At 42.2% G+C, this 72,089-nt stretch overlaps 1 protein-coding gene across 1 annotated transcript; it reads right to left on the minus strand.

Moving 5' to 3' along the window:
- Positions 1-13,413: 13,413 nt before the first annotated feature.
- On the minus strand, positions 13,414-33,305 carry wscd1b (WSC domain containing 1b). Its single transcript, XM_026182384.1, has 9 exons — positions 32,998-33,305; positions 31,328-31,976; positions 25,323-25,437; positions 24,047-24,231; positions 17,889-18,010; positions 16,895-17,072; positions 16,315-16,479; positions 16,008-16,208; positions 13,414-14,266 (listed from the first exon to the last, which is right to left on the minus strand). The coding sequence occupies exons 2-9, from the start codon at positions 31,719-31,721 to the stop codon at positions 13,914-13,916; spliced, it is 1,713 nt and encodes a 570-aa protein (XP_026038169.1). The 5' UTR covers positions 31,722-31,976; positions 32,998-33,305; the 3' UTR covers positions 13,414-13,913.
- Between the last annotated feature and the right edge of the window lie 38,784 nt (positions 33,306-72,089).

The raw sequence follows: 72,089 nt of genomic DNA on the forward strand, positions 1-72,089 counted from the left end.
CCTGAGACGGTTTCTGACAGTCTGTGCAGAAATTGTTTGGTTGTGCAAACCAATTGTTCCAGCAGCTGTCTGGGTGGCTGGTCTCAGACGATCTTGGAGGTGAACCTGCTGGATGTGGAGGTCCTGGGCTGGTGTGGTTACACGAGGTCTGCGGTTGTGAGGCCGGTTGGATGTGCTTCCATGTTCTCTGAAACGCCTGTGGAGACGGCTTATGGTTGAACATTCAATGCACGGGCGACAGATCTGGTTGACATTCCTGCTGTCAGCATGCCAATTGCACGCTCCCTCATTGCTTGTGGCATCTGTGGCATTTTGCTGTGAGTCAAAACTGCACATTCCAGGGTGGCCTTTTGTTGTGGGCAGTCTGAGGTACACCTGTGCACTACTCATGATGTCAGATCAGCATCCTGATGTGGCACACCTGTGAGGTGGGATGGATTATCTCAGTATAGCAGATGTGCCCACTACCACACATTTGGACTGATTTGTGACCACTGTTTGGGAGGGATGGTTATATTGTGTATCTGGAATGAATTTTAGGTCTCTACGTCCATCCCATGGGGAATGGGAGCAAAAACAAAAGTGTTGCGTTTATATTTTATATATATATATATATATATATATATATATATATATATATATATATATATATATATATATATATATATATATATATATACATACACGGGCAGGCAGCGAGGGCTGTCAGACGATGACAAAAACTGACTAAGACTTCAAATGTCAAGTCAAAAAATAATGGGTGAGGTCTGTGAAAAGCTTATAAATAAAGTCATATTCATGACTTTCAATAATAATAATTTTGTGACCACGTGAATGAGGTAGACAAGTTAGCAGGTCTTGTCTATGCCTGGGGAACTGCTGTAGTTTTACTGCAGCTTCAGGATGCTCCCATTGGGGGTCGCCACAGCAGATCACCTACCACCATCTCACCCTCTTCTATCACACAAATCCTCTGTATGCTATTCTTCCTCTGCCTGACATCTCCAAATTAGTTTTTTTATTATTATTATTTGGGTGTTTTTGTTTTTGTTTTTATTGGATAGTTGACCCGACAAGACAAACTCAACAGTAGGGAGAAAGAGGAAAGATACACAGAAAAAGGCTGTGTATCAGACTTGAACCTGTGGTGCTACATTTTGGCCATGCAGTAATAGTCACCTCCTCACCCACTGAGCTAAATTGCACGTTATGTTACAAAAAGTGTACTACACTATTGCAGAGTCACGCTGCTGGACTATGCACAAAATGTGGTTTCCCTAAAAAAGGCGTTTATGCAGTGTAACATTCACAGTTTTGGAGTCATTACCTTCTAATTAGAAGTAATGTAATAATGCAAAATTGCACAGAGTTTATTTATTTTGGATACTCTTCGAGACATGAACTCCACAAAATCTCTCAAAGTGTCTGTGAGATAAGGCATCTAGAGTTTTGGGAAGTTCAGGTTGTGTAAGCTGCACACTTTGCAGTGTGACATGGTGCAATATTCTGCTAAAAGAGGCCGCTTCCTGCAGGGAATACTGCTGCCATGAAGTGGTGTACATGGTCTGCAACAGAGAAAGTAGCCTGTGTGAAAATAACTTTTACTTCAGTGCCAGAACCCAGCCGCATGTCCACGGCATCACACTGCCCCAGTTCACTTGCCTTCTGCACATAGGGCATCCGGCTGTCATCTCTTCCTCAGGTGAATGACATGCAATTACCCAGCTGTCCACATCACCAATTACAAACACTCAAATGCAAATGCTGGAAAGATGAATCATGAAAACATCAGGAGTTACACTGAAGTGGTGAGACCTGTAACAGGACAACAAACATGTATAGTACTTAATTAGTAATGAGTCATGTTGATGTGATGCAATAATGCAGATGCATCCATTTTTCCTCTTTTAATGTTTATGTAATTAGGGTTAACAAATCAGTCAGTGACTTTAAATATAGGTGCCACCAACTTAGCTGGAATCTAGCAAAATAGCAGCAGAGCTCATGTTTGTCTGAAAGCAGTGCAATAACCAACACAGCAAAAAATACTGAGCTGTTGTTATCAATCTGCTTACTTAGACTTAGACTTAGGTCCTCCTGCACCGTTCGGCGCTGAAGCCGCTGCAGCTGACCAAAAGTGCATTCATCATCGATGAAAGTCCTCATCATGTTGTTCAGGTTTGCATTTTTCCGTGGGGTGGGTTCCACATGATGACAATCTTGGGCAGTCGATGCGGGAATTGGTGCAGAATGTGACCTCCAAAGCACGTACGCCACTCAGGCACAGTGTCATGGAGGGGACGTGTGGCAGTGACATGGTCCCGGTAAGAGACCCGCAGGATCCTGCTTAGCCGTCGCTGTTGAGTCATGTTGAGTCTTTTGCCGATTTTCACTGATGTTTTCTATGTCTTACCAGCATGGGTATAACGATGGAGTTGAGCAGACGAATCTTCGTTGCCAGGTCGATCTTTGGGGTCGACCAGATGGGCCGGAGCCTATCAATCTGCTTACCAGTTCCAGAAATCTCTGATCATCAGCTGCAGGTTCTCTGTGGGTTCATCACTATCATCATAGTTCATCACACTATGAGATATTCCTTTTTCAAATCTTATACTCATGTGAAGGTTAATGATGCATCAGATCAACAAACCTCAGTCGTGTGGATGCACACGATGCTGTCACCATCTCGGTGCTTCTTCCTTAGTATGGTTTAGATGCAAACCACCATATAAAGGGGCCGGTCCAGAACACCTGTTGTTTTGATGATGCTCTGAGCCAGGGTCGTTCTGTCGCTGTCTTTTTCCTCTTCCAGCAAATCACCTTCAAGAAGTGGGTGTTCACTTGACAGGTGCCGTTGTAACAACGTTTTTTATAGGAGAATATGTTTCAGAATTTCAGGAGCAGGACCACCGAACACGCTCCTTCTGGTTGTCATCTATCTAGGTTCCCCCAGTTCTGCAAGCTGTTCATTCTCCTTTACGTGCCCCTCCCTCCCTCCTTGTTTTCAATTCCTTAACTTCTTCAGTTCTATTTAGTACACGGGGATCTGCCAGGCCCGGGAGCCGTCGCCAGTCCCCTTCGAGGCCTTCTCCAAAGCGCAGCTCAATTCACATCCAAGAGTTCACCTTTACCTACTAAAACACTGTCAAACCTAAAATGAGGACGTGGGCCCAGCGAGTGAAATGTTATATGTGTTTAGGTCAACAAGCACTGTCACTTTTTGGTTGGGAACCCCTTTTACGATCATCCAATCCAACGCTAGCCTAGAAATAAGCTGCTATTTAAAATCTAGTTTTATTTTCTTGTTATTTTCTTGTCAATTATTTGTTTTGATTATTAAACCAGTTCCTCTGATTTATCTAATTTAGTTTTCCTTTATTAACTTCAACTGGAATTCTCATCTCCAACTGATAACAGTCCAAACAAACTTCTCAGAGCAGCTGTTCACACTCGTGCTTTTACTGATTCTCTGTTTCTTATTAAGTCAATTTTTTTTTGTCACTGTAGAGTTAGCTGAACGGAGTGAATTAACAAGTCAGCAAAATAAAAGAGTGTATTCAATGCGGGTCCATCCAATTAGACATTAGGGGGCAGGATGACTTACAGACAATATTATGTTTTGAACATCAGTACGAGCAGACACATTTCAAACTGTCCTCTGGAACAACTGAGGCTGAGCTAATGGGTGTCAGGGAGCCTTTTGGCCTGTGCTGCCAGATCAGTTGGCTGATCTAAGTTTTTCTTTAGGGTTTCGAGACAAACACAGGCAAGAAAACAAATGACAAAGTGGAAATCACAACTGTAATCCAGTAATACTGTTGATTTAATGAAGCAGCAAAATAAACAGTATTTGGAAAAATTATGGAGATTTTTTAATGAGCTTTATGGACCTAAACGTGCTGTGCTGTGCTAGTTATGACAGTCTGCCTCCTGGAGTGATTGATATGTGTATCCAGATTTGCCAGCTGTCGCGCTTCCAGCATGAGGAGCAGGCCTTTGATTTCAGTCACACCCTCCAACAATCTACCCGAATGGATCTCATGTGAAATAAAAAGCAGCCTCAAATCCAGTCTTATGTGACAAAAACATGACACACACTTTTAATCTTGACATCAGCTTTTTTCACATTTCATTATTAATGACACGCACCAGTGAGCCTAATCCTTCTTTGAGAAAACATTCATGGATCTGAAGATGTATTTGTGCCTCCAGCTTATTGAAGACCTGCAGCTTCATACACTATGTATTTGTGCCTCCAAGGTGAGAGATGTACACGACAGAGTGATCGCATTGTTAATTACTCATAACAATTATTAATTACTGAACACACAGAGACATAGGTTGCAGTCAACTAGCTAACTGAATGAAGTGTCTGGGTGGCAGAGAGAAAAACAAATCATTAAGCACTTAGTATGTTCTTTATTATCTCCTTTAGTATGTCTGTTTAAAGCAGCCAGGTAAAAATAAATGGTTCAAAGTGTTTGGCGTTGTATTTTCAACACAGCTGACACACCTCAGCAACATCTGCCATCACACTCTCTTAGGCTACGTTCACACTGCAGGTCTTAATGCTCAATTCTGATTTTTTGATCAAATCCGATTTTTTTGTCTGGTTGTTCACACTACAAATAAAATGTGACAGCAAACGCGCTCTAGTGTGAACCCTCAAAGCCCGCATGCGCAAAAAAAGACGTCACACGCAACGAGCTCTATTTAGACCCAGACCGAACAGTATTGTTTGACTGGTGGCCCTTAATATAAAGACTTCGGACTTTACGTTTCACAATTTTCCTTTAAGTTATAAAGTTATTTTGTTATTTACATATGGCCTAAGAACCCACCCACCACTTTAATCACACTCTAGATCTTGTTTTAACATATGGCATAGAAACTGAACATTTAACAGTGTTTCCTCAAAACCCTCTCCTGTCTGATCATTTCCTGATAACATTTACATTTACAATAATTGATTACACGGCAGTGGGGAGTAGACTTTATCACAGTAGATGTCTTTCTGAAAGCGCTGTAACTAAGTTTAAGAATATAATCCACCCACTGTTATCATCTTCTATGCCCTGTACCAACACAGAGCAGAGCAGCTATCTGAATGCTACTCCAACAGAGGTCGATTATCTTGTTAATAATTTCACCTCCTCACTACGTACGACTCTTGATACTGTAGCTCCTGTGAAAACTAAGGTCTCTAATCAGAAGTACCTGACTCCGTGGTATAATTCTCAAACACGTAGCCTAAAGCAGATGACTCGTAATCTGGAGAGGAAATGGCGTGTCACAAATTTAGAGGATCATCATTTAGCCTGGAGAAATAGTTTGCTGCTTTATAAGAAAGCCCTCCGCAAAGCCAGAACATCTTACTATTCATCACTGATTTAAGAAAATAAGAACAACCCCAGGTTTCTCTTCAGCACTGTAGCCAGGCTGACAAAGAGTCAGAGCTCTTTTGAGCCAACAATCCCTTTAACGTTAACTAGTAATGACTTCATGAACTTCTTCACGAATAAAATTTTTATCATTAGAGGAAAAATTACCCATAATCATCCCACAGATGTAATATTATCTACAGCTACTCTTAGTACCATTGATGTTAAGTTAGACTCTTTTTCTCCAATTGATCTTTCTGAGTTAACTTCAATAATTACTTCCTCCAAACCATCAACGTGTCTTTTAGACCCCATTCCTACAAAACTGCTCAAAGAAGTCCTGCCATTAATTAATTCTTCGATCTTAAATATGATCAACCTATCTCTAATAATCGGCTATGTACCACAGGCCTTCAAGCTAGCTGTAGTTAAACCTTTACTCAAAAAGCCAACTCTAGACCCAGCAGTGTTAGCTAATTACATGCCAATCTCCAACCTTCCTTTCATATCAAAAATCCTTGAAAGAGTAGTTGTCAAACAGCTAACAGATCATCTGCAGAGGAATGGTTTATTTGAAGAGTTTCAGTCAGGTTTCAGAGCTCATCACAGCACAGAAACAGCTTTAGTGAAGGTTACAATTGAGCTTCTTATGGCCCCTGACAGTGGACTCATCTCTGTGCTTGTCCTGCTAGACCTCAGTGCAGCGTTCGATACTGTCGACCATAATATCCTATTAGAGCGATTAGAACATGCTGTAGGTATTACAGGTACTGTGCTGCAGTGGTTTGTATCATATTTATCTAATAGACTCCAGTTTGTAAATGGAGAGTCCTCTTCACACAATAAGGTCAATTATGGAGTTCCACAGGGTTCAGTGCTAGGACCAATTCTGTTTACATTATACATGCTTCCCTTAGGCAGCATCATTAGAAGACATAGCATACATTTACACTGCTATGCAGATGGCACCCAGCTCTATCTGTCCATGAAGCCAGATAACACACACCAATTAGTTAAACTGCAGGAATGTCTTAAAGACATAAAGACCTGGATGGCCGCTAACTTTCTGCTTCTTAATTCAGATAAAACTGAGGTTATTGTACTCGGCCCTGAAAATCTTAGAAATATGGTATCTAACCAGATTCTTACTCTGGATGGCATTACCTTGGCCTCCAGTAACGCTGTGAGGAACCTTGGAATCATTTTTGACCAGGATATGTCCTTCAACGCACATATTAAACAAATATGTAAGACTGCGTTCTTCCATTTGTGCAACATCTCTAAAGTTAGAAATATCCTGTCTCAGAGTGACGCTGAAAAACTAGTTCATGCATTTATTACTTCCAGGCTGGACGACTGTAATTCATTATTATCAGGATGTCCTAAAAACTCACTGAAAAGCCTTCAGCTGATCCAAAATGCTGCAGCAAGAGTACTGACAGGGACTAGAAAGAGAGAGCAGATTTCTCCTGTTTTGGCTTCCCTTCATTGGCTTCCTGTTAAATCCAGAATTGAATTCAAAATCCTGCTCCTCATATACAAGGTCTTAAATAATCAGGCCCCATCTTATCTTAATGACCTTGTAGTACCATATCACCCTATTAGAGCACTTCGCTCTCGCTCTGCAGGCCTACTTGTTGTTCCTAGAGTATTTAAAAGTAGAATGGGAGGCAGAGCCTTCAGTTTTCAGGCCCCTCTTCTGTGGAACCAGCTTCCAGTTTGGATTCAGGAGACAGACACTATCTCTACTTTTAAGATTAGGCTTAAAACTGCCGGGGGATTCCCATGATGCATTGAGTTTTTCCTTTCCAGTCACCTTTCTCACTCACTATGTGTTAACAGACCTCTCTGCATTGAATCATATCTGTTATTAACCTCTGTCTCTCTTCCACAGCATGTCTTTATCCTGTCTTCCTTCTCTCACCCCAACCGGTCGTAGCAGATGGCCCCGCCCCTCCCTGAGCCTGGTTCTGCCGGAGGTTTCTTCCTGTTAAAAGGGAGTTTTTCCTTCCCACTGTCGCCAAAGTGCTTGCTCATAGGGGGTCATATGATTGTTGGGTTTTTCTCTGTATCTATGAAGTGCCTTTAGGCGACTTTTGTTGTGATTTGGCGCTATATAAATAAAATTGAATTGAATTGAATTGAATTAATAATGATCCTTATTGCTGTTTTAGAGGAGCGGTGCTTCAAAGGATAGCTGCAGATTATACAGTACGAATAAAATGTTCACGTTTCTCCAACATTGTCTTCCCAACAGTTTCACTAACATCTACACTGGATGGCCAAGAAGCGTTCGCGATGTCTTATCGGGCGCTTTTCCGGCGCTGATAATTGGCGTCTGTCGTGTCAGTGACGTAAAAGACGGATTTAATGCGACATGACCGTTCAAACAGCAGTCGCGTTCTAAAACATCGGATATGTTTCGGATTCAGCACCACACATGAAAGTGACCCAGATCGGATTTGAAAATATCGGATTTGTGCCGTTCATACTGTCATACCATGATCGGATATGGGTCGCATAGGGTCAAAAAAAGTCAGATTTGATGTGCTTTTGCCTGCAGAGTGAACGTAGCCATAGATCCTAAACACACGTCGTCATCCTGTTAAATAACCATGATGTGATGTAGTTTCCAAATTTAACTGAAAACTGATCCAAGTGGAAGACCACTTTAATCAGACCATCAGTCACCTCCCTGATAACTGTGGCCTCTTTCAGCAAGATAATTTTCTCCCCTACAAAGCAAAAATGGCTCAGGAATGGTTTGGTAACAGTGAGTTTGAGGTGTTGACTTGGCCTCCAAATTCCAAAGATCTCAGTCCAATTGAGCATCTGTGTGATGTGCTGGACAAACAAGTTTGGTCCATGGAGACCCCACCTTGCAACTTAAAGGACTTAAAGGATCTGTTTCTAACATCTTGGTGCAGATACCACAGCACACCTACATATGAGCTATAACTGATATCAGGATCAGCTTCTTGTACAAAATATAGAGTTGAAAATATGTGTGTAAAGTGTCATTTGAAAGTATAATATATTTAAGGATATAATAGTTACTATTGCTGAATGCTGTGCCACATGTAGAAGTAGAAAGGGCACTGCTTCCCGTGTTGACTACAAGGCTTTTGTGGTTTCAGTATTTGGGGTTTTATGCATTAACTCTTTTTATTGTCACAGAAACTCTTCTTTCCTCGCCGTACTTTGTGACTACACTGAAGCCTTACTGACAGTGACATTGCATGTCCTTTGAGATCCCTCATGAGCTGTCAGGACTGTCTCGTCCCACTGTCTGTGCTGGTCAAGTAACAAGCCTGGTCGTGTCTGTGTGACCGGACTGAGTGCAACAGCATCTGCAGTCTGGCTGCATCTTCAGTTTCTTCTTCCTGGGGAATTTTCTGCTTTCAGTGAAAAAAATCTTCTTTTTTTTTGCAGTTTTAATGATTTTTATGTCTGCAAATCAGTAGGAGAAAAAGCCAATAAAGGAACTACTTCTGACATCTCATACTGTTTAAGCAGATGTTGCTGCATGTCTTAATATAACCCAGTCTAGCTGTCAGTCCATGCAGTGTTTATGACAGACAGCTGACTGTGAGGCCTTATGGCATTGCTTCGCTAATTGAGCTAACTTTCAAACTCATTCAGTCCTCTGGGAGTAACACAACTGTTACAGACAATCAACATGATGAGGCTTGTCAACTCACCACCGGTGAACTACTTCAGCTTTAGCAGCTGATTTGGTTCCCCACCAGAAACAGTCTTTATTTAACGTCTGTGTGCAACTGGATCTCAAATATTTATCAAATAACTTCACAAATATTATTTCGGCAAAAAATAGTGGATAAGCAGTGATGCTAACACCAAGGTAGGAAACAACATGGTGGGATTTCAGGATTCGAAATATGACCGTGTACTTCAGAAACAAGAAGCACTCAGAGAGCTCAAACCTCCGCCACAGCAGCTCACTCGCTGGGTAGTGTTTACTTTTAAGGGGCAATTATTTAATTTTTTTATATATTAATTTTGTTTCATTTTTGTTTCATCTGTTCTTTTTAGATGTAATGTCGGAAGTTTGTGGGGCAATAAAAAGCGTAGCATGACTAACTTGGCAGTTCATTCTCTTTTTCTTGACAACCCTTTCTTTAAAGATAGGACATGTTTTGGGGTCATCTTGAAAGAAATGCGATGTAAAATGTTAAAGTGAGGTCAGAGGTCAAATGTGGCATGATATTTGGATGCAAATTATAATATGACAAAATATGACCTGAGTTTGATTTTGAAAGCTTCCTTCTTCCTTCTTTGGATTCAGGAGACAGACACTATCTCTACTTTTAAGATTAGGCTTAAAACCTTTCTTTTTGCTAAAGCATATAGTTAGGGCTGGACCAGGTGATCCTGAATCCTCCCTTAGTTATGCTGCAATAGACGTAGGCTGTCGGGGATTCCCATGATGCATTGAGTTTTTCCTTTCCAGTCACCTTTCTCACTCACTATGTGTTAATAGACCTCTCTGCATTGAATCATATCGGTTATTAACCTCTGTCTCTCTTCCACAGCATGTCTTTTATCCTGTCTTCCTTCTCTCTCCCCAACCAGTCGCAGCAGATGGCCCGCCCCTCCCTGAGCCTGGTTCTGCCGGAGGTTTCTTCCTGTTAAAAGGGAGTTTTTCCTTCCCACGGTCACCAAAGTGCTTGCTCATAGGGGGTCATATGATTGTTGGGTTTTTCTCTGTATCTATTATTGTATGATCCACTGTGCAATATAAAGCACCTTGAGGCGACTGTTGTTGTGATTTAGCACTATATAAATAAAACTGAATTGAATTGAATTGAAAAAGAGGTCAAAAGTCCAAAGTAATTTGATATTTAAAATCCTCATAAATCATTTTCTATATGGTGTCAATACAATGACAGTAAGAAACAGCTTTTAATAGCTCTATTTAGCCTTGAAGAATCTTGTCAGTTTTTGACTAATGAATCGTTGAAACTTTTCGAATGTCATGCATGCAGGCAAATGCTAGTGTTAGCTATCCATCCATTCTCTTCCACTTATCAAATTCACACACCTATCCCAGCCTCTACAGGGGTGAGACAGCTATGGGGCACCGTTTGTAAACAGAAACATGCTGAAATCAACGGCAACATTTTTCCACATTTAGCTCAAAACCTTATAAAAACATGTTTTTTTCGAGTCATTTTTCTTAACATTTACTAAAATGTTTGTAACTTCTTATATTTAAAACACCATATTAAATCTTAAATCTTAAATCTAAATATAATATTTAAATCTAAATGTTAAATGTTACAGGAAACTAAATATTTAGCTAACGTGCAAATTTATTGAACGGGTCAATGGAAATACCAAAATAAAAGCTTTACGAAAACCTCCGGCGCTAAAGTGTGCCGGTGGTGGTCAGGTTGCATCTGCTCTCCCTTGACGGTCACTTCTCACCACCATGAGCTGCTTCACTTCTTGCCTACCAGCATGTGCAGCGATTTAGCTGGACATGTGCTGCGGTGATTGTGAAGTGGAGGCTGTAGCTGCTGAGGGTGCTGGACCTTTGGATGGTCGGCAAAACGGCTCTTCCAATGTTTTCAGCTAAAGGAAGTTGGAGTAGGCGGACTACCTGGACAGAACCCACACATGCAAGGGGGAGAACATGCAAACTCCACAGACTTCCAGGACTTTTTTAATGATGCTGAATGTTGTATGATGAACCCAGGGCGTTCTTGCTTCAAGACAGCATGGCACTGTGTCACCGAGCTGTCCCAAGTATCATATACTGAACATCATTTGGATAATTACTGAAAAGTTATTTTATAAGCCAACTATTTGCCAGTCACTGAATATTATTGATTAAGATGTCATTGACTGTTACTAATAAATACGTATTAACACTAGATGATGTAAAAAATTAACAACACTAAATGAAATTTTGAATGGATTGTTCACTTTTTTTGTATTTTAATAAATAAACATTTGATCCTCTTTGAAACAAATCAGTGAAGATGGTACACTAACACATGGCACACAGTATTCAACAACTTTACATGATTTTTTAAATCATCCATATTATTTAAATAGTGACTTTTAGAATAGTTTCCAGTGTGTACAGCTTTCTTTGAGTTAGAAACGTGACATATTCAAACCTCTGGCAGTGATGTCCTCTTTGATTTTGAAGTGTCTGGTGTCATCATGCCGAGGACTGAAGAGCTCTTCAACCTGTCTGTTCATCTGGCAAAGGATACGAAAAAGAGCTGCAAATTATTTAAAATGAATAATTCCACCGTAAAGACAATCACCTACAAGTGGATTGTAAATGACTGCCAATTTGTGTGAAATTCAGCCTAACTAGTCTACTGTTTAATGTGAAAAGAAGACTCCAGGATCCCCATCAGGTAACTGTTAGTATCAGAATGCATGTGTCCGCGATCATAAATGCACGAGTGGTGTCCCAGAAAACGTCTTTGCTGTCCAACAGGAATAGTGGAGCTGAACAACACTTTGTGAACATGGAGGTAAAGACCTGGCCTTTTGAAGTAATGCAGTCTGGACATGAAAGAGAAATTTGTTTCACCACAATAACAGCAGTCTTGTTTGGCTCAAATGAAGGGGAACTATTCTGGAGAGTAATTTTGAAGCATAGACGTGTTCTTGTTTGGGTTTGCTTGGCTGCCTTGGAGACTCAGCAGTTGGTTATTCATCTATGAACCCTACATCCTTTGAAAAACAGGCTGGTAAAAGCTATCCAAGATGGACTAGAAGTAGACGGTTCAACGGGACAAAAACACTGGTTCAGAAAGAAGGCAGAGTCATTGGCTGGTTTAGTCACAATGCAGATTTGAAACCCGTCACACTGTTGGAGGGTTTGAGAGAGATGTAGCACGTGGACGGAATTTCTAAAACAACTTGTAGCAGACTGATCTCAGACACTAGCTGATGTTTAAGCCACACGGTGGCTAAAGGGGACTTAGTTGTTTCATAGAAGATGGATATATATGCATGTATCCACCTGAAAGAGCATATTTTCTTTCTGTCTATACCATCCTAATCCGAACACTGGACGGGCTTCTTTTTCATGAGTATGTGTGTGAATTATTGCACAACACGCAAAGTTTCTATTGTAATGTGATGTTGGTGTGAGGCTGTGCTTTGTGTTGTCTGGAGAATCTCCCCTGTAAAACCACCTCGTTAGCAGCAGCATGTCCACCTTCTTGTATTCTGTCTCTTTTTTCTGTGCCTGATTTTAGAAGCTTTCTACTGTCTCAAATCTTCTCTTTGTACTCACCTGTATGTTCTGACGTACTGTATCAGACAGGTGTTGGTGAGGTTATCTAGTGTTAGCAGACAAAGAAGAGGTCCAGATTGTAGATATTGTCAGCAGTGAAATGGGATACTTGTTACAAAAAACAAAGTTCTAAGTGGTTAGTAGTCCACAAAGAGCTCAAAGAAGCAGGGACTGGATTTTGGAGTAAAAGCTTACATTCACATGTGGCTGATAGAGGAGGCATACATTTAGCTCGTTGCTGGAATCAGTTGTTTGCATCTCTGTTGCAGTGAATGAACACAGTGACAGCAGCCCTGCATGAATCTTTCATTTTCAGAGGTGTTATTTTTTTAGCATTGTCAGAGAGGTGCTGATTGTGCTACAGTTTCTGAGCAGTCTATGGTGAAATTAATTCAATTTATGTCTCCTTGGTGTATTTCATATTAATATCAGATACAAGAACGTGACTCAAATAAAAAATAAAAATGTAATGGTGAATGCAGAGAAAGGAATTTGCACCAGTGTTCGTAGTACTGATAGGTGCAAATTCAACCACCAGGTGGCACTGTTCTCCCAGGTTATTCCAGGAACGATTGAAAAACATCTGCACTTGAGCAATATGCGAGTCCTTTGCTAAGAGATCTACAGCGCACACACGTGTTTGCTTTCTTTGTGACAAGCTGAACAGCAGATACACAAACCCTCCCAATGTCACCTTGGAAATGGAGACACACCTGTCCTCACCTGGTAACAATAAAGTGAAACACGTTTCAAGTGATGCCAGTGTACGCAACTGCACCCAGCTCAAAGTAAACGCATTTAATGAAATAAAATGCTAATAGAAACATTTCATACAGTTTGGAGAAGTTTTCATTGTCATCACCATATTTCTGAGTTCATGTCCATATAACAGCATGCAGCAGCTCTGAAGGACATACAGATACATCCAGATCTACTGCCTAACAAATCCTTTCTGAGTAATCATCATATTTGCTGCTTGCATAGAGGCAGTCCTGGCCTTGACGCTTTCATACCTGTTCTCTGTAGAATTTCACAATGAACTGAAATGTTTCTCCAGTGACCTCTAAAGAGTTTCTCTGATTCTACGGGCATTCACAGTGTGACTGGCTTATTAAAGAGTCAGGTGGGCCGCTTACATTGGCCAGCGTGTGTCTGCTCCCCACGTAGCACTCGGTGGAAACCTTTCCTCTCACACACCTCTGCTGTACCAGTCATTTAAAGAACTACCTCATGACCTTTTCACATCATCATCTGGGGAGGTAATCTTGTGGAAGTCCGCTAAAGTTCCTGCTCTGCAGCGCCTGGTCAACAGCATGAATGTGGGAGTCAATCATCTGTCTCATGTCGGGAGTGAATGGGTCAAAAGAGGGCCGCTGAGCCCCTGAGCGTTTGAAATGCCCGTCTTGGTTGCTCTCTGCACACAGAAACCTCTCCTCTGTCATAGTGACGTTTAGAAAGGCTGTGATGAGCCGGAGCTGGGGGAGGAGATCTCGCTGCAGCTCCTCATAATGCACCACCAGGAGGCGACGGCCAAACTTCAGCCAGCTCACAGCATGAGATGCCCACCAGGGGGCATAGCTGGAGACAAACTCTGGCCATTCTGCAAGTGAAAGAGGGTACAGTTGGATTATTTTTAGCTAATTTGATCAGGAATCACACATAGACGTTGGATTTTATCAATATACTGCATGCTTCTGAGAATTTTCATTTTTGTGTCTGTGTCAGTGTTGAATAACTGATTGCAGAACTAAGTAAAAAAAATGTACGTGTCCCAAATGATCATCTGAGTGAATGTTTATCTGTGTGAATGTGGAAGACGCGACTCAACTGGTTATGACACAAACTATGGAAAAAAATATGCGTAAAAACTGTGGAGAGCTCCACTGTGTGGCTATCAAACGGCAGTACAACTTCAACATAGTTACTCCCAAGGTGAAGACTATAAATCAAATGATTTCATGCACTGCAATCAGATGATAAACATCATTCATCATCGTGTGAAAAAAAAGAGAAACTGGAATGTCAGCCAGAAAGCAGGCAGAGAGGAGACAATGCAGCATGTGTGTGTATATGCCTGTGGTATAGACAGGCTGGCTCGTTGTTGGGTCTCTAACTAACTGGTTGTTGGAACTGGTGTTTTATTTTGTTTGCGTTTTTTGTGTAAGAGCAGCCAATAGCCACATACAAGGGTTGATGAGCGCATCGAGGTGTTTTTAAGCTTGAGACTGTGACTGAAATGAGATATTTAAACTTTTTTTCTATAACATTCATTACGTTCTTAAACTATACATGAGACATTGTAGTTACATTTTGTAAGAAACAAAGAAAAAAACTGTCAAGAAGTAGTGCAGCATGGTGATGGTTTAGCAGCATGATGCCACAGCAGTAGCTTTCAGTCCACACTCATCTGTATTCTGCATTATCCTCAGAACACTCTGTCAACAGCTTTCAGTGGGACCAAGAAACTGCTTTTTCACTGTCTTTTGAAAATCAAATATTTTCAGTGCTGTGAGCAACATGAATGTTGTCTTCTTTAACCCCACGGTATGGAGAGAAGGCATTTAAAAACTCAGAGCAAATAAAAACTATTAAATAGGTGAATGTAGTCCCCGTGAACTCATTTCAGTTCAAGCGACTTGTAAAAAAGTTGAATTAAAACCTGTGAGGAGAGATATTAAAGAGACGTGAAAAGCATAAAGCTACAACCAACCAAGAACCTTCTTCCTGTGAAATGACGACCCTAACCGCAGCGGCGCCAATAACGAGATTTACGATCCCGCAAAGGTCCGTCTGCGTACACGTTTACGGTTTCAACCACTCCTATCCAGCCCTCCAAGATTCCCATTGCTTCTGATTGTCACAGGTAACGCAAGCATCTGCTTGGAAAGCGGTCTCCTGGCTGGAGTGGACAGTGAACACATCACCTATGCTCGACCATAAATCTCGCTATACCGCCCAAGTACGTGGGAACAATATGACCATGCAGAGACTCGCCCAAAAAGCCACAAACGAGACACAATGAAGGGTGTGATCTGATGTCTGCTATGCCTGAATGCTACATTCCATTTTTTAGACTTTACTCAACAGATAATTGTTTAGTGGAACAAAGTAAAAAGACAACTTTTGAACAAAGTTTAGACAAAGTTTGACTTTTCTTAAAGGGTGGCTGTCTGGTGCTCAGGAGTGAGTCTTGAGTGCTAGCCTGTAAATATAAAGGTGCTTCACGACATTCATCTCTTATCTACTCTTGTTGTATCATCAACAGTAGGACATTATGCAGCAGTAACTATAGCAACCTTCAGCTGAGCCATAAACCACTTCATTCTATTGGACTACATCACCTTTACTCTTCCACTGGGCATCTGTGGCATGTCCTAAGTGTCCGGCGCACTTGCGGTTGAATTCAGCCATTAAGGAGCGGTAAGGGTTGCGAATCAGCAGGATGGCAGAGTCAAACATCTCAATTTCTTTCTGCCCACTTTCATGGGTCTTTACGCAAATGCTGCGGCCACTCTTCCAGTAGTCCTTCTCGCCTTTGAAACCTGGTACCAATGAATAAATGAATAGATAACAGTCAGCTGTAGGGCAATATTTCATCAAGCACCCACTTAAACTCTCATTTCAGGACACGGACTGTGCTCTCCCCACCTCTGTTGTACAGCGTGCCATCGAAATAGAAGCTGCCAGTGTAGTAGCCGGTCACAAGCTCGATCAGGTGTCGTACCCAGGTGTTGCCTGCCCCGGGAAAACTAGAGAGAGCCACAAGGGAACTGGATCTTTGAGGCAGAAACATCCTCTCTTTGCACCTGGAGTCTGGAAGCACAGTTTTTTTGTTTCAGCTGTTGTATATCAGCAGAATATCAGAATATATCAGAATATGTATGAGAATATATAGTAAGTATTGTAGCAGAGAGCCTGAAATGGAGTTTTTTCTTTACGTGGCACAAATTGCAGTAGGATTGCAAGTCACAGATCAGAGCTGAAATTTGGGATGAAGACTGTTTTCATTTTTACTAAGCATCTGACCCCAAGAAAACAACACAGTGGTCACAGAAAGTCTCTCAGTTGGGACTTAGAATTAATGCAAGACTGGAACTTTAGCTACACTGCATGATCAGCAAAAAATGACTGACACGGCACAGTGGGATGGGCTCAAAATAATACATTTACAAATAAAAACACGTGCAGATGACTAACACATTTTTGCATTGTGTAACAAATATCTCACCAAGCACAGGGGTATAGTAAACTTGGTAGTGGTCAGGCTCTGTGGACGCCGTGAGTGCAGAGGCGATGGTGTGGTTCCCCACACACTGCTGGTTGTCCGACTGCTGGTTGAGACTGAAAAGAGATGACGTCCATGTACAGAAACAGTGGGGTTTCTTGAACACAGCCAGTGGGAGCTCCTACAAACCAAAAGCACAAATGTTCTTCAGGTTGTCATATGACTCATCACACCAATTTTTCTCTCCAAAGACTTCTAATCTAGCTAAGGGTGATCTGTCATCTCAGCTCAGATGCCACCTGACAGGTGGCAGAGCAGGTCAGCCACTAACCAGAAGGTCGGTGGTTCAAGCCCAGGCTGCAATCCAAATATCCTTGGGCAAGAAACTAACCCGATGTTGCTCTCCGATGCATCCATCGGAGTGTGAATGTTAGATAGAGCATTTAAGAGCTTAGAAGAAGTGCTTGTGTGATTGGGTGAATGAATTCGTTGTGTAAAGCGCTTTGAGTGCTCAGACAGAGTAGAAAAGTGCTATATAAGAACCAGTCCATTTACCATTTACTCAGCTGAATCTGCAGAACATCCCAACTCTCTTATTTTTCCTCACTCTGCCAGGTAGCAGGAGGTTAGAATGCTCAATGTCACAACACGAGGACACTGGAGTGAAACTTTTTTGGAACTGATATGCATGCATAAACACACACCGCACGGTGAGAATTAATCATATTGCAGTCACTGCCAATATTTCTACCATCCATATTTCTGTTTTTTGGAGGCGACACAGCTGCACAGAGTAAGATCTCAGTGCAGGATGCAGAGTATCTACATCTCATTACAGACACATTAAACCTAAAATATTCAGCAAAAATCCAGAGAGCTCTGTGCTCCTACATGTGTTCTCCAGGGAGAGAAGACAGCTCCCTGAGTGGAGAACCACAAGTAGAGTGTGCAATAAATTGATCATCATTGCTGTAATTTGCAGAGGAGAAATTCAAACCTTATCAGTGCACGTCTCGATGCAGGACTGCGTGGTTAGGTTCGGCTGAAAGGAGTAGACGGGGAAGGTGCCGATGATGCTTTTCAGCAACTTGAAGCAACCCCGGTAGTGCACATTTCTGACTGCAAGGAGGAAAAACGCACACGGGGATGATAAGGAATAGCGCTCTGCTAGTGACTGCAAAACACATTTGAAGGGTTTGCCTTGCTTTGGTCAACATTGGGGAGCATTTATTTCTATACAAACAAGTAGCAAATGTCAGATTTTCAAAGAAATGTACATGCAAAGGGTTTCTGCGATAATTATCTTTCCATACTTGGCTGAATTCTGGTACACAGTGTAATACATTCACAAGTCAGCTGCAAATCTCCAGAGACGCCGAAGCTTCCAGTCATGAATATTAATATTGTTTATGATCATCAGCTGCTTATATAATAGATTCGCCCTTGACTGCAACAGGAGGAGGGAGCAAATCTTTACACAAGTGAAAACAGTTTTTATAAGAAAAAGTTATGGATAATCATTATAGCTGGATTTGTCGTGGTCATTGTGGGGCTAATACACAATTAGTTTAGTTGAGTCAAGAGTTTAGTCATAAAACAAAGAAGAGTAATGAGCTGTCAAAAAGGTTTTAAAATGAAGCATTAAGGACCATCCAGAACAGCAACACAGGTTAAAAGCTTGACATTTTAAAAGTGGCACATTAACTTTGTGCAACATCCTGCTAAGATAATACAACTTTAAGTATTTACTTAAATATAAATGTCAAATAATATACAGTCAGAGGTTTATGTACACTCATCATGGGCATGAATGTCATGGTAATTTGAAGCTTTTAATGATGTCTTTGAACTGTTTGTTTTTCAGGGTGGAATAAAGGATACGTCTTTAATGACTATAAAAATAAGTTTACATTTATTTTGGATTTTCCCTAATGCACACAGACTCAAAAGTACACATACAGGCTGAAGTACGTAGATATATACTCTTAAATATTTTAATAAGTGGTGCTAAAAGTTCTATGCTGATTTTTAACTTTTAACAAGACCAATGTAATTAACTCTTTGCTAGCAATCATGGTAGACTATACTGGTAGTTTCTCTTTGCCAGCACAAAAATGATTTAATTTGACAGACGTGACTGGACTGACCAAGACTCACAGCGATAACAGCAAGAAGGGGAGCTGTAGATCAGCATGAGTAGCATGGTCTCTTAAAACCATTTCTAAATAACTGCACATTCCAAGATCATCAGTTCAAACAATTTTATGTACAAGTTATATAGATGTGTCACCACTTTGCCAGGATATGGAAGAAGACCTAAACTCTCAGCCTCACCCACATAGCAGACAGGTCTGGCCCGGATCTGGTCTCAAGCCGGCACTGCTGGCTGACTTCTGGCATGGTAAGTGGTATGTCATCCAGATATGGGCCAGGCCCATGGTTTGGTTTATGTGGCCCAGGCTCATAGAAAGCAGGTCTTCCCCAGATCCGGCATCAAGCTGGCTCTTCTGACTGACTGGTGTCATGGCAGGGTGTATGTCAACCAGATGTGGGCCAGGTCTGGCAATGATGGCGCTATTTATGTTCCTATTTTCCTATTTTAGTTAGAAGACCCAAATGCCATGTTGCAATACTATACTGCTATGGTATGGTTTCAAATGCAGGTTTGACAGGCTTGTGAGTGTACACTTTATCCAAAACCTAGTGAGGGTTTACTCATGTTCATCACCAGGTAGTTGTAGGCAGTGTTGGGGAGTAACGGAATACATGTACCGCCGTTACGTATTTAAAATACAAAACATGAGTACCTGTATTCCGTTACAGTTACCGTTTAAAAAGGTGGTATTCAGAATACTTTGTTGAAATAAATGGATTACACTGCGGTACTTCCCTGTTTCATTTTGTCGCGGGTCAGGACTGTTTGGGTTTTGTTTGACAGCTACGTGCCGTTGTTCCAGGCGGCAGCGTTACGGTTGCCATGGTTACAGGGGGACGCTCTCTCTCTGTGTTTCCTGGGTGAGAGAGCGCCTTTTCGTTGTTGTTGTTGTTGTTGTGCTAAGCTAACATGCAGAATGCTACAAGCATAGCTCTAAAGAATGTAGCATCATGGGCAGTGTAGTCCGTGCTGCAGGGAGAATGGACTGCCAAACACGTTATGTGTCTGTGAGCGCGAGGAGGGAGAAAAAGGAAAAGTACGAGCTGTCATCGAGCAAAAACGGGAGCTGGAAGCATGTAAATATAATAATAACCACTGCAGCCAAACAGAATGCCTGACGAGCCCAGTTGTAAGTAAGCTATTAAGACTCGACTGTACACAGTGTTCGTGTTTTCCTCCGAAAACAATAAGTTCCATTGGAGCCTTTCAACGCCTCTCTCTGTCTCTGCTAGCAAAGTTGACCCAGACAACAAAGTAAAGCTATTTTTCGGCTATGAGCCCGACACGAACCCGACGTATTAGCCAGAGGTCCCTTTACTACGGTTCGGAGCCGCGGACCTTCAGTAATAGTAATAAATCACACAGCAATAGTACATTCACGTAGTTGTAAAAAGCATGATAATATATTAAGTAATCCAAAGTATCCAGAATACGTTACTGTCATTGAGTAACGTAACGGAATACGTTACAGAATACATTTTGAGGCATGTATTCTGTATTCTGTAATGGAATATGTTTTAAAAGTAACCTTCCCAACACTGACTGTAGGTCAGGAGGTTGAGCAGGTCACCTACTGATCGGAAGATTATGAAGCGCCTTGAGGCGACTTTTGTTGTGATTCGGCGCTATATAAATAAAATTGAATTGAATTGAATTGAATTGAAGATTAGTGGTTTGATCCCTGGCTCTTCCAGTCGGCATGTCAAGAGTGTGAATGTGTATGAATGCAGTTAGGAAGCTCTCAGTTTAGAGAAAGTGCGTGATTGGGTGAATGTGGCATGTTGTATAGAGCACTTTGAGCAGAAAAGCGCTATATAAGATTCACTGTCATGTTACTTTTGCACTATTATGTTCTGGCACATGTTGTTATCATATGGGCTGATTCAAGTACACGTTAGGCTGACATCTGGGGCCAGATCTGAAACTGTTCTGGGCCAGCACAGGACCACCAGTGTGTCTGCAACTGGCCTTGTGCTGGCCAATGTGTGGGCCACCTCTGGCAAACCAGATCTGGGCCAACAAAGGGCCGTCATTCTTTGCAGTATGTGGACCATGTGTAAGCACATTGTGTGGGCCAGATCCGGGCCTTTCCAATTTTGCTATGTGGGCATATGAGAGGAAATCGAATGGGTGTATTCAGTAACCACCAACGCTCAAACCTGTCATGAACTGAAAACCGCTGGAACACCAGCGTCACTGTCTACAGTGAAGCAAGATTCACATTGCCATGGTCTAAGACGGTGTCGACAAGGAAAGAAATTCTTGCTTCTTCAAACTGAAATTTGCAGATGATCACAGAGATAAACTATTATGGTCAGATCAAAACTTTTGCTATTTCTCCATAATGAAAAGAGACATGTTTGGGGGTGACAAACCCAAGAACTGGACTTGACTCCAAAAAAATCACCATTTAAAGCTACACTTGGCATAATACTGCAAAGAAGCAAAGGAGTGGAATAACAACAAAGCACAGTTGCCAGTTACACAGTAACACAATTTTGTCAAGACCATCTTCCCAGAGGAAGCAATGGCATGAAAAATAACAAAGAACAGGATGTTGCTGTGTTATCTTTTTCTTATTATTTTGCATTACAAATACTACAACAATACCAGAACCAACAGGATTTGTCACTCATGCATGTCTGAGCATCAACAGATGACAGCTCGCAGATGGCTGTCGCAGCAATGCAGCCCGCTTTCTAGGTGTGCATCAGACAAATATGATGACCGCAGGGACGGCGATGGAAGGATTTGTCAATTTAAACATCAGCCAAAGAAATGCTGACACATCTCAGCCAGTCTGTCACACAGTCTGAGATGACTCAGACAAGGACTTTTAGAGTGGAGAGTAAACACTATTACATGCTTACATTTTATTACGGAAGGAGTTCAGTTTTTTTTTTTTTTTTGTTAGTAGCATATTAAATGTTTGCTCATTATTTATTCATGGTTTAAATATGTGCTCGCTGTTGCTCCATTTATTACTTAATTTCGTTTGCATTAGGTGTAAACCTAACACAATGCATCATTTTAGTCACAAGTGGCATCGGTTCATTTATGCAAATCAGCTCAAGCTGTTTGTGTGTGTGTGTGTGTGTGTGTGTGTGTGTGTGTGTGTGTGTGTGTTTGTGTGCGTGTTGATGTGCGGGCTGATAAATACCTTTTTATGATAATCTTTCTTGAATAAAGCCCCCACCGTTTCACACACCTTCCCCTTTCCTTCTGTAACACTGTGCACTAAGACAAATCCTTATCCTATCCTGCTGTGCTTTTCATTGTAATTCACTTAACTTTCTTCTTTGCTCCTAGCTGTGAATCCCAAAAGTTATCTGATTCTTTGGTTCATATCAGACGCTTTCATTTTTTCCGGAGTGGTTAGGTTAGACCAGAGATGGGCAGTAACGCATTACTTGTAATGCGACCACTTTTTTCAAGTAATGAGTAAAGTAAGTGATTACTATTGGAATAAAGTAATAGATTACTGTTACTTTCTAGTAAGCACGCTGCATTACTGCATTACTAAACCATGATTTTGTTTGTGAAAGTGTCTCATGACAATGGCGTACGAGCGTGCGATGTCCGTGGCAGGAACAGCGAAAAATTTAACTTCAAATCTGATCAAGCACCCAGCACGCCACCACGGGAATGTGAAATTCCCATTCCCCTCCATGACATGACCGCAGCGGCTCCGGGCAAACCTCCACAGGCCCCACTCCTGCTAAACAACTGAAAATAGATTCAAGAGCGACAGGACTTAGTGCTGCTGAATCTTTGATTCTGAACATTATTTTATTGTATATCTTGGAAAATGCAGAAAATAGGTTTAAATGTTATATGCAACAATCAGAGACTGTTGGATATAATTTAATTTTTGCTTGATGCATAAAAGTTTAAAACTAATAAAACAATTTTTTAAAAGTGACTTTTCCATTTGATTCAATTTTATATGATGGATTATGCTAATCCAATAATAAAGTAACTAATTACTTTTGAAAATAAATAATCAGTAAAGTAATGGGATTATTTTCTTGGAGATGTAATCAACAATTAGTAACTAAGTACTTTATTCAAGTAATTGGCCAACACTGGGTTAGACAAAGCAAAGTTATGGTTAAGTATATGTAGACACATTTAGAGGAAGTAAATGACGATAAAACCTTCAAAATATGAGTAATGTTGGGTGGTTCCAGACAAAAGATGATGAATGTGAAAGATGCTTCTCTGGTTGTGTCTCCAAAACAATTCTCCCTCATCGCATCGACAATGCATCCTCACTGACCAACAAAATATGAATAATGCACCGTGGAAGTGACACGCTGACCAACTTGACAACATCTCTAGAGCAGGGGTGTCCAACTCCAGTCCTCGAGAGCTACTGTCCTGCAGCTTTTAGACACATCCTTGTTCCGACACATCTGAATCAAATGAATGACTAGTTACCCGGCCTTTGCCAAACTTGATGGCATGCTGAAGAGGTAATCCAACCATTTGATTCAGCTGTGTGGGAGTTGGACACCCTGCACTAGAGAAAAGAAAACAACAAAAACTGATGGCAGTATACCTCTGAAACGTTGGATTCACCAAAGAAGAAAATGTTGAGTTGAGACAGTAGAAACTTTGGATCCTGTGGTACTAAATTCAGTTCAATTTAAACTCTATTGAATTCATACAGCATCAAATCACAACAAGGTCCTTTATGTGGTAAGGTCAACCCTTACAATAACACAACTGCTATCTATACCAGTCATCTGATTGTTGGCGCTTTCTCTAAGTTAGTTCCTGGACAGAGGAATCAAATGTGCTGTATGTATAAGGCTTTGGTTGCACAGCGGCATGTGGCAGCGTTATAGATGGTGGTGTGGGGAGTGCATAGCTTTAACTTTTCTGTGTTGTTGTGTTTTGAGAATTTAACTTCAGTCATTTCTTCACTCATCTGCGGAGCCCGTGTAGGGTATAAATAGTAAACGGTGCCGTGTCTTCCCTGAGGGAAGTCAACTCACATTTTCTGTGACCTGGCAGCTGCTCCTCCACCTTGTATATGGAGAGACGGCCCACGCCGCCACAGGGAGACCCCCTCTCACCCCGACACACCAGACTACAATCCTCTTCCGGAGCCCGAGGGCTGCTAATCCGATTCCCGCAGTGGCACTCGGCTCCGTACTCCAGACCTGCAAACTGGTAACCACTACACACACACACACACACACACACACACACACACACACACACACACACACACACACACACACACACACACTGATAGTTATTGCCCTAGCCAATGGCAATCCATAACCTGAAGCTATTGCCCTCTGGCTATGCTCTCCCACAGGACTTTCGATAACATTTCAAACTTATCATTTAACTCAAAGTTACTGGGCTTACACATACAGTTTCCCCGTGATAGCCATCAGTGCTTTTCATTCTGCACTCTCCTGACTGTGTAATGCCTTCTTCTGGCTGCAGTGCAGTCACCTCTGATCTGTACTTTACATATCAAGGCTCTTGTGACTCATCCCCCTTTCCTCTTCCTTTATCCAGGCTCCTTGGGAAAGACAGAGACCTCATCAAAACTGACCTTTTCATGTATGTCCTTTGAAGCTTGCTCATAAATTGCCTTGACTTTTTACTTTTGCTCATTGCGGTAATTGGCTCGCTCAGGTAACGAGACTGCCTTCCATGTGGACAGGCAGAGGGCGGGTTTGCATTTGAGATGGAAGCGCCAGCTATCCGCCTGGCAGCATCCATCTGTCCTCGGCTGTTCCCGTTTCACTGGGGATGCACTGCTTCCTGGCTGCTAACATATAAAAAGGAATAATTCAAGCAGGTCATTCCTTGAGTTGTGTTTGAAAAATTCCACCTGTCTCTACATGTTTAATAACAGGTTTGTTGAGGATGTGGCAGCGCTGATTACTCGGCTCACACTGACCCAGTCAGAGACTTCCACACCACAGCACGTCCACAGGAAAAGCACATATCTAACCACTGATTTATTCACCAACTGCTGGACTCAGCTCATTAAGCGTTCTATAACACACACACAAACACCCCCCTTCTTCCTTTTTCTGCAACAGATCGAGCCTTCTGTCCTGGCCTGCTCTTCATTCTCCCCTCTCTCACTCCTCACCCCCTCATCTTTTACTGTCATCCAGCCACCTGGCTCTCCGCTATAGCTCAAAACACAGGAGGCATTCATGGAGGAGACTGAGATCCAAAGCATTTACTCACACAGCGAGCTTTCTGTGGTCCCTTCACAGGAGCCCGCTGTGAACGCATTACCTTTCCGAGCAGGTGTCTTGACACAAAGAACTGGTCATTTTGCGCAGGTCGTAAAGCATGGTCCCTCCCAGGGCTCGATCGCTGGCGTTGTGAAGGAAGCATCCGATGTAGGTTCCTATATGAAGAAAAGAAATGTGAAATTAAAATTCATTCAGGCAGAAAAGTCCTGTGGTGGCACTCAGCGTGCGCAATCACAAAACCAAGGCAGCTGAATGAAAAGTACACATTTATGGTCAAATCTAATAATAAAACAGGAATCGGGCACTTGTCATTCAAGAATCGGACAGATTTCCAGCAACGCATTTCTTTTTTCTTTGATTTGACCTTGGAATTTTCCCTTAGTTTTCGCCTATCATCCTTTATTGGCCAAATTAAACTGAGTGACAGACTCATAAGGTATAAAAATACTCACCATTAGCACCATTGACAAACTAAATAATGTCCTACGTAGTGCCTCGCAAACTTAGAACACATTTGTTTTTTAAAATCAAACAGAAATGAGACAAATTGTGTATGTCCATGTTTGTGTTTGGTCCATGTTGCACACACACACACATGTTGACACACTCCTCTGCAACTTGATATGGCATCTTCGGTTTGGCTCCGGACACATTCTCCAAGACTGGCAGAACCAAAACAGCCTTTGCGTCATCACTTACTCACGGTTATTATGCACAGCAGCATGTATCGTGAGCCATAACATCCAACTAAATTATAACATGGCAAGGCTTGATTTATCCAGCAATGTAGATGATTGGTATTTCTGCATTACTGTGAACCTATTTACTTCCACTAGAATAAAAATCACCCGTGCAGAAAGAAGGATGTAACGCATAATAGGCTACGGCAGACTATTATGATGTGCTGACAAGATTAAGGCACCATATAAGATGTAACCCAGATTCAGTCTTTGATGTAATCCCTGTCTTTGCCACATTGCAACATCAAACTCTGCTCAGCTGACACATTAAAGTTTTCTTTATAAATTTCATTTTCAGCGTGCGAGGGAGCTGATGCATTTCTTTGTGTGCAGATTTAATTTCCATCTTCCTCCTCGAGTCTGACACTATTATGTTTTGAGGCCACATGCTAGATGTTGTTAGTCCTTTAGGAACTGAGTTTTTGGTGGATGGAGTGCGTGCACATACTTGGCTTTTAGGTTTATTTTGCAATCCCTAACATGAATTTACGTGTATCGATGTTTATAGGTTTTAAGGACACGAGGGGCTTGGCTTTCTGTTTTCACTTTACTACCAGCGGCGAAATAGGCCGATGCCAACTGGTCAAAGAGAGGATTTAATAAGTGTTGGAGGTGCATGTGACGGGGACTGATGGAATGTGCAGCAAGGTGAGCAGACAACACAGAAACACGCAATGGGCTGTGAAATCTCTGGCAGGCCAAGCATCACCGTATCGAATTTGTGATTCAATCAGTCTGCAATGTCTTCTGAAGCTCGTCCAGCCTGTTGTGCTGGAGTCAGGCTGAGTCACCAGCCGCCGGCGCCCAAAAAACAAATGCAGGAGTACAACGGTAGCTGCTGCCTCAAAGTACTGAAAGGCTGGGACCACCAAAGAAGAAACTCAAATGGCATCACCCAAGGTGATGCCCCCCTATGCCTCTCAGCCACCCGGCGGTGCAGGTCATTGTTTTAATCAAAGTGAGAAAGAGACCCCGGGCAATAGCAGCTCAGGGTTAATGGAGGGAATCAGCCTGAATTCCCAGACATGATAGAAACGACTGCACTTTTGGCTTGCCACTGTGCTGCTTTCTTAAACACCAAGACAGATGGCTGAGCTGGAGCTGATTCTTCCCCGCAGGATTGGATGGAGGAGGCTAATGACAGGATGGCCAAGAATGAGGACATGTGCTGCTGCCACGGGTAGCAACTGTGTGTGACCATTAAAGTCCGCTGAAGGGGGTTCATAGCCTCGCTGCTGGATCTACATACTAAAACCCTCACAAGTGTGAGCAGCGTCATAAAAAAAGGACAACAAAGAGGGTTTCGATGCATTACAGGCTGACCTGAGACAGGATGAGAGGAGGATCATCTCAACGGGGTGTCGGATGCTGAAAAACACAACACTCCTAAGACTGTTAAGACTTTTTCACACACACTGCAGCCCTGAACTTGTCTAGACATTATGCGGAGGAGCTGCGTGTCAGAATGATGCACGCTCTATACAGCCGCCACTGCTCGCCTGAACCAAACCGAGTGTTTGCAGTAGTGAGAAAGCATTTAACAAGGACAAAATCAAGTGCAGCATTAATTCAGGGAAGCCACAGAGTCAAGCTCAGCTGCAGATTAACTGATTTCAGTAGCAGCACACATCCGATACACTTCCACATATCCAAATGGTTATTTCATAGAGGGCATGCTATTTAAGCTCCTTATCTGCAAACCCACCTTGTAACCGACCTCCTGCCCAGCTCCTCTTTTTCTGACTTAATCTCCTGTTTCTGTTTCTGACTTATTCGGTGTCATATCTGTTGTCACTGACGCCAGCTCTGTTCTGAACTGCTCCTCTGCCTAACTCAAACATTCCACATACCCGCATGGAAGGCTCCAGGAATGAGCCATGGTGCAAAATATAAATTACTGCAGATGGAAATAGCTTTTCTTCTTTGTCTGAAGTTCAGAGTTGCCAGTCACATCACAGAGTTAATGCAGAGACCTATTACGTTCACATCAGACTCCCAGCGAAACCAAGGGGCAACTTGGACTCTTCCATGTGCCTTTGGGCTTTGGGAGGACACGGAAGCACGAGTACAGACCACTGCACCGCTGCCACCTGTGTGTACAAATCACTTACAGCACTGAGTGAAACTTTGCCAGAGAATCAAATACTTTGTCATATCTCCATCTACACATCTCTCCTTATTTGTACTTTACATATAAATACATTTGTCACTCATTCCTGCAATGTGTAGGGTTTCCAGCAGCAGATACAAAGTATTATACATCTCTGACGTTTATTATAAAATGTTTGAACAGGTAGAGCTCCTGAATCCATGGATATATGAAACTGAAAATGCATGTGCAAACTTCTCCATCTGGCTGTGTGATGTTATTACTGCTACACCCTCTGTGTGAGAGCAGCCACTGAATAAAGATGGGATAAAGACTAAAATCATGAAAATGCCTTTTGGGATTTTGCACCTTTTTGGAAGTCCAGAGCGGAGTGGGACTGATATGTCAGCAGATTACAGCCAATAAATGAGCTACCATAGAGAGATATGTTTAACCACCTGTCTTGTCCTCACATTTGTTATTAAAATAAAAAAAATCTCTTTTAAAGGATTTTTATTGTAAGTATTTGTTTTCATTATGTGATTAATACAAACAGGGGACGGTAACTCTTGATCACATTTTTAAAATTCAGATAATGTGTGCTGGCCTGAAGCTTTTGGGCTTCAGTCCAGAGATTTAAGCCGTGAAATTTGGATAACGAGACTGTTTTGGATGGGTAAGAGCTGTTTAATGGCAGCCTACCTTGGCTGAACCACCTTATGATAGTCTTGATTTAGCTTCTTATTACTGCTTGACTCACAGTAAGTAGCAGCATTTCCCCTCTCCATTACACCGCCTATTCTACTAAATAGGAAAGTGCTTTTTAAATAATTTTAGACATGGTGCTGCAACTGATATTGATGTAACACTGTCTCTAAGACTGTACCTACTTTCATTATAATTTGATCTTTTGATTAACTCATTTGCTACCAAGTCAATTAACTGTTATAGGTTTTCTTTATTCAGCAAGTAGTCCAGTACACAAACATTCACAATAGCAGCAATCACATCTCATTTGAGGAGCTGGAACCAGCACATCTTTCTGCTTTTCTATTATTTTGATGACACATTTAAAGGTTTGTGCAGAAATATTTTCCTTTTGCAGAACTTTAGATGAAAATAGTGATGCTTGTTTTATCTCGCTACACTAAATATGAAGGTAAAGACCGTAGGCTGCTAGCTTAGTGTAAAAACAGCTAGCATGGAGATTGCAACTTTGGTTCTCATTTGAGGTAAGAAGGCCAAATATCAGTAAGGTCTCCAGTTAACATTTTTCACCTTTCTGTGTGTGTGTGAATCTGCCATCATGGTGGAGTTTGTTTGCTTAACACAAAAACTAAACGGTGACTTTGTGGGGTGCTATTTACAGAAATGCCTTTTGATCAGAAGCAGTGACTTCTTGGAATCAGTCCACTAGAGGTTCAGTGAGATATTTCTTGCCTCAAAGTCCAGCAACAGCAGCTGGAAGCTGCTGACAAGACCCACCAGCGTCTGGTTTTTATGTTAAGCTAGGCTAAAAATGTGTTAGTCATGGTGGGAAGTGACTGCAGCAGACGGCTGTCCATCCACGAGCCTGCTTGTGCTGGAGGTTACTTCCTGTTGAGAGGGATTTTTTTCCTTCCCCCTGTCACCAAGTGCTGGTTCATAGGAGGTTGTCTGATTGTGGGGGTTTTCTCTGGGTTACTCGAGGGCCTCTTCCTCACATGATAAAGCACCTTAAGGTGACTCTTGTTACGATTTAATGCAATATGAAGACAATTTAATTTAAATGTATTTATTAAATATTGCATTTACATGTAAATGATTTTCATTTCAGTGTCAAATACATGTTGTGGAATTCGAGTGATTGCTTCATTATTATCTGGACTGATATCCTGAAATAATGCATATACTTGGTTTAGAAACGGTGTCAAAAATACGCTTTTTTCTAAGCCCTTCAACCGGCTACTTTCACAGGGCCTGTGGCACAATAGACTTGGGTAATTGAATTCTGTGTCCTGGGTAATACTTTTTAAAAAAGACCCTTTGCCAGATGGCTGTTACTGAAACTGATCTCTTTCTTGCCTCAAACATTTTTCATCTGTATTACCCTACTTAGTGACTGAATGGTCATGTAGTGTCTGTTTAAAAAAAGGATTAAGAGCTTTTACGGGATGCTTTTCAAGAATGGGCTGAAAGAACAAATGTTCCACCGAAGGTAATTCCAATGTATTTATCATTTCAGCAAAATGGCAAAGGCGCTGACAGGCACAGTTAAACAATGGAGTAAACATCCATGGATATCTCAAAGTACTCAAGTAATGGTGAGGGCTCCTTAGCAGAGAGTGCAAGTAAGAAATTATATCGTTTTTTTAGCTTCATAATTACTAATTTATTTTCTGGAAGCTACTTTAGTGCTCGCCTGCCTTTTTTATTTTTTTACTCTTCTGGTTTCGAGAGGATCAGTGAGCTCTATCTTTCATCTACAAGATCTGAAGCAACCAAATGTAAAATGTTATATAAATGTATAATGAAGCTCTTCTAAATGTTCTAAGGTCATGATTATCTGTTCATAAATGTCGAATGAAGCTTGTTGTGAGTGCACTATGTGAGTCCTGTGCAGAGAGTGCGGTTTCCCAGCCCCTGGCCATCTGAACAAAAAAGAAAGCCCAAAAATAGAAAATAAACATGCATATGTGCTCCTGATATGTTGTTCACGGGGAAATCCGTTGGCTCAATATGCTCATAGGGTATTTTTGTCACTTTTCCCCCCAGAGTGTTTTCATAGACTTTGTAATATATGTTTTTAATTTAATGGCAGAAGAGTTGTCCAAGCTTGGCCACGGTCACCTGTGTGGCCTTCCTACAATTTGTGAGAAGGCCACACAGGTGCAAGTCAGTGACATAGCAGAGGTCCCGGTGTTTTAGAAAAGCAGATCTAAAACGTGTTAGAGTGTTTAAAATCCCAGCTCTACATTCTCAGCAGAAGTCATTGGAGAAGATCTTTTTCCACGTAAAGAATCGTGCATTTGTCATGATGCACGTTAATGGCATTAACACTTCACTGGCACACTAATACATCTAAATAGGGCGACGCAGTGACCAGTGCTTGTTTTGTCTGCTGGCTAGTTAGCTATACTAAAAACAGCAGTGAACCTTGTCAAGCCACAAGTGATAGAGGCAGGACAGTGTCAGCTCAATGTGCAGACAAATTCATAGCTGTGCACAGTTATTTACCTTTGTGCCTGCTGCTTCTCTGGACGGAGACTCTTTGCTCTGGACTCTCTGGCAGCAGACTGTGAAACCAGCGATGATGCAAGTGTTGGACCCCTAGGCTTCGGGAAGCAGTCCAGTGTCGCCCTCCTGCCTTGGCTCCCCCTCCAGACGCAGCCTGAATGGCAACCCATCTGGAGCGTGCCCTCATGCCCAAGCCTGCAGTCCTGAGGGCAGTAGGAGGTGCAGAGAGGGACCACAGGGGGGGCAGGCTGGCCAGGTTTGGCTGAGCCACTCTGATGCTGGAGCGCTGTAGAAGCAGGATGCTGCCTGCCATCAGATAGGCGATGCCCAAGCAGAGCAGCAGCATTTGAGCCCGCTTCAAGAGGCAGTGCAGCTTGTAGAAGGGTGCCACCATTCCTATACCATTTACTGTCTCGCAGCTCAGTGGAAGGCCATTTGGCGAGTAAGGAGAGAGAGCAGATCTGTAGCCTACTTAGAACTTCATAATAATGACAAGACCTGTAGGATCTAGCAGAGGTGCAAACATTGTCTTGGTCCTTTTGGAGCCACAGAGTCTGAGATCAGCAGTGTAACAATGGATGTATCACACCAGAAAGATTTAATATCCAATGCTGTGGTCAGTGACTCCAAGGGGATCCTTGGGTGTAAGCTGGGGGGAGAAAACAGAAAAAATAGCAGCAGCTAGATTTAATGCAAGCGTATTTCTCTATATGTCAGCACAATGAAAAGGAAAAGATGAGCCCGACTGGTGAATTAGATTCACAGCTTATGTTGACATATCGGCTTGTGTTTCTGTCTTGCAGCGTCTTGCAACAAATCCCATGGTGCTGCTCCATTGCTTCCATTGTTCGCATTTGTTTTTATATCATATTGCTGCCCAAAGTTGCGATTCCTGATTTTAAAATGACACCGAACCTTTGTGGTTTCAAAGTGCATTCTTGACCTTATCTCCCAGCTTCCAAATCTCAACTATCTCACTGAAAAAAAATATCATGTGATTAAAACTGTCTGGAGAGCGCATTATGGGTGCTTATGAAATGGGGATTATCATAGCAGTGTGCGCAGACAAACTCTTGCCTCATCCGTGGAGAGATGAATAAGTGATGAGTGGGGGAAAACATGCAAAGATGAGATGTTGAGGATCGCTGAATATGTAGGCTAAAAACACTGTGGTGTTCGCAGTGTTCTCTGAAGCCTGACACTTTGACTGAAGAGTGGAGCAGTGGAGTGAACATCCGATGAGATCCATTAATGCCTCGTTGTCTCGGTGGCCGTCACACACCGTCATGCCCTTCAGCTCTACTTTTCATCTCAGGCCTTCTAAGACACACTCCACCCCCCCTCAAAAAAGTAGGGGTGCGGTGATGCTCCCTATGATAGAAGCAACAGTTTGCTCAGTGAACAGTCTCCGATCATGTCCAAGTGCCCAAGTTATGTTCAACTCCACGTTTTTACGCGTAAAATAACTCGCGGTTGTGTATTCGAGGTGAAAAACAAAGACGCGTGGCTGAATTGATTTAGTGGAACGGGATGGGAGGTTGAAAGGCAAATGAATCACAAGCGAGAGTAAACACGCATCACCTATTTAAGAAGCCGAGGTCTTCCATCTTAAAAGCCCCTCACTGTGCCTCCACCATTTACAGTATTGAATGTTGGACCATGCGGCTTACCTTCAGCACCGGAGCGGCGCGGCATCCTTCCACTGCGCGATCACTTATCAGTTTATAGCCGTTAAGATCGCTGTTTTCCTCGCTTTGTTGTGCACCGAGTGTGTCCTCGGCGTTTCCCAGAGCTGTTATATAAGCTCGCTCTCCCTCTCTCTTTCTCTCTTTCTCTCTGCCAGCGCTGCTTTCCGTCGCCCCGAAAGGCTGGCACGGCGATATAAAGCGCAGGCAGTACGTGTGTATGTGCTTGTGTGTCAGAGAGAGAGAGAGATACAGAAAGAGGAGGTGATGGGGACGAGAAGGAGGGGTAGTCGGTCTCATTTGCATTGGTGATGTGGACGCGTCACAGCTCCTCCACCGTGCAAACGGGAGTCGTGTCCAGCAGTCCACAGGCTTTACTGCACATAAGGAGGGCCTTAAAAGGCGTGCAAAGGCTATGCTGAAGCCCATCTCCATACACTGAGCTCCATGCCCACAGTGCACTATATATTGAGGTACAATGCAGAGGGCGGCGGGGCAATAAAACCCCACGCGTGAACCATTTGAAGGACGTTTCAGAAAACGCCACAGAATAATCAGATCCACGTCTAAATAAACAAACTAGGACTGAATCTGACAATATCAGCATTGCTCAGAGATCCAGAGCACAAATCATGCAGTGGTTCCCGCGCGTGTGGCCCTACAGGTTAGGCTCGTTGAAGCACTTAATGAACTGCCGTGACTCACGCGTCAGTCTAGCGTGGATGACGTCCTAGCACTACAGCAGCACAGTCAGAGCCTGGCCTCCGTGTTCCTGCCACCAACAATGCAGAGCAAAGCAGTACTTAAATGTCACGGTATCTGTGTTCACGACTGAAGGTAAAGAAAACAACCACACTTACCCGTGAAGTTACCGAGTAAGGTAGTAAAGGTGGGTCAAAGTGATCACATAGTGGAAAGCTATTTCGTGAGTTATTAATGAATTATGCAATAAAATATGAATCTGCAATTTCATTTACAGACGACCTTTTCTTTTGTTATCTACACATTCATAAAGTAGGCCAATTCATTATTTGATCATTTAACTGACAATAAACAGAGGAATTATAAATACATAAATTCCTAAATGAACTAATAAATGAATTAATAAATACTTTTTTGTACTTGTCCTCCATCATAATATGTTTATGTTCTTACAAATGGTTTTTCTGTCGAGATCATTTATGTTCTACATCAGCGTCTTCTTCAACTGGAAGGAGGTGTGTTTGTTAAGAAATCCTTTAAGTAACAGGTGGATGCTGGTGTCTGTAGTTGCTAGCGTTGCTGGCTTTACAGTACCTCTATGATTTGCTTGTTGTGCCGTTGGTTTTTTCTAGATCATATTTATTGCAGTTACAATGCAGTCTGTTATCATTTAGACCAGGGGAACTCCAGGCCTCAAGGGAGGGTGTCCTGCAGGTTTTAGCTCTCACCCTGGGTCAACACACCTGAATCAAAATGGTTAGTTCATTACCAGGAATCTGGACAACTTCAAGTCATTTAAATCAGCTGTGTTGGATCAAGGACATATCTAAAACCAGCAGGACAGTTTCCCTACCCCTGATATAGATGGTCATGAATGCAGCTTGAAAACCTGTCTGGCTAGCTTTAGCAAATAACTTAGCATTGCACTGTCTCACCCAAATATGACTGCTTATGGGGACCAACATGAGAGCAACAAATGGTCATCTGTAAATCTTTGAAATAGCGCTTTACAAATCAGACGTCAATTGTCTTCCACTTTTCTAATTTGGGAGGCAATCGCTAACCATTATAGGGCGAGAGGCGAGCTACACCCTAGCCAGGTAAGAGTCTATTATAGGGCTAACGCAGAGAGAGAGAAATCCATTCTCACCTACAGTCACTTAGAAAGCATCAAATCACTTAATTACCCAGAGAGATCATGTAAACCCGCACAGATAGGGTCAAGCCTGATGGTGCATTTAAACCTTCGATTCTAACCCAGGACCTTGCTGCAGTGAGGCAAAAGTGCTAACCACTACGCATCCATGCTGCCCACGTCACAAAAGATTTGGGAATTTTGATATGGTCTATGCCCTGCCCCACCCAAACCATCACACAATGGCAGCTACTTCAGTCATGAGAGTGCTGGTAACACATGAGTTATAACAGCTTGTAGAAGACAAATCACCCACAGGGTCACAGGCTGTTTGTAGAAAGAGCAGTATTATATATTTTGGAAACATCCAGTTGTTAAGACACTGTTGTCATCAAGGCATGATGAGGCCTCTAACACGATGAAGAATATTTTGCAGTGCACTGGGATTTAATGTCTCTTGGAGATATGTAATGTCACACCTCAATTTTCCCAGTAAAATGTAATAGCTGCTCCCATCGAGAAAACAAAAGCATTATGATGGACTGAATGGAGCTGAAATATTTGACAGAGCAGGTCTATCTTGTTCAGCTGGGTTTTTTAAATTTTCTTTTAAATTTAATCCTACTTTGTGTAACAGATGGATTTAGACAAATGCTGGAGTCTGACTATTTGTCTGATCCAAGATAAAGTCTATCTCCATGCGGTCTATCAGTGTCTTGTAGAGGATGTTGTTATTTGTGGTGTTTGTTCTTGTAGTCATTTAAATAAATTCTCATGCTCCAGTTTGTATGCACTTGGTTGTAAAGCACATTGAGCTGACTGCAAATTAAATGTGTTATATAAGTAAAATTTCATTGATTTGACTTCAAACTACTGCGTGCTGTTTGCTTGGTATGTTCTCTAGTGGGAAAAGCTGTAGTAAGCCGTTAGCTTGCTGTTCCCCTGAGTTGTCAGGAGCCACTTTATAAAGAGCGACAGTGCCTCCCCCACCGAGCCAGGCACTCCTGTTATTATTCCAATCAGCATTAATATTGCTTGATCCCAGGCTTTCTCCCTGTGGTTATAGCTGCTGTTGAGCTGCAGACTTGTGCAACTCGTCCTCTTTGCGTGGACAGCTGCAACCCCCCCCCCCCCCCCCCCCCCCCCACCTTATAAAAAAAAAATCCACAGGAGTCTGTTGAGGAAGGACAGAATAAATCCACGGCAGTCTGCCTGCTTGTTTTCATTATTTTTTTCCCTTTCAGTATCCTCATCCGTCTCTTCTCCCAGCCCCTGCTTGCTTTTTCTGAGACACAGAGCCATCTGTCCCCAACATTGCAGTCGATTTAACCTTATTCAACCCTTAAGGTCAGCTCGCTTTCACTCAGACCATCACAGAGACAGGATGGTTGAGCTGTCAGTCAGCAGTCCAGACAGCGGAGCTCATCTCCCTCATCTCCCTCATCTCTGCCTTTCTGTGCTGCCTCACAGGCATTGATCACCTCAGACAAGACAGAAACACTTGCTGCTGTCTCTCTGCAGCACAATGCCTCAGTCTCTGCTCTATCCTATAATTCTGGCTCTCTGTTCTAGAACACTGCCATTCCTCTTTTTCAAACAGACAGCAGTGTTAAGTCTTAATTTGAAGCTGTTGCTTTACAATCATGGAATCTTTGTTTTTTACAGGTACTTGAAACAGAGTCTTGTAGGGAAGCATTTGTGTATGCAAATGGCTTTGCTGTAGCTTAAAAAGCAGGATAAAATGTGCACAGATGCATAGTAAATATTTAGGTTTTAGTATGGATTAGTGTCTGCCTTTAATGGAGGGTTTGAGTATTTCAGATGATTCAGCAAGAAGAGTTTTAGGATCAGTAAACCGATGTCAGAATGGTGGATTTTCTACTTGTGTTTTCCACTTTGAAATTATGGTTTTAGTTTTACAGTAGGTCCATAAACAAGCAGCATTTGAACACAGTCCATTATTCTGTTCAGTCTCTGTGACTTAGATTAGTCAGCTTTACTTTGAACAGTGACATTTTTTGTGTTTTTATCACATTGTTGTGTATCTCCAATCACAAACCTGTAATAACAATAATATTCACCCTCTACATGCACATAAATCAGACATATAGGTTTATGGTTTCACTATGGTCTCTGTATTCTAAATAATGGTGGCACATATTTGGTTTACACCATTATGTCATCAATGGATATAAATGGCAACAGTTACTTTTTGTCTGTCTTTTGAGTTACCCGCCTGCTACATCAGTCCATCCTGGATTAATATAAGAGGAGGTGGAGCTGGTTGAAATGCAGAGAAATGGCCTGAACCATCTGCTGCGACAGCATGGGGGAATGAGTTTCTTTGTGCCGACTTTCTTGTCCTTGTGGTGTTTTTCCCTTCGTGTTGATAAGGTTTTGCACCACTGAGTTCTCTCTTCCTTGGGCAGGTTATTGTTATTATTATTATTTTACATCATTTTTGTCTGTTTGAGGTACAAGAAAACCTACTTTTCGAAACGTTACTCCTGTGCTTGAGTGGTTGTTTATTTACAAGAATTAATGACCAGCATAAAAATTAATGTTCATATATATGTATAGCTTAAGTCATATGTGCTACATTCAGGTACACTGTCATTAACAGTCGTGGCCTTTGCTCTGATGAGTGTTCCCTTTCCATATGTTTCTCGTGCCCAGTTTTTAAGTTATTATGTTTTTGTTTTATGAAATTCAGCCTCGTTGTATGATCTTGCTCATAGAAAGGCACATAGACATGCAAACAGGACTTTAGGCATCTCTCTACCTCAGCCTCAGCTACTGCTTGGTGAAAGGATAAAAACAATAATGAATATATTGTAAATAATACATGAATAAGTATTATAGTACTACTTTGCTATCATTTATTGAACATTCTGTCTCATCTTTACCACAGTCTTTAATTTTTCTTCTTTGATTTGATCATCTTTCTATTAATATTAAAAATATCATCTGACATTGTATTCAGCAGTTTGCCACCAATTCCTGTGTCAACTTAGAATTTTAATCTGGCTTTACTTCACAGCACGTCTCCTTAGCAGAATCTGCAGGCTGTAGAACTCCTCCACAGACTGCACTCCTCCTTCATTAGCCGTCCTCTGTTCTTCTTTTGACCTTCACTGTCATGATTTCCTTCCTGAAGCTTGGCTGTCTGAAAACCTTGCAAAATTAATTGTAAAAGGCTCCCAGCTGCTGTCACAAAGAGGCAAAAAAGCTTGGCTCAGCGGAAATTTTCAGCAAAAAAACCCCCCCTAAAAAACTAAACAGCATTTCTGTGGAAACTTGCCTCCATCTCCTCCTTTATGCACTCTGCCCCGCTCTTACACGGCAAAGGATTATGTATGCGTTACATCTGGGGGTTCTTTTCTCCTCCATCCTTGTATCCTCCTCTGACCCCGGTGATTCAGAATGTTTCAGTGCTGATCTCAATCTTTCCTCATCCGCTATAAGGTTTTGAAACCTCAAACCTTAGTTGGGGGAAACACATCCACTCTTGACTTCCCCCAGCCCTTCAGACAATCACTGCCCATCTGCTTCTTTTCCATTAAGGTTCAACTCAGTGTGAGATGATGTAAAATGAGTTCAAACATAATCTGGAGGTCTAACACTTATCAACAGTGCCCTCTAGATTGTTTGGGAGAAACAATTTGATTTTCTATGTCGTTTAATTGCCTTTGTGCTTCACAGCTTTCATTTGGTAAACAGACAATACGTCTTGTTAAAATGCACTAGTAAAATTTTACGAAAAGCAATTTGTTGATGTTTCTGTATAGCAAGGAGAAAATTACAGCATCTTATAGTCTCCCCTTCTCTCACGGCACCATAATGTTTGGGAAATTTGTGTGGTGATTATTTAGGTGTGTTGAATTGCTTCATTAGCAACAGCACAAGAGAGCTGTAGCCTACCTTCTGATTTCTCAGCTCATGCATCCTCACTCAGTGCCTCTCCTCATGTATTAGTCCATCCTCCCACATATGCGAGTGGTTAAAGCGAGGAAGAGACATGAGGAGATAGTAGACAAGGCAGAAGGTATTTTACAATTTTACAAAATGAGACATCCTTGTTCCCGAGCTGTCATTTTGAAACCATGTCAATGACATATGACATTTGTTAAAACTATCACCTCTTCTGTTACAGCCTAATGCTGTATTTTATGATCCTAGATATGAGGTGACCATAACAGTGTTTGTGACTATATATTCACATTTACATTGAATGAAATGTCTAATTATGCAGTTGGTTTTGCAGTAAATAACCAAAACAACTAATAAATACAGGAATAAAACAGCTGTGTGTTTTCTGTCCTCCAGTGAGCCTCCTCACACCTCTCTCCGGTCCATTTTAGGAAATCATTTAAGATATTGCACAGAAATTGATTTCCAGGTCATCAGGCAGGAAAGAGGAGGATATGAGGAAAGACTAATTAGAGAAATGAAAAAAAAATCCTAGGGTTGCTTCTTATCTTTGTGTCACCTTTGATTCCAGAGCTGTAGTTAGACTCTGGATGATCTGATTCCAGTTTGCAAAAAAAAAATAGATGTTGGACAGATGTGAGTTATGGTGAGAAAAGTGTGGAGGAGTATAAACCGATCCAAAGACACCTCTTCCGTTCATCATGCTGGAGGGCTGTTGCCATGGTCTACATCATCATGATTGGTTAGTTTTCTGAAGTTGCTTAGAAAAATCAGTGGCTGATCAGTTGACCATAATCTGGACACATTAGTTCCTGTTGATAGCTGATCTAGCATCTCTAGTAAAAGATAAGCTTATTAATATGGAACTCCAAAGTGTTCAAAATTAAATAAATAAATAGGACATGATGAAATAAATAACTATGATATATGTAATATATGTGATGTGACAATGATATTGTGAAACTTTTTTCAAAGTCAGTCTTTATTTCAAAATCCCGTTTTTCCCAGTGGCCTATTTATTTCATAATGCGACTTTTCAGCAGAATGACTTTGTCTGTCAATCAGTGTGAGTGGGCTGGACCTTTGCGCCTATTGGCGTATCGTTTACCATCGACTAGTTTTCCTGGATACCTGCTCCGCGGACAGCTACCACAGCTTGCAAAAACGTGCTAGGTCAAAAGTCACGGAGGATGGCGGACTGGTGTGAACTTCAATCAATTCTGCTCATTTTAGCAAATCAGATAGAGAGGGATCATTTACCTGTAGATACTGTTTTGAGTCGTTTAGATGATATTTCTGAAATGCTTGGGATGATAATTGCTCTTCAAGATCTTAGCATCGATGACAACATTGTCGAAAGTTTAAGATCAATTCAGCGCCGTGTTCGTTTGGAATACGCCGAGGAAGAACAGTCTTCAAATGTTGGTCGTCCACGTCTTGAAATCCCGGCTGCAGCACTCAGGACTTTAGTGCTGTCCGGGATAACCATCGGGGTAATTGCCGATATGTTTTCTGTGTCTCCGAGCACAATTAGGAGGAGAATGACAGAGGAAGGTCTAAGGTAAGTTTACGCTGTAATTGAGCACCTGTGTGAGTCTGTACACAGCATTATTTAGATGTTGACCTTAATTATGACGTTTGACATTGAAATATTATCGTTTGCTTTTTTATTGTGACTGTCTAAATAAGTGGGGCAGCTATGGCTAAAGCTATCAGCGCCATCTCGGCGTTGAGACACGTTTACCAGTGTTAGCTGTTAGTGTGTTAACTCAGAGACTGGGGGCAGTGGAGCCTGTAGGAACCTTTTACACAGAGTGTAGACCCACAAGCTTTCCACAGTCTACTTACTTATCACATCTTGGTAGACAGCACGGTCATTAGTGCTTTAAATAGTACATAGTTGAATGTTTCATTGCTGTTTGCAGCTGATTGTTCTCTGATAACACATAACAAAGTTGATGTTAAATAGCGAGTTTATTGAAATAGTTTTGTCTATTACAGCAGCATTTTAAATATCATACTTTCTCTGGTGTCTTCAGTAAAGCTAAAACAAGAATACATTTACATCCTTGGTTCTTTCAGTATTAATTGGAAAACTTTGTTGAGATTTGCTGTTATACTAAAAACAAAAAAAAATTATGTGCAGAAAATCTGATAGGTATTCTTCTATTGGAGATGAGGACTTGGATGCAAAAGTGCTGGACATTCAGCGTCGTCACCCAAATGCCGGCTGCAGAGTGATGATGGGACATCTACGATCCAGAGGCATACACATTCAAAGTAAGCTGATACTGTTTGAATATTCAAACACCAGTTTCTGGCCTGGAAAGCATGTGTCAGTGTGGCCATGATGTGATATTTTAATGTTTCCATCAAAAATGACTAGCATGTTCTCATCACTGTTATGCAGTTATGTTCCTGTTTGAACCATTTTGTACACGATTCTCTCTCCTCAGTAAATCTGTACAGCACCTGGATACTTACCTGAAGCAATGAAGATCTGTCCCATAAGCATTACAGTGTTTACAATACAGTCTTTTTGTAGTTGGTAGTACTAAGACATGATCTGTTTGTTAATCAGGATTTAGACTGATGGATTCAATGAGACAAGTCAATCCACAAGGGGTCATGATGAAGGTGCCTAAGAAGTACAGGAAGCTGTCCATACCTGAGGCCTTGGAAACTGCCAAGCAACGACTCACAGCCTTAGCCAGCCGCTTGAGGAGGTACACCAGAGAGATAGAAGGCAGGAGAATAAACCAGCTGTTCTCCACGGAACCAGCCAAGGTGTACTCTCAGTGGCAGGGGAACAATATGAGAACAACACCACCAAGGCTGGAGGCAGAACAATACTGGAAGAGAATATGGGAGAAGGACGCAACCCATAACGGCAATGCTCAGTGGCTAGTGGATCTGAGGGCAGATGATAGCGACCTCCCCGAACAGGGTCCAGTAACCATCACAGTAGCAGATATCCAAGAAAGGGTCTCCAGTATGAAGAGTTGGACAGCACCAGGCCCTGAAATGGTTCACGCCTACTGGCTGAAGAGGCTGACTGCACTCCACGAGCACCTGGCAGCACAAATGAACCAGCTGCTAGTTAACGAGAGACACCCGGAATGGCTAACCGAAGGCCGGACGGTCCTGATCCTCAAGGGCCCCCAGAAGGAACCGGTCCCCTCCAACTACCGACCAATAACCTGCCTCAGCACCACATGGGAGCTCCTGTCAGGCATCATAGCGGCTAAGATGAACTCAATGGGGATGTGGTGGACAACACTGGAGGCCAACCTCAAGCCCATAGCACAAGCCACCATCAAGTGCGGGATCTACCAAGAAGATGCTCTGTCCCCACTGCTGTTCTGCATAGGCCTGAACCCCCTCAGTGAGATAATTGACAAGACTGGCTACGGATACTGGCTACGGAACGGAGCAGTTGTCAGACACCTCCTGTACATGGATGACATCAAGCTGTATGCCAAGAGTGAACGAGACATCGATTCACTGATCCACACCACCAGGATATACAGCAATGACATCGGGATGTCGTTTGGGCTGGAGAAGTGTAGTCGGATGGTAACAAAGAGAGGGAAGGTAGTCAGAAAGGAGGGGATCAAACTACCAGAAGGCAACATTGCAGACATAGAGGACAGTTACAAGTACCTGGGGATCCCGCAGGCGAATGGGAACCATGAAGAGGCCGCTAGGAAAGCTGCAACCACCAAGTACCTGCAGAGGGTCAGGCAAGTCCTGAGGAGTCAGCTGAATGGTAAGAACAAGATCCGGGCCATCAACACGTATGCCCTGCCCATGATCAGGTACCCTGCTGGGGTAATAGGCTGGCCAAAGGAGGAGATAGAAGCCACTGACATCAAGACAAGAAAGCTCCTTACCATGCATGGAGGGTTTCACCCCAAGTCTGGCACCCTGAGGCTGTACGCTAAGCGGAAGGAAGGGTAGCCGGGGACTGGTGAGTGTCAGCACCACAGTCCAGGATGAGACAAGGAACATCCACGAATACATCACGAAGATGGCCCCAACTGACAGCGTGCTCAGTGAATACCTCAGGCAGCAGAAACCCAAGAAAGAGGAAGGAGACGAGGAACCATCATGGAAGGACAGGCCCCTGCACGGTATGTACCACCGGCAGATAGAGGAGGTGGCTGATATCCAGAAATCCTACCAGTGGCTGGACAAAGCTGGACTGAAAGACAGCACAGAGGCACTAATCATGGCAGCACAAGAACAAGCTCTGAGCACAAGATCCATTGAGGCTGGGGTCTATCACACCAGGCAAGACCCCAGGTGCAGGCTGTGTAAAGATGCCCCCAGAGACAATCCAGCACATAACAGCAGGGTGCAAGATGCTAGCAGGCAAGGCATACATGGAACGCCATAACCAAGTGGCCGGCATAGTGTACAGGAACATCTGTGCCGAGTATAACCTGGAAGTCCTGGGGTCAAAATGGGAGATGCCCCCAAGGGTGGTGGAGAATGACCGAGCTAAGATCCTGTGGGACTTCCAAATACAGACGGACAAAATGGTGGTGGCTAACCAACCGGACATAGTGGTGGTGAACAAACATGAGAAGATGGCCGTAGTGATCGATGTAGCGGTTCCGAATGACAGCAATATCAGGAAGAAGGAACACGAGAAGCTGGAGAAATACCAAGGGCTCAGAGAAGAGCTCGAGAGGATGTGGAGGGTGAAGGTAACGGTGGTCCCAGTGGTAATCGGAGCACTAGGTGCGGTGACTCCCAAGCTAGGCGAGTGGCTCCAGCAGATCCCGGGAACAGCAGCGGAGATCTCTGTCCAGAAGAGCGAAGTCCTAGGAACAGCTAAGATACTGCGAGCTTGAATGATCGGCCGCCCACAGGGGCGAGTGGGGAATTTTTTTTATGTATATATATATATATATGTGTGTATATATGTGTATATATGTATATATATATATATATGGTAAATGGCTATCCACAGATTGATAGTAACATTAGCAAGTGGTGGAGGCCAGCAGGTGGATGAGGGAAAGGGGAGGCAGGGGGAGGAGAGACCCGAGGAGGCCGCCGGTCCGAGTGTCAGGTGAACTGAACTTCAGGTAAGAAGTTATGAACTGCGCACTAGCTAGCATGACGGAGTTTCTATACAGCTGGGCGGGTGCTATGATGTTACTGATGTTGAACTTTATTTTATTCATAAGGTTAGTTAGTAGAGTTGCCAACCATCCTCTGTTACGGCTGTGGCCATAAGAACACTGTGTGGGCTGTTTGTTCTGTCTCTTTACTGTGTTTAAGACTCTTTACAGGTCCCTCCCCTAATGAAGAGTAGTGAGCAGCTGATTGGACCATGGAACAGGTGACCACATTCAAAAAGCCGCTCTGACAGCTCCAGAGGGAGAGAGAGAGAGTGTGGAACGAGCGAGTAGCCTGACAGCCGTCGCAGTCCTGACCCTGGTTTTCCCAGCCTGTGTTTATTTTGTGTATTTGTGGGAGTGTGAATTGTAAAAGCCGCTCCTAGTGCATTAGCTGAGAGCTTAGGCACTCGTGGGCTGAAGCGGAAGGGGTGAGCTGCCTTTTCTTTTGGAATCGTTTTCTCCTGTTTTCTTGGTCAGGGAGCGAGGGATAGCTCTGTCATTTGTTTGTTCTTTTTTCTTTCTTAGGGTTTAGTTAGTCTTTTCTGGTGGGACTTAGTTGGTTTTGTTTATTATTTTGGCCTGGGCTCACCCTGGAGCTATGCTTCTTGTCCTTAAATAAAATCACTTTTTTTACTCACAACTGGTTTGGATGTTTGGCTTGGGAACCAGGGCAGGGATTTGTCTCTCTCTCCTCCAACCTTATGTGCGTCCCTACCCGCCTAGACTAGGGGCGTAACATAAATGGGGGCTCGTCCCTTTTCGTTCGTGTGATTGGTTCGTTTCCTTTTTGCGTTTGTGGTGGGGGGGAAACGTCGTGCGCGAGTTTTGCGGCTCTGGAGTGCGCGGATGCGGTTGGGTGTCTGCGGAGTTGTGTTTTCCTTTTTCGCTTTGCTCGTGATGTCGTTTGACATGGATGATTTTGCGCAACGTCCCTCCATTGAAAAGTTGGAGCGGTGCACAAAAGCAGATTTGTTGGTAGTGGCTAACTTATTCAGGGTGGATGTTCCGTTGAATGCTAAGAAGGCGGAAATTAAACACTGTTTGGTGGAGAGACTGGTGGACAGGGGAGTGTTTGGGGGGCAGAAAACCTCGCCGAGTGGGTCTGGGAGTTTGGAGACGGCAGTGGGGGCGGAAGCTGCTGGGGCCGTCCCGAAGCCTTCCAAGGGGCGGATGCCGTCGGGGGCGGAAGCTCCTGTCGCCATTCAGTCTCCTGTATTTGACCCGGCTGGCCAGGTTGGGGCGGGTTTGGTGACGGAGGATCTCAGGCTTGCCCTTCGCTTGAAGGAGGTGGAGTTGGCGGCTAAGGCTAAGGAAGTCGAGCTCATGCATCTCCGCATTCGAGCTATGGAGCTTGATCGTTCTCGAGCGAGTGACGCTGCTCCCGTTCCTGTAAGTACACTCCCCGACACTCCCACCATAGACCAGTTTAACGCTAGCAAACAGATTGTTTTGGTACCTCCTTTTAGGGAAGGAGAGGTTGACTCATATTTCACTGCTTTTGAGCGCATCGCAACCACTTTAAAATGGCCAAAGGACGTCTGGAGTCTGTTGCTGCAATGCAAATTAATAGGAAGAGCGCAGGAGGTCTGTGCGAGTCTTTCTATTGCGGACAGCTTGGATTATGAGGTTGTCAAATCCACTATTTTACGGGCTTATGAACTTGTCCCAGAGGCGTATCGACAGAAGTTTCGTGCCTGTCGCAAGTTTGATAGTCAAACGTTTGTGGAATTTGCACGTGAGAAAACTGTCTTATTTGACAAGTGGGTGGCTGCCAGTCACGCGGAGGACTTTACTCAGCTAAAGGAGTTGATCCTGCTGGAAGAGTTCAAGACATGTCTCCCTGAAAACATTGTCGTGTATCTTAATGAGCAGAAGGTTGGGTTACTGTCTAAAGCCGCGGTCCTTGCCGACGAGTTTGTGTTAACTCATCGTGCTGCACTTTCGACAGAGCGCCGTGAGTACACTTTCCTCACCTCGTCCTGTCAGAAGTTATAGGGTTTCCCCTAAGCGCCAGACACGTTCTGCTGCTATTCCTATGTTAGATCGCAAATGTTTTTATTGTCATGAAATCGGGCACCTCGTTGCTGCTTGCCCATCACTACAGCGCAGGGAGCAGGCCAACACGGTGAGGAAGCCGAAAAGTGTGGGTTTCGTTCGTTCTATGTCAGCTTCCACTTCACCTAGCAATGGAGTGGGAAGTGAAGGCTTTGATGAGAGCTACCGCCCTTTTGTGTCGGAGGGGTTTGTTTCGTTGAATGAAAAAGAGGAGGATCGGGTGCCGATCATGATTCTGCGTGACACTGGGGCCGCGCAGACTCTTATTTTGAAGGGTATTCTACCTTTTTCTGATGACTCTTTTTGTGGTTGGGATGCTCTTGTCTGGGGTGTAAAAATGGATGTACTGCGTGTGCCACTGCACAATGTGTTTCTTCAATCGCCGCTCGTTTCGGGTTCGGTACCGGTTGGCGTGCGCGACCAGTTGCCAGTGCCCGGAGTTGCGATGATTCTGGGGAATGATTTGGCTAACGGAAAAGTGTTTTCTACCCCGAGAGTGGTTGAGATACCGGTGCCTGATATTTCATTACCTAACCCTGTCGCTGAGGAGCATTCCTCCTCTGTTTTTCCTGCTTGCGCGGTAACTCGTGCGCATAGGCGCAAGTACGGTGACGTGGATTTATCTGATTCTTTTCTCTGTGCTGGTGGTGGTCCGGAGTCTGAATCTGAAACCCGTGTTCCACTGACGGGCGACTCTGAGGCGATGCTGCCTATTAGCCCATCAGTGACACCTCAACTGTCTTTGGAAATCAACAAAAAGGAGTTGGTTTCGGCACAGCAGAGTGACCCAACTCTTGTGAGTTGTTTTTCCGCTGCCAACTCTAGCGACCAGTACCCTCGTGTTTATAGTGTCGAGGATGACGTGTTGATGCGTACTTGGTATCCGCCTACAGCTGGTGATTTGGGTTGGAATGTGTTTAAACAGGTTCTGGTGCCTCAACAGTACCGACCCAAAGTTCTTGGTCTTGCCCATGACAGTTTTTCTGGACATTTAGGTATTAGGAAAACCTATCACCGCATTCTGCGTCATTTCTTTTGGCCAGGATTGAAGAATGACGTTGCTCAGTATTGTCGTTCTTGTCACACCTGTCAGATTAGTGGTAAGCCTAACCAAGTCATTCCACCCGCTCCATTACACCCTATTCCAGTTTTAGGGGAACCTTTTGAACACATCCTCATCGACTGCGTTGGTCCGCTCCCTAAAACAAAATCGGGTCACCAGTACCTCTTGACTCTGATGTGTGTTGCTACCCGTTTTCCCGAGGCAATTCCGTTGCGCACCCTTAAGGTTAAACCAGTTGTTAAGGCATTGGTGAACTTTTTCTCTATTTTTGGTTTACCAAAAGCTGTTCAAACTGACCAAGGCTCTAATTTCATGTCTAGGATTTTTGCTCAGGTTTTGCAGTCACTTGGCATTAAACATCGGAAATCTAGTGCCTATCATCCGGAGTCGCAAGGTGCGCTCGAGCGGTTTCATCAGACATTGAAATCGATGATGCGGAAATTTTGCCTTGAGTCTCAAAAGGAGTGGGATGAGGGGTTGCCGCTGCTTCTTTTAGCAGTGAGAGAAAGTGTGCAGGAGTCGTTAGGATTTAGCCCTGCTGAGCTGGTGTTCGGTCACACAGTGCGTGGCCCCTTGCGATTGCTTAAGGAGAACTTCCTGTCCGACACTGTTGCCCCTAAGGAAAATGTGTTAGACTATGTGAGCTCTTTCAGAGAGCGTTTGCATAAAGCGTGCGCAATTGCACGGGATGCTCTCAGTGCAACACAAGGTAGGATGAAGAGGAAGTTTGATGTGAAGGCTGTGCAGCGAAAATTTGAGGTTGGTGATAAAGTTTTAACACTTTTACCGGTCCCTGGATCTTCCCTCCAGGCCAAGTTCAGTGGTCCGTATACAGTGCAGGCGAAATTGAGTGACACGGATTATGTCATCGACACCCCAGAGCGAAGGAAAAAGTGCCGTGTGTGTCATATTAATATGATGAAGCCCTACTTTGCTGGTGGTGTGTCAACAGTTGCGACTGTGGGGGTGCCGGTTTCCGAAACTCAGTATGACCCAGTAGGTGACGATTTGGTTTTCGGTTGTGCTGTGGGCTGCGCACGACTTAGGAATTCTGAAATCCTACGTGATTTAAGGTCACATTTAACTGGGGTAGACGATGATGTCCGAAATGACGTGTGTCGGTTGATTGAAAATCATCCTAATCTTTTCTCGGACACTCCATCCTGTACCACCGTGTTGGAGCATGATATCGATGTGGGGGACCATCCTCCAATCAAACAGCATGCCTACCGGGTGAATCCCACTAAGCGTGCTCTTTTCCAGACAGAAGTCTCTTATCTGTTGGAGAATTGTCTTGCTGTCCCTAGCTCTAGTGCGTGGAGTTCCCCATGTCTCCTAGTGCCTAAAGCGGATAAGACCCCACGGTTTTGTACAGATTTTCGGAAGGTGAACAGTGTGACCAAGCCTGACTCCTATCCTCTGCCCAGAATGGAGGATTGTGTTGATAGGGTCGGTTCTGCGACCTTCGTTACCAAGCTGGACTTGTTAAAAGGCTATTGGCAAGTTCCCCTAACATCACGTGCGGCCGAAATCTCTGCTTTTGTTACTCCTGACCATTTTCTCCAGTACACTGTCATGCCTTTCGGGTTGCGCAACGCTCCCGCCACATTTCAACGGCTCATGAATATCGTGCTGGGCGGCGTCTGCAAGTGTGAAGTGTATTTGGATGACATTGTCGTCTATTCAGACACCTGGTCAGAGCATATGGAGACACTCACTGATGTGTTCCATCGCTTGGAAAGGGCATCCCTCACCCTCAACCTCGCCAAGTGTGATTTTGGTAAAGCCATGGTAACGTACTTAGGAAAGCAGGTGGGTCAGGGGCAAGTGCGCCCTATCTCGGCCAAAATCCAGGCCATACTGGATTTTCCTGCCCCTCAGACTAGGCGTGAGCTTCGCCGTTTCCTCGGCATGGTGGGCTACTACCGGAGTTTCTGTCAAAACTTCGCGGACGTGGTCGCACCTCTCACTAGCCTCACTAGTGTGTTGAGACCTTTTGTGTGGACCTCTGCGTGTCAGAGTGCGTTCCGGGCTGTTAAGACTCTCCTGTGCAGTGCGCCAGTGCTGGCCGCCCCTGATTTTGCACGCCCTTTTAAGTTGGAAGTGGACGCCAGTGCAAACGGGGCAGGTGCCGTATTGCTGCAGGAAGACCATCATGGTGTGGATCACCCAATCGGCTATTTCTCAAAGAAATTCAATGTCCATCAGCGAGGGTACAGCACGATTGAGAAAGAGGCCCTCTCTCTGCTGTTTGCATTGCAGCATTTCGAGGTGTATGTCGGTGGCAGTCCCTCGCCTGTGATTGTTTATACCGACCACAATCCCTTGGTATTCCTAATGCGGATGCGGAACTCGAACCAAAGGCTGATGAGGTGGTCCCTCCTGGTGCAGGACTTCAATTTGGAAATCCGTCATAAAAAGGGCACAGAGAATGTGTTAGCGGATGCCCTATCCCGTGTTTTCCCTTAAACATGACTGTCCAAAACATCTACAAAGGAGATGTCTTTGATTTTGGGAAGGGGGGTGTTACGGCTGTGGCCATAAGAACACTGTGTGGGCTGTTTGTTCTGTCTCTTTACTGTGTTTAAGACTCTTTACAGGTCCCTCCCCTAATGAAGAGTAGTGAGCAGCTGATTGGACCATGGAACAGGTGACCACATTCAAAAAGCCGCTCTGACAGCTCCAGAGGGAGAGAGAGAGAGTGTGGAACGAGCGAGTAGCCTGACAGCCGTCGCAGTCCTGACCCTGGTTTTCCCAGCCTGTGTTTATTTTGTGTATTTGTGGGAGTGTGAATTGTAAAAGCCGCTCCTAGTGCATTAGCTGAGAGCTTAGGCACTCGTGGGCTGAAGCGGAAGTGGTGAGCTGCCTTTTCTTTTGGAATCGTTTTCTCCTGTTTTCTTGGTCAGGGAGCGAGGGATAGCTCTGTCATTTGTTTGTTCTTTTTTCTTTCTTAGGGTTTAGTTAGTCTTTTCTGGTGGGACTTAGTTGGTTTTGTTTATTATTTTGGCCTGGGCTCACCCTGGAGCTATGCTTCTTGTCCTTAAATAAAATCACTTTTTTTACTCACAACTGGTTTGGATGTTTGGCTTGGGAACCAGGGCGGGGATTTGTCTCTCTCTCCTCCAACCTTATGTGCGTCCCTACCCGCCTAGACTAGGGGCGTAACACCTCTAAAAAATGGAATCGTCTTGTATTCAGAGAAAATATTACACGTTTCTTATTGAGGTGAAAAGGAACAGTTTGTCCCAGACTTCAGCTAGAATGGAAAAAGACACAAAGCTGGAGTTATTCTGTCTTTACGCTGCACAGCTGCCTCTTCTTCTCTCATTCTCTCACCCTCCCTCTCCTGTTTCTACTTCAGTCATGAAACTGATCAATGATCAGCTGATCGGCTTTTCTCTCTCATTTGTTTATCGCTCACTTTGCGCCAGAAAGAGGAAACCAGCGGAGGTCGCGTTAAACAACAGCAGCATGTTTAAGCTTGATCAGCTGTTGTTAGAATTTATTTAATATTAATTTCTAGTATCAGCTGATGATTGCTGGAGCCACAGCTGTAAAAGCAGCTGGTCATGATATGGGTTTGGATATGTGGTGAGAGAGAAACATGAAGATGAAACCATGAGATGTCCTTACTGAATCATCAGAGCTGAACAGGTGATGGAGAAACAGGTTTACCTTTTAGGTGACATGAATGAGTTGAAGGGAAGTTATGAACTGTTTCTGAGAGACAAATAACACCAGGATCCTTTTTTAGGTAGCTGACAGCTGGTAACTGTGCAGGGGCGGGTCTAGCAAAGTGTTGCCAGGGGGGCAGGTAGGGCATTAACAGGGAAAGTAGGGCACAAAGATATACTTTTCTTTCCTATTCTCATTTAAAATATCTAGCTTTTAAAAAATAATTATCTGAATCTTACAACAAACGATTGATAGATTGATGCATATATACCATCAAAACAGTGTACATCACTGTCACAACAGCGTTTGTTTTCATTCAAAGGCTTTGTTTTTTCCTATAATGGCGGCCGGTCTCTAGTTAAAATGCCCGGGCTGATTTTTGTCCCAGTCCAGCTCTGTATGCAGCTCATCTGCAGTCTGGTGTTACCTACATCTTCCTATTTGAAAGACAGAATTTCCGAGTTCTGAGTACAATCGAAAGCACCACGACTGCAGTTTTCGTGTTGGATGTAAAAAGCACACATGACGCTGTGACGTAGGCTAGAATCATGTTGGTGGTCAATGACGGTCCAGGTGTGGGATTTCTCTCTTGGAAATATGTATTTTATTTTTTCCTTTCTATTGGTAGGTGGCACAGTGCACTGTGGCAAGTAAGCAAGCTAGAAGACTGGAAATCTTGCTGGGTATCCAGTTACGGAAGCAACACATTAACAAGAGAATTCTGAGTAAAACCAAAGTAACTTTCCCTAGTAACTAGTTACTTTGAAAGTAACGTGTAACTTGAAGCAACTGAGTTCCTTTTGATAGAAGTAACTAGTAATGTAACTAAGTTACTAATTTAAAGTAACTTACCCAACACTGAGTATGACACAACAAAATCCAAGGCAAACTGAGGGCTTAAATACACACACGGGGCAATTAGGGAGCGAGAACACAGCTGAGTAAAACAAGACAAGGGTGAACCAAATCAAACTCATGAGACAGAGGGGAAGCAATGTAATCAAAGCACACAAGACTAGAGACTAGCAAAATAAAACAGGAAGTAACCAAACATGGGACACAGAAACAGACTTGACACCAGTAACACAGGAAACAAGGAACACAATACAGCCATACAACAATGAAAATAACCCAGATAACTACAACTAAAGTAAAACCTCAGGATATAAATATGAAGAAACCAACCCATAATTATCTCTAAAAAAAAAAAAAAAAAAAAAAAAAAGGTACAAGGCTCAAAACAGAAATGTTCAATAAAAAACTGAAAGTGCAAAAGTCACAGACAAATACAGTGTGTTACAGTTGCCCCCTCTTACTATTCCACCCAGTCTCCCCTACTGTTGCTTTCAGCAGTAGACCTCCACCTCATCAGGTTCACAGGTCTGAAGAAAATGTTATCCGCAAGTTGGAGCTGTCTATGTAAGAGAAGTATGTCTTGCAGAAGTGACCTCAGCTCAGGCTGTTTTTGCTTTGAACCATATTAACCTCAAGTGTCCCTTTTCATGTTTGCTCTCCAAAGAATCTTTTTCGATTGACTTTCCTAATCTGCCCTCACCAGGGTCTATGTTTTCACACATTATCCCAGGGCTGTAGAATCCACTCGCATTCATCTTCTCCTTGACTCCACTGTGACATAAAATTGCAAACGGAATTAGTAAGCACACCTTCAGCTCTGTACTTTTCAATTCTATGACTCCTTCCTTACAAATCTTACTCAGTTCAGTCTAAACGAGGCAATAGTACCCTTGGGCTTCTTAAGGCCACCCTTTCTTTTAAATGTCAGGATTCGAGAAATCCTGCAACAGCATGTGCTTTTGAGCACAGCTAATGCACTTGTTGGTGTAGATGTCTCAAACAGAAATACAGTCCTGTTTCTAAAATGTTTGGATACTACATAAATTGCCATTAAAAATAACCAGCAAAACATTTAAATGCTGTCTTATTTACATGGCATTTTCAATTTTTTTGAGTGCTTATGAGTACTGACAGCAGAAGCATCAACAGTAACAATGGCTACAGCAGAAGTCTGTGGTATATGTTATGGAACAAAGTGTTTTTTGTCCCGGTCATAGAACACTGGACCAGCTCTTCACCCTCTCAAGGATATGTGAGGGTGCACGGAAGTTTCCCAACCAGACTACATGTGTTTTGTGGACTTAGAGAAGGCATTCGACCATGTTCCTCAGAGTGTCCTGTGGGAGGTGCTTCAGGAGTATGGAGCACCTGGCCCGTTGCTACGAGCCATTCGACACCTATACAACATTTGCAAGAGCTTGGTCTGCATAACCAGCATGCCAGGGCTGCCCTTTGTCAATTCTCTGTTCATAATTTTGATGTACAGAATTTGGACAGTTGAAGTCTGGAGCGATTATATCTCTCAGTCTTCTGACAAGGATGCCTCCTGGGTGAGGTGTTCATGGTGTCCCACCGGTAGGAGTCCTGGGGCAGATCCAGCACACGCTGGAGAGATTATATCTCTCAGCTGCACTGGCAACACCTCGGTGTTCCCCCGGACAATCTGGAGAAGCTGGCCGGGGAGAGGGAAGTCTGGGCTTCTCTGCTTAGGCTGCTACCCCTGGGACCTGGCCCTGGAAGCAGAAGATGGATGGCTGGATGGATCTAAGACTGTAACAGTACATGACAGAGAAAACATGGCAAAACGAAATATGTTATGTTTATAGCTGACAGCATGATAAGAACATTCTTCTTTTCTTCTATCAACTCACATCTTAAGGTTTGCACCTCTGCTTGGTGAACATCTACAGCTGGATATCTGCCAAACACATCAATCCAAGACAATTTTTTTAAAATCCCTATACAAGACCGCCGTTTCACTGACAGCTCCACACTCTCTTCTGCTCAGAATAGCAATAATCTTGGTGTGAACTCACACACTGTGCAACCACTGCTCGTCTGCATGACGACAATTCCCTCCTGGCTGAGCTCCCGGCCGACCTTTCTCCAGCCTCTACAACTCATACAGAAGGCTGCAGCCTGTCTCATTTTAATCCACACTAAATTCTTCCATTTCAGCCCCCGCTCACTGTCTCCACGGTTCCTCATATTGAATTCAGCACCTCGGCTCTCTTCTCCCTGTGTTCCCAGTAGCGCAATGACCTCTCCACCCCTGACAGGACTACATAGTTGCTCCCTATCTCCAAGTCTGAACTGAAAGCTCTATCCCACTGAAGCGTTGCACATCCACCTTTCCCCCTCATCTTCCTTGTGTATCTGCATCAGCGCTCGCTGTCTTTGCTTTAAAATGATTCATGTGAGACTTGTTTTTTTTCTCCCCTACGTTTCTTTCTTCTAATTCTCTATACCTCAACAGTCAGCCAACGTGAATATCAATGTGTGGGTTGAGCTCAAACTTTAACATTATACATCTAGTTTCCACTGCAGCCAGATCTTTCAGACAGCACGAATATAAATTGAACAGTATAGATTTGTTTCCAGAGCTCATTAACATGGGGCTTGAAGCAAGCTTGCGAGGACTAGTAAACATTAATGAAAAGTTGGATTTTCATATTACACTGCAAATTTTGTTATACAAAGCAGCTTTGTTATTCCTCACGGACGCTGGTGAGGCCATTTCCACTGCAGGAAGCATCTAAGCTTAATGGAATAAATACTTTGAAGTATACTAAAAGAAACAGTATATTCAAGTCCTGACTGTTTCAGTTTCATGTTCAGCTGCCTGACCTACTGACGAATGATCAGCCACTGACTTGCCAGTATATTAAGTATAGCCAGCAAGAGAACTGTAATGCTGAATCAAAACAAAGCCAGTAGCAAAGTGAGGAATGTGCATATAATAACTGATACACAAACTCTCTGTACCACAGTTGGAGGGCTAAAAATTTTTTTTAACCAAAAAAATTTAAATTTACATCATTGTTATATATTAAATAATAAATTTCACCAGAATTTGAGTTAATGAAGCATGTGTTGTAGATGACGGACTTCTGAATTCTAACTATTATGCTAGTACGGTATTTTCAGGAAAATTGTGGGAAAATAAATGTGAACATTAGATATGCATCTGGGGCATAGGGTAGTTACAGAGCTAAACCCTGACAGGTACACAGAACACTTACTCGTGCACTCGTACAGAACTATACTGTTACAGTGTAATGATCAGTCTGGAAAGCGACATTTATACGTAAACCTGACTGTTATGTATGATTTTGCGCACGCGCGCGCGCGCACACACACACACACACACACACACACACACACACACACACACACACACACACACACATTTTCATGGTCATATTTTTTGGGTATGTGATTATTGATTATTACCAAGTTATGACTTATCATAATTTGATGATTTTCATAAAAATTATAATATGTCGTAAACATTTATTACTTCCTAAGTCATAAAAAGTTGGACAGTGGACCATAAATCACTGGTATGACATAAGGAGTATATTATCCCTCCTAGTCTTTAAAATAAAACCTAGTCTGGTCCTTTCTATTGACATGTTTTTATTCTTGGACTAGATATTTCATAGGTCAAAGTAATTCTTATTTACTTTATAGTGGGTGGTTTGGTGTGGCCCCTCAATTCATCCTTTATTTAAAAGAAGCTGTTTCAGCTCTTTTCCTTTTAAGCCAGCTTTTATCTGATTGGCTGAATCACAAACCGAAGATGTGAACAGCAGGTTGTTGAGGCTTCTGCACTCACAAGCAAAGCTGCAAGCCTGAGATGTCAATATTAGCAATATCCAGCTATATCCAAGAGCAAAAAGAAGGGGCCTTAAACTGAGCGTTTCGAGTCTAATGCCGAAGCTTTTGACACATGGGTATTACTGAACTTATTTATTTTTTTTATGTTGTTCATTTATCCATTTATTTATGTATTTATTTTTAACGAACTCTTCCACAACATGCATTTTTCAGTTCTCTTTGATATTTGTGCATATTGGGGCCCGATGAATGTAAAAACAAAGAATTACCAGATTTTTTTTAATTTTTTTTAGAAAAATAAGAGCCATATATAAGGATATTCGTTTAAAATTTTGATAGAACAGTAGCAGTATAATGTCCTTGTAAGTGGATATCAGGCCCATGTAGAGCAAAATTGAATATTTTAGTCTAAATAACCCAAAATGTGACGTCCACATATGTGGACGCCAGGTCCTAGGAGGTTAATTATTAAGGTCAAAGTGCTATCTACACTTACCTGGCCCCACCTGGTGAAAATGTATTTGCACCCTTTGTTAAATCATGAATTAACTGTGTTTAGTTCAGTGTTACTGACCATAGGGTTCATCTGTTTCACAGAGTATTACAAAAGTAATGTAATTACTAATATAATTAATTACTTTCTCCTTGGAGTAATTAAATAACATACTGTATTACTTTAAAGAAAAGCGTGTAATATGTATAAATGTGACTTATTTTTGAGTAATGACCCCAACACTGATCACAACAAAATGCACAAACCTTTGACCCCCAGCATGCAATTACTTTGCATGAATGTAAAGTCTTTGATATGCTGCTTGTGATGGTAACTCTCAAAGCGGAGCCAATTGGAACCCAACGAGAATTGATAAGAAATCAAATTGTGATATTGGTAAACGAATTGGAATTGCACAATTCTTACCTGTTCCCATCCCTAACCTTATTTTTTTCTTTTGAAAGAAATTGACCTGCCAAGGTCTATATAGCACTGAAAACAAGGAAAATCTTATCTCTAGTCTCTTTTTCATATAATTGCTTTTTTTTAGAAGATGCACTTAAGACTGATGCACATTAAAATACAGCCTGACGTCTTTAATACAAAATCAGAATAGTGCATCTTTCTGTTAAATATAGCTGAAACATACTCTGCATAATTACAGACTGGAGAAAAATTGATATGATCCAGTTTCTTTTGTGAAGTGTTACATGTTTCCCTCTGTTTTCAGTCCTCATGCTAAGCTAAGTTAACTTGTATCTATAAGTGTAGCTCTGCCTTATATCAGTGAACACCCATATGTTTTATATACAGTGTAAGGAAGCAAAACACACAGTTTGCAGTCTTATCATGATTTCAAAAACCAAAACATCTGCCTGTCTTCTTTCCTGTGATATTTTAGGTACACGTGGTGAATGCAGGAGCAGCTGAATTCACTGGCTTAATGTTTTGCAAGCACTATCCTCTACAAGCTTGGTTATAGCTGGGCAGGAAGAAATGTTGCCATCTGCCCCGACTCCCTCATAAGGGCCTCACAGTGGTTTCTGCCAAGAGATGGGGTGCTAAAGCTTGAATTAAATCTCCCTCACCAATGTTTCACCTATCAAATATATTCTGTGAGTTAAAGTTGAATAAGAAAAGAATAAATCACAGAATCTAGTGGTTACATTTGGTCATTCAAATGTCACCACAAAGAATATTATTTCATTTTTTTTTTAATTCAGGGGTTGAAAGAAGCAAGTTTATGTTACAAAAAACCCCACAAGGGACAGAAATTGTGTTACACCAGTACACAAAGAAATAAAGCAAAGGATTGAAACAGTTTGCACTACTTTTTATTCTCACACTCATAACCATGCCAGCATCTCTTTTGAGCCTCTCTGCTACAACTTGCATTGGCATTCTTATTTGTGGGCAGAATGTGTCTCTATGAAGATAAACCAGTATTGGCAGATTCTTCATGCAGATGGTTCCCCATCTATCCACTGTTCGTGGTGCCAAGAACTCTTCTTTCCTATGAATGATAACAAGACAATGACAAAGGAATTTGATTTTCTCACGATTTAACAACTATATAAGCATTACTATCTAGCTTTTCTTCATACTTTACCACTCCTTCATAATATCTTCTGTTTTATTAACCCTTTCTGCATGATTGAAAATGCATCACAGCACTATGTATGATGAAATCCCTATTTTATCATTTGCTGTAAGAAAAGTTGACTTGCAACCTGCCCAGGCTTACTGCGGTTCTCCCTCTGTATTACTAGTGGAGAGTGCCAGACCTGCAGGGCCTGGTCTCAGTCATAATCAGTAGCAGCTGTCTGTGATCTGTTTGAATCCACAGCTATGCCATTTACTCTGACATTGTAATACTTACGTACTTCATAGAACACAATAGGATTCCCCCTCTGGCCTTCACCACCCAATCAAGTTAGCACTCACAATTCCACCAGCCATGCGTTTTCAAATGGTCCCACAGTGGGATCTCCTTTCCACATTGATAAAATTCCTTTTAGTAAGCAATGCCACCAAGTCTGCCAATCTAGAGGCACCTCCCCAGATCTCCATATGACATGTCAACCAAGATGACCTGCAACATCATGGACTTTACAGAACTCAAGGCAAATATTCTCCACCCCAGATGCCACGTCAACAAGGAACTACCTCAGCAATCTCGCCCCCAGTGATGGACGAGTTGTCTCCTGTGTCCCCGGATCCTGCTTTCTCTACAAAAGACATGTCTATATCCTTAGCTGAAGTCAGCAGCACCAGACCTGTAAGCATCCTCTCCTACCATCTGATCCAGCTAACCACCACATGTTTAGAACATAGGGCCACTGATCTGATGATGCAATTCTAAAATCAATCTAGGATCTCCTGATGACCTACACGCTTATGTTTGAACATGGTGCTCACTTGATTTGCACAAAAGTCCAATAACAGAATACCACTTGGGTTCAGATCAGACAGACTATTCTTCCCATTTATGCCCCACCAGGTCTCACTGTTAGTAACATTATTGCTTCGCAACACCCTCATCATCAGTAAAAACCCCACATACAGGCAATAAGCTGAGGGGATACATGGATACTCACAAATATCCGCCTCCTCTCACTGATGGCAACTCCAGACTGAACAGAATCCAGCCCCTCTGTGGTTCCAGAGCTCACACTGTGTGTTACGCTGAGTCTGACTGTATCTAACTTTCATGCACCAGCTTAGACTCTTTCTCTACCGGAGTAGTGATGTTCCATGTCACAGTAGCCCTTCTCAACAGCTAATGATCGGACCACTAGGGCCTCCACCCCTGATTGCCGTCAGACCATAGCTGGACTGGCCATCGGGCATACCGGGCATTTGCCCGGTGGGCCGATGGTGATTTTTCATTTTTATGGGCCAATGATTTTTTTTTTTCTGGTAACGGTATAAACAATGAAAGGTGGTGGATTGGTCAGATGCTGGCCGGTGTGTAAAAATACTTCCACAGATTCAGTAACATTAGCAAGTGGTGGAGGCCAGCAGGTGGATGAGAGAAAGGGGAGGCAGGAGGAGGAGAGACCCGAGGCGGCTGCCGGTCCGAGTGTCAGGTGAACTGAACTTCAGGTAAGAAGTTATGACCTGCAATCTATCTGGGTCAGATATAAACCAAGTTTAGGTGGAGTTTATTTTCATTGTGCTGACTTTTTACAGTCAGTTACAATAACTCTAGCTAGCATGACGGAGTTTCTATACTGCTGGTTGCGTGCTATGATGTTACTGATGTTGAACTTTATTTTATTCATAAGGTTCGTTAGTAGAGTTGCCAACCGTCCCGTAAAAAGACGGAATCGTCCCGCATTCAGAGAAAATATTACACGTTTCGTATTGAGGTGAAAAGGAACACAGTTTGTCCCGTACTTCAGCTAGAATGAAAAAAGACACAAAGCTGGAGTTATTCTGTCTTTACGCTGTCAGCTGCCTCTTCTTCGCTCATTCTTTCCCCTCCCTCTCCTGTTTCTACTTCAATAAACATGATCATTAAGATGATCAATGATCAACTGATCAGCTTTTCTCTCTTGTTTGTTTATCGCCCACCTTGCGCCAGAAAGAGGAAACCAGCGGAGGTCGCGTTAAACAACAGCAGCACGTTTAAGCTTGATCAGCTGTTGTTAGAATTTATTTAATTTAATATTTAATATTTAAATTTCAAGTATCAGCTGACCCATATGGAAAAGAAATAGTAAAAACTTATATGATTTACTCATGAAAGTGGCCACTTTCTCATTACTTTCATATATTGTTTTAGTAAGTATCCAAAACATACAAGTTTCATTATATAATTTTTCAAGGGATCTTACATGTGTTTTCACTCTTGTATGTGCTTTTAATACAAGTTTCACACAAGACAGATACAAACTTTATAAGATTTATATATATCTTTTCCATATGGGAATGTTTGCTGGAGCCACAGCTGTTAAGCTGCTAGTCCCAGGAGATGTCCTTACTGAATCATCAGAACTGAACAGGTGATGGACAAACAGGTTTACCTTTTAGGTGACATGAATGAGTTGAAGGGAAGTTATGAACTGTTTCTGAGAGACAAATAACACCAGGATCCTTTTTTACGCTTACAGCTGGTAACTGTGCAGGGCCGGGTAGGGCATTAACAGGGAAAAGGGGGGCACAAAGATATACGTTCTTATTCTCATTTAAAATGTCTCGCTTTTATTAAATAATTAACATGTCCGGCTGGATAACCGCTGCTCATCTACAATCACGATGAACACCGGTGTACCACAAGGCTGTGTGATGAGCCCTTTCCTCTACTCCCTCTTCACCCACGACTGCAGACCGGCTGATGGTTCCAACACCATCATTAAGTTTGCAGATGACACCACGGTGATTGGCCTCATCAGTGACAACGATGAGGCCGCCTACAGGGAGGAGGTGGATCGTCTGGCTGAGTGGTGCGACAGAAACAACCTGCTGCTTAACACCGAGAAGACCAAGGAGCTCATCGTGGACTACAGGAGGAATGCTGACCCACATCCACCCATCCACATTAAGGGGACGGCTGTGGAGCGTGTGAGCAGCTTCAAGTTCCTGGGAGTCCACATCTCCGAGGATCTCACCTGGACGACCAACTGCTCCAAGCTGGTCAAGAAGGCTCACCAGCGCCTCTTCTTCGTGAGGACTCTGAGGAAGAACCACCTGTCCTCAGACATCCTGGTGAACTTCTATCGTTGCACCATCGAGAGCATCCTGACCAACTGTATAACAGTCTGGGAACTGCTCTGCCTCGGACCGGAAGGCGTTGCAGAGGGTCGTGAAAACTGCCCAGCGCATCACCGGAGAACCACTTCCTGCCATAAATGACATCTACAGGAGGCAGTGTCTGAAAAGGGCTGGGAAAATCATCAAAGACCCCAGTCACCCATCACATGGACTCTTCACCCTCCTGCCCTCTGGGAGGCGCCACAGGAGCCTCTGGACTAAGACCACCAGGTACCGGAACAGCTTCTTCCCCACAGCTGTCAGACTCCTGAACTCTGCCTCCTGACATCTGACCCACGTTAAACTCATGGACTGAACATACACACACCCACAATGGACAACTGTACCCTCAAACACACAATAATAACATGGACTGAACCACCACTCACAACCACTAGCACTTTATATAGCCTCTGTAGAAACTATCTACACCCTCACTTATCTTAACTGCACTACTGTATAGCTCTGTAATAATCTTTCTGTACATTCGATAATCTTTAATCCTACAACTGTTTACAACTTGCATAGTTCCCATTTCTGTATAGCTGTATATCTCAGATTCTGTAAAGTTATTTATTTCATATTCTGTATAGTTTTTCATATTTATATCCTGTTCATAGCCTGTACATAGCTTGTACTCACTACAGCCTGTACATACTTATAGTTATAGAATATTCACAACATACTTCACACCGTGTACATTATAACATACCATAATAGACCCATTTCTGTAATATACTCACATATCTATATTATTGCTAATATATATTGTAATATATCTATATCACTAAAGCACTTCTGGATGGATGCAAACTGCATTTCGTTGCCCTGTACCTGTGCATGTGCAATGACAATAAAGTTGAATTCTATTCTATTCTAATTCTATTCTATTCTATAATTATCTGAAGATTAGAACCAAAGTTTTTATCTGACGTAAAATGTATAGAAATCATACATATACCAGCAAGACTGTACATCACTGTCACAACAGTGTCTGTTTTCATTCAAAGGCTTTATGGGGGGCCGGTCTCTAGTCAAAATGCCCGGGCTAAGCTTTTGTCCCAGTCCAGCCCTGCGTCAGACACACATTGTTCCTGACTTCTGTGGCATCACCTGCAGGTGTGAGCCTACAGGAGGGCAAGCCTGGCTGGGTCCCATGTGCCTGGCTCCAGGGTGGGGCCCTGGTAACCCTATTTTGGGTAATATCGTCCATTTATTTTTTTTCCTTTCATTAAAGGGTTTTCTGAATCACTTTTTTCTGAGAATGATGTCGCCCTTTTTGATGATCTTCATTATTTACCCCCGTGTTGGGCCCACTGATTAACCATGTGACTTCCCAAGTAGTTAAAAATGGCCACTTATGAAAAAATGTATTTGCTGCTGTTTTTGTTTTCTCTATTCATGCTGCTTTTGGATAGCGCAGATACTCTGGCTCCTGCTAATTTCTACATCCTCTCTGATTTAATCTACAGGTTTTACTTTTAATGAGGCAGTTATTTTTCCCTCTCAGGTCTCCATCTCTTTGACATGGCTCTGCCAAAGAATGGTTCATGCTAACCAAGCACTCTTATTATTTGTTTGTTCAAGGTCACAGAACAATCAAGAGATTGACTATGAGCAAGCTCACTGTTTGTGCGTCAGAGGGATATACTGGATTAAGGTACTGGAAGAGCCATGCTGTTAAAGCTTTAGAAATGGCAAACACAATCAGCATGTCTCTACATGCCTCGCATTTTTCTATCATCTGCAAGGAATCGTGGCACGAATGGAAACCCCCAGAGAGCAAAGCAGCAGCAAAATATGATCCCTCTCATGCATCTCTTATGGACATGCGTGCGTTGAACCAAGAGCATCATGACACTCCGTTAATATAAATATTAAAGGTGATATTCTAAGACACCATTACTCTCAAAATCTTTCTCTCAATATGTAAATATTGCATGAAACATAAAGTGCATCTGAGTCTTCCAGGGCCTGAAAGTGTGCCGATCACACCTGAATGGAATATTTTAACCCCTGTAGTATTTAGAGTGCAGTAAAAATGTTTTTCTTTATTTATAGTTTTTTAGGTTTTTGTCCTGCATATTTGTCACACTTAAATGTTTCACATCATGAAACAAATTTTTATATTAGACAAAGACAGCAGAGCAAATACAGATACTTCAAATGTTTTTATTTATTAAGGGAAAAAACCTACCCAGACCCACCTGGCTCTGTGTCAAAACCTAATTGTCACCCTTAATCTAATAACTGATTGTCCGACCTTTGGCAGCAAGAACTACAATTAAGATTTCCGATAACAAGTTTTTCACATCGCTATTGTCGAATTTTGACCCATTTTTCTTTGTTGCATTTTTGAATTAATTCAATTTTATTTTATTTTATTTTATTTTATTTTGCTTATGCTATTTGTATATGTACAGCACTGTGTGAACCCTGGTTTTCTGTTAAAGTGCTTTATAAAGCTGGTATGGTATAACAAAGAAAGAGGAAAGAGGAGGTTTTTTGAATAGAATAGAATAGAATAGAATAGCCGTTGTTATTGTACATGTACAACAAAGTTGTGGGTGCTCCACACCAACTGTGCCAGAGTAAAATATAAATAGTAGACAACAGGAATAAATAGCAAACAGGAGAAATATATTTAATAAAGAGGGATATATACAAAACAGCTATAACTGTAGCTACCAGTGAGCATGAAGGACTTTGTTTAAGCTGATATCAAAGCATCTTACTTGGATTAAATCCAGACTTTTTCTAGGCCCCTACAAAATCTTCATTTTATTTGTTTTTAAGCCATTTAGAGGTGGACTTTCATCATTGCACTGCTGCATAATAGAAATGCACTTGAGCATCAGGGAATGAACTTATGGTAAGATATTCTCCATAGTTCCATCAATCATAGTAATCCATCCAGGTCCTGAAATATAAAGCAGAAAAGCAGCCCCAGACGTTCACACTACCACCACCATGTTTGACTGTTGAACTTGAAATGCTACATTAGTTTTACACCACATAGGATGTCACAGGATGCAAACCTTCCAGAAAGTCCATCACTCCACAAAATGTTTTCCCAAAAGTCTCAGGGACATTTTGGAAAATCATTTAAGACAATCATTTGTGTTCTTTGTGGTCAGCAGTTTTTGCCTTGGAACCATTCCATTAATTCCACTTTTGCTCATGCTCTATCAAAGACAAGCTAGGATCATAGTTTATGCTGTGCAGTGCAGACCTGTAAAACATAAACTGTGTTGGACCTCTACAGTGGAGAAACCAAACAGCCTCCCCATAAATGCATGGCACAACATAGAAGAGCCACCTTGACAGGACAAGACTCAAATGTACATCTGTACCTGAAGTATGCCAGTGTTCATATTTTGGACTGAGAAGACAGATGGTGTGAAAGAAGAATAAAAAATAGGCCACTGCGAACAGAGGTGGTGGCATATGACACCAACTGTCTGCCACATACAATACAGTCTTGAGATTCCTTCTCAGGACTGACAACTGCCATGATTACAAGCATGATTAATAGTGTGTCAGTGATCACCTCCTCCTCAACCTCCACTAGGGTTTAAATACCTGCACTCTACCTCCACCTTTTGGTTTTAGAGCCAAAGAAGCCTCTATGATGAGAGGTGGAACATCTTCAAAAAATGTCTGCAATCTCTTTTTTTTTTTGTTGAATCATGAACACTAAACATACTCAGTTACCATATAGGTAGTTGCAGTGTTCACATATATATTGTCTATGCAACCACTTCTGGCCATGGCAAAGCTGTTTGACTAAGCTGTCTGAATGTAATTATCCCGTATCTTATCTTATATTCCTACTGGGAAATCCAGTATCCAAAGTATATAAACCAGTCATTAAAAGTGCAGAAGCATTTACATACAAGACGATGCCCCATGGCTCTTTCCCCCGTCCTTGTGCGTGTATGCTGCAACAAAATCTTCTTCCCAGTGGTGACCCATTTTCTTCTCTGCTGCTCACACGTGTCTCCTCATGTCAAACATGCTTGTACTCACAATAATGACCAGATGGCTCCAATGAAATATCAGTCATGAAGCTTCGTGTCAACAATTGATGCCCTTCCATCAGACATTACAGCAGACAGCTTTACTTACTCTACTCATACACAAAGAAAGAAAACACAAATGCATTCAATAACAATGGATTACTTCACAAAGATATTATTTACTATTTTAACTGCTATGGATGTTTGGGAGAAAATATAAATTACACAACTACATGATTCAAATAAAGGAGTTAAAATATAACTGGTATGAGCATCTCAGCACCTAACAATATGATAGCAGTGGAGGATGGTTCAAGGTGAAGGTCTTAAAACAGTCAATACCCTGAAAGAAATCTGTGTTATGGAATACAATCGATGGAAACATGGTCTGTAGTGCAGTTGTGAATGATTAGATCATAACTGAGAAATGGAATCATGCAAGCTCAATAATTTACCCAGAGACTCAGAAAAGTTAGGATTATTCTAAAGTGTGCGGTCTGGAAGCTTCTTCTGTATTTTTCCATTGTGCAGATGAACTGACACAGCATGGCGAGAAATACTAATCTCACACCAAGTAAGAGGAAACTCTCCTTTATGGAATTTAAAAAAAAAACACGTAATAGGAATGGTTGCCTTTGCCAGAGGCACTCACACGGAGCTCTCCAAAATTACAGAACACTGTTTATGTATATTGAGTCTCTCCTTGTATGCTTTAATTCACAGTGTTTTACAAAGAGTATTGAAGAGAATGAAGCTGAATGACACTGAATCTAGAAAGATAGATCAAAATAAAGTTGATCCTCCTCCTCAAAACACCCCCCCCCCCCCCCCCACACACACACACAAGCACAAAATTAAGGCACTATTTACAACTTTACACTTTGCTACAATTAATTAAAACATCTTTGCACATTAATACGATGCCTAAAAATCTGTGGATTGACAGAAAATTGAAGTTGTTTGAATAGGTCTGTCTGCATTCTTACAGGATATCTGAATGAGCATCCCAAAGCACGATAGCTGTGTATATTTATGTATGTGTAGACTTATGTATCTGTAAATTAGACTTGGGTCCGCATTGGTCATGCAGTGTTAGAGAATGAGGGGGTCTCTGAAAAACGTGGATCCCAGGGCCCAGGGTACCTCAATGTGGCTTTACCTTCAAGTGAAGTAACTGTGAGTAAAATGTGCTGATGCGAGCTTTTATCCCCAGAGTGCCTAAGAGCAGCCACCCTCTGGTATTTAATTAATTCTAACCAACATAATACTTGCAATTTATAACAGTTCTTTACAAAGTACTCAAATGATTTTTTGACAAATAGCACATACAAAGATGCGTCATGATACCTGGCATAACGTCATAATACAGAGTTCCACTTTTACAATGAAAAGATATTTCAAGTACATTTTTACTGTGATTTTTGGAGCACACCTCACAATCTGCAGATTATGCATGGAGTGTGAGATTGAGGACCCAAATGCAGACACGGAAAGGAGACAGGATTTAACACAAGGGAGGTTTTTTTATTAGGCTGTTGCAAAAGTGCTCAAAGGGGAAAGCAAAACAAAAAGTCCAAAAGGGAAAGCTAAATGAAACCCACAGCAGTGACAGGAAAACACGGAAGGCTCACAGTCTGACAAGGAACGAAAGGAAAACTGAAGCTGCATATACACACAGGACGTGGACACAGATGCAGAAAACTGACTTGTGCAAACAATCAAGGTAATGAGACAAGGAGAAGTGAAACAAAATAAAAGACACAAGGGAATAAAGATGAGCAAAATAAAAGAGGATGTAACTAACAATTTAAAATTTTAGAAACACACCTAAACACTAAGGTAATCATTGGGGAAATCTAGAAAACTTGTATAAGAAACTCGAAATTTAAATCCAAAGAATCTCGGAAAAAACAAATCGCACAAAAAGCACAAAAGCCCCGAGACCATGACAGCAGAGCCTTTACTGGTAATAGATTATTCTAATTATCCAGCTACTAAAACCAAATACATTCTGCCATGCTTTATCAGCACCCACTTATGCAGTATGCCTACTGGATACCTGCGTATCTATGAGATCACGGTTTTATGTTCAGCTCTAATATATCGTAGTGCCTGCACTGCTATTTAAAAGGAGGGTCTTTTTGAAGGTATATGAGCTCCTATAAAGAAAACAAACTACAAAACCATGCTATCATTTATTGGTTTAATTAATTATTAGTACTCATTAGTAACTAATAATATTGACTTTGACTGTGAGACTTTAATCAGATCAGGTTTTAGCTTTGAGGTGCAAGTTACTCCGCCAAGTCTTTAAACACCTGTTCTTTTTGAAACAATGGCAGCGGAGCCTGTCTGGCTTTCAGAATCGTGCCTTGACCTCTTGGGATGAGGAATGCTGTTGGACATGTTTTGAAGCACATTATAACGTCTCTCTCTGTAAGGCCTTTGCTCTTTTTTCCTTGCTTCACTATTCTCCTCAGCCAGACTCTCATGCTCTCTTGAGCTGCAGTGATAGCCTTCAGTGTTTACGTGTCATACGGCATGACTTATACATGAAGAGGCTGTTCTTTATTCATCTTTGGGACTCACACTGAGTGAGTGTAGCATTCTGTTTCAGCTGCTGTGTCTTTTCTAACCTTTTAATCTTGCGAGCACAGCCCTGTTCACTTAAACCTGGGAACCTCTGGGAACCCTGTGGAAGTGAAAGCAAACCCTTCTCACCCTATGCTGTTTGAGTTTGTGTAAATATATTTGTGTGTAGGTGATCTGCTGGTTTCTGACATGGTTGCAGAATAAGATTTTTATACATTTATTTACAGCTCCATTAAGGATGCTCATGATTTTCACATTTTCAAATATTTTCAGCTATGAATTTTTAAAAATCAAATAGTTTATGCAATTATGTCTTATCTGTTCTTTTCACCGGTTTACAGCAGTATGCAATGCACTACTATACCACCAGAACGTGACTCTAATGCAAAACAGCTGTTAATGCACGTCTAGCTGGTTAGACAAAAGCAATGCAGACAATGAAGATTTCTATTCCTATTTGCAAAAGTCATTAAACCACTGTTGAAATGTTCTAGTTGTAAGTATTAATATTCGTTGTTGCATTTTGTCAGAATAGATAGTCAAAATGTGGCGTCCTTACTTTATCAGTAATTCGTTTAGCAGAGCATAAAACAGCTGGTTCATGTTTGTTATCATCTTTCAGCAGCCTTTGTGTTTAATGCTTTACACTGTGAGTATAAACATATCTGTCATATTGCAGCATGTTTCCTAAAAATGTTATTGAGGTCTAGGCAGACACATCCAGCCACTCACTCACCAGCAACCGACCAGCAAATAGCTGAGAGTCTATTGTTAGCTGCTTAACATTTAACCACTATCCATTGTTATATGCCTGATATACCTTTAAATATGAACGATTTAATGACGTTCATAGATGCTGCTCAGAAAATATTGATAAACTTTTTAAAGAGCATCAACTTAGTTGGTCAGTTAAGTAGCAGAGGGGGGATGTTAATCAATCAACAACTGGTGCTCTACAGAGACAACAATGAGACAAGGCCCCAAAACAGGAGTGGTTTTCAGGTGCAGGCCTACTTTTGGATTTGGGTCAGTGTCACTACTGGTAGCTTTGGGCAATACCCGGACCCTACAGAGGCTGCACAGGTAGTCCGATTCCCCCAGGATAGCACATCAATAGGTATCATTACCTGAAGGTTTGCTGTGTCTTATGCCACTCTCAAATTTCATAGCATGAAATAAAACGTAACCTCACATCATACACAGATATCTGATTTAAAGAATGAGAACTTTCATGTGAACTTTTTCAAACATCACTGAGCAATCCTCTCCTGTCTTTCTTATCTTTCTCCATCTCTGAATGACGTTAGCTCTCATTCTTTTCTCTCCCTGGGAAATACAGCAGCTGTACCTTTAGCCAGTAGACAGAAACTGCATATAAAGTTTGTTTGTTTGCTGATATTTGTTGAGCAGGGAGAAACATTAAATTACCTGACACTTAAAAAAATGTTACTGCCATTGTACTGGTTCCTCTTCTGTAGGGCTAGCTAGTTCTGTGTTCCAGTGTTGTGCCACAGCCCACTTCACCCCCCTGACTATGCCACTGTAATTTATGCATAAACAACATGGTTTTACCTCTTTCATCTCTTTGTATGCGATAACCCCAGAGATTGATACACTATTAGGACTGCCTTTCCTGTGTTGCCATTTAGACTATATCAACCTTTGTGAGTCAAACTTGTTTTAATGAAAAAAGTATTTAAAAGCCTGTAAAACTTGAAGCTGTGATATTTTGATATTGTGAAATGTCATTTCTTTCTTCTGGTATTGAAAACACAAGTGACAAATAAACATTCCCTCTAGGTTAGAAGCATACAGCCATATGCTGCTGCTCCATTTGACTATTTGCACACCAGCAATTTTAATGTCAGGCTTATAATGAAAAGAGTGTCAATATTAGTCTGAGCCACTGGAATCTGGATCTGCTTATCGCAGATATGCCATTTTCAAGTTTGTTTTTAAGCACGAGAAAAAAAGAAGACTAAGAAAGTGATTCATCTTATTCTGGGGCCATATCTGTTCCATCTGACATGTTTGTTTACCAAAAATACAGTGTGATTAATTGCAATCCCTCTTGCAGAGAGCTTAATGAGACCTCTGATGGAAAAATTAGTAATGCTCTGCAGGAAGCATCATTCTTCAACTCTTCAGTGTTATATAATTTAATAATTATCATAATAAGCTTGGATGAGTAGCATGTTGCCACAAAGACATACAGTATTTATTATATATAGTGATTGGTGCACTTACAGTCAGTCTTTAGAGGAGGTTCAGATTTGGAAAGCAAATGCATCAGGGTCCATTGTCAAAGGCATTTTGTGTTGTTATTCTCTTTGAATTAAGCACATTCATTTTTCTCATTGAGGATTAAATCAAATAAAACTGTATTTAAAGAAAATCAGCGTGAGATATGTTTGACCTGAAGGGTAAAGCTCTAGATATTCTAAAAGGCCTCTACAAGCAGTCATTAAAAAAATCCATCTGTATTAATTTAATTAACCTGGACATAAAAACTGCATCTATGCAATCAAAAATACCTCATTAAAAAATCTTCTTACACTAGAAGTTACACTTATTTTACTCCTGTAGGTCTTTATGTAGGAGTCTTTGCAGGACAGTGTCTCATCTTTATATGTCTGACTTATATGTGGTCTGGCTTAGCCTCCATCCACAACATTCAATTTAATTCCATTCAGGCTGTTTAGCAACAAATGACAACAACTGTTTGTTCAAGAAGCTTTTTATGGTACAGCCCCTTCAATATTAGAGAAGACCCCACCAATCCACAGAGGGGACAACTACTGTAGAGCCTTGCCCTCCCAGCTGCCCCCCCCCCAGACACACACACACTTTTATGTCCTTAAAAAGTTGTAAAAACTAATTGTCTAAACCTACATATAAAATTGTCTTTATTTTCTTAGATTGTTGTAATAGTTTTAAAGTGTTTTTGTATATTTTTTGTTGACTTCATTTACAATTCAATTGAGAGTTTTTTTGTAACTTTAGCAGCAGTAACAGCAAAGACTTATCATAAAGCTTTGAATCAAAGAGCTAGTGGCCACCAGACAAGTGCAGAGAGGGATATTTGTTCCAGCGTTTCATTTCCTGAACATGTTTTTAAACTCGCAGCATGGCAGTGTTTCTGTGCTGAAAGAGTCCCTTTACTTTTCTGTCTAACAGCAGATTTGTATTATTATGTCTTTAAAAAAATACACACACATCCTGAATTTCCCCTGACACACTGAGAGAAACAGAGCTCAAATTTCCTCCATTTCTATGTCACTTTTGTCACTATTTGCCATCATTTGTCCAAACACACATTGCCCTCACACATGTGGTGCATGCACATGATTTGAGCCTGGCTATTCTTATCTGTTGGTTTCTTGAATAGGAGATGATATACCTCTAGGGGTCATGACCTGAGCAGTTATTGAGGTCTTTTAAATCAGAAGTTTGATTCAAGCTGAGGGTCAGAAATGCGAAGACGATATTCGGATGATTCAGTGAATCATTGCAGGGCACAAAAGATTTATTATTGTGCATCCTTCCAGAGCACAATGCAAACTGATTGATATCCTTTGCTTTGCAAGCAGATGATTAAAAGCTATTATGTTTTCACACTTCTTTGTGTGTTTGGTTGAAAAATAGCTGCAGGCTAAAAAGAAGTTAAAGCTGGGGAAGGTAACACGGATTTGGTGCCATTTGACAAAATAGCCTTAATAATATTTCAGCATATTGTAATTCAAATGCTTTGAGAGGGAGCCTTCTTTGGGCTGTTTTCAAGCCTTTAAAAAACGAGCCTGTGACAGAGGAGCTAGTCACAGGGAAGCGACACAAAACAAGTCCAAAGCCGAAGTAAGATTCAGTGGTCCAGTGGGTTGAATACAGGGATTTCCTTTTGATTTGAATCCTGTGTAAATTCAAGAGTCCAGCTTTTTGTCTTTGTATGATGTCAGAGAGAGCCCAGTATTAGTTGAATTGTGCATCATACAAAGTATATCAAGAATATGCTACTGAAAATGACCATAATTGGTCCCCCATAAGAATAAAGTCATGCAGTTGTTAATGCTACTCAAAACTGCCTTCCTTGTAGTTCCCTAGTAGTGAGGAACAGTACCATGAGCAGAGAAACAGCGCTAGTGTGAAGAAGTAGGAAACGCATGAAGCCTATTCTTTCCAGCAAATTATTACATCCTGGGCTGAATTTCAGCCAAATCAGGACACAATCTTGTGTTATCGCAGAACTTAACTGAAATGTCTGTTGGATTAAATCAGGCTCCAGTGAGAAATCCTGGAGACAAATGTAGAGGTCAGCGCTCACTATTAAAGTATTTTCTCCAATAGAGCCACTTGGTATCAGTATGCTAGACTGCTGTAACTCATAAGAGCCAATATTGAGGGTGAGGCTTTCCTTTGAATTTGAAGAATTCAACTGAAGAATTTCATTTTGAATGACAATGGAGGCATTCTTGTTAGTATAGGCACTTAGGAAAAAGCCTTGCTGTAATCCACTGAGAAACCTTTCATGTATTCGCTGGGTGTTTTCTTCAACCTTGGGCTGAATATTCCTGTGCAAATGTATAGTGCGTAACTTGTCATTCAAGGATGTAATGATATACCATCCATGGCGCCTCCTGGCACTTTCAAAGGTCATCCCTTCACCAGCGTTGCACTCGCTCATCGGAATACAAAGACTGCAGGAAAACTTATCTCATCTGCTCTCACAGGTGCCTTTAAAATGATATGTCACTGCAGTAGAACATTTTATCATTTAGTGCACGTGCACACGGTGTGTGGCTATTAAGGAAGAGATTCAAAAATCAGTCCAAATAGG

The sequence above is a fragment of the Astatotilapia calliptera genome, chromosome 10 (genome assembly GCF_900246225.1).
Source record: "Astatotilapia calliptera chromosome 10, fAstCal1.2, whole genome shotgun sequence".
NCBI classification, from domain to species: domain Eukaryota; kingdom Metazoa; phylum Chordata; class Actinopteri; order Cichliformes; family Cichlidae; genus Astatotilapia; species Astatotilapia calliptera.

Coding starts and splice junctions, on each gene's coding strand:
- wscd1b (XM_026182384.1), bottom strand. CDS start 31,721: ATGGTGGCACCCTTCTACAAGCTGCACTGCCTCTTGAAGCGGGCTCAA. Junction 18,011..24,046: donor GCTGCCAGGTCACAGAAAAT/GTGAGTTGACTT, acceptor TCCTCCTTGCAG/TCAGAAATGTGCACTACCGG. Junction 17,073..17,888: donor TCGAGACGTGCACTGATAAG/GTTTGAATTTCT, acceptor TTTGGTTTGTAG/GAGCTCCCACTGGCTGTGTT.